This window comes from Protopterus annectens, chromosome 3.part1, assembly GCF_019279795.1.
Source record: "Protopterus annectens isolate FY-2018-M chromosome 3.part1, PAN1.0, whole genome shotgun sequence".
In the NCBI taxonomy this organism is placed as follows: domain Eukaryota; kingdom Metazoa; phylum Chordata; order Ceratodontiformes; family Protopteridae; genus Protopterus; species Protopterus annectens.
In genome coordinates, this window is record NC_056732.1 from 803625988 (window position 1) to 803698076 (window position 72089).

Sequence of the window (72089 nt, forward strand, 5' to 3'; positions counted from 1 at the left end):
TATATCAAGCAATGCCCATGCAGACAAGCGTCAGCTCTATAACACTAAAGTTAAATGATGAGCAAGGGGATGGTATTAATATGAAAGTCCCATAGCATAAAGTAAACAACCAAAAAGATGATATGATAGCCAGCACAGTTTTAAGACATATGCAGGCAGATTATTAAGGAGGTAGTACTGGCAAGACATATCCATATATAAACAACAGGATTCTCTGATATCCACAGTGGTCATAAGCCACAATGACTGGCAGGCCAGCTGTTGCAGAATAGTACATGATTCCCACAGTGTACCAAAAAGCTTACAAACGGAAGTGATACATGAAACTAGCACTGTTTTATGGGCAAGAGTACAAGGTAGGGCCAGTGGTGGGGAGGTAGAACAATAGTGCATGCATGCGAAAGCAGTAGCCTGCTATACTACAATACACATGGTCTCACACATACACACACACACACACACAAACACACACACACACACACACACACACACACACACACACACACACACACACACACACACACACACACACAGTACACTGCAGAGGAATAGACCTGTTCCACAAGTAAACATCAGTGCAAATGGCCAATAAGGCAACCTGCAAGCACATCGGCCCACATGCATGCCAGATCCCTGGGGCAACACACAGGGCCACATGCTATATGCAAAGTCACTATGATACACTGACCCTTCCATGATAGAGAGGCACACACAAGGAAATGTTCATGGACAAGGACAGTTTGCAGGGCTAGTCATGTGGAAGGAGGACTGTTACAGAGTGACTATATAAGTGGCATGTAATAACTTTTGGATCAACTTGCATATGGAGCATATAGTGCTCACCAATCAGGGTGTCACAGGGCTGTTCCACAGGAGGGTGCCAACAACATTAAATATGGCAGTGGTGTGCCACTGCATGTAGTAGTTGCAGACCAAAATGTACTTATCTGCTACTATCTGCTACAGTGATTTCTATTCTACCAGTTGTGGTACTTAGAGAATGGTGGCAGACCTTGAATTATGGCCACCATAACAACAATAACATGGTTTTGTTCATGCTATATCATATTCTACAACACAGTCATTGATTCATGGAGACCTACACACTAGGAAAACTGGATAGTATGGCAATGTCTGTGGCACCCCCTACACTGTTCTGTTTAAAAAGAGAGCAGTAAAGTCAGTGGCCATACCTCTTGGTATGGCCCCATATACAGATATGGAATCAATGGAAAAAGTGTTTTACATCACAGATTCATTGCTCTTACAGCACTGGAAGGGTGTGGGTATCTTGGCTAGTGGCAGGAATGCCAGTGCCAGCATCTCCTTGAACTGCAGTTGGAATGCAGAATACATTACATATGTGAAGTTCCACACCAACATCCACACTCAACACCTACTAAAAAAGAAGGCATTACAGCAGCTTATTTGCAGACTGAAGAGGATGGGCTAGGTGGTTAGACAAAATTCATCTACCTTAATAATAGATATAATCCAGCATGATATACAGAGGTGGCATAAGATCTCATTCTCGTGCAATTTTGGGTGGATGATGGCAGGAACATTTATTAAATCCCTATGACCATGGACAACACCAGATCAACTGCCTTGCCAGCAGCTTCTTGCGGACAAGGACAGTTTGCAGGGCTAGTCACGTACAGGAGTATTACAGAGTGACTGTATCAGTGACATGTAATAGCCTTTGAATTGACTTGCATATGGAACACATAGTGCTCACCAGTGGGGATATCATAGTGCTGATCCACATGAGGATGCCAGCTTCATTAAATATGGTGTTAGTGTGCCACTGCATGTAAGTAGTTGCCCTGCAATCTGTACTTGCCTGTATGAAACTGCTTGCAAGGCAGCTGGTGTTGTCCATGATCATAAGGATGCACACACACCTCAGGGGATATAGGCTGTGCAATGTTATGGGCAGACTTCTCAACATTTTTTATTTTTATTTTATTTTATTTTACATGTGTTGACCAGGCTGCTCCAGCTGGATATATATCCATTTTAAGTAGTGGCCCAGGGAGAAAAGCTCCACAGATAAACATCAAAGACGTTTTACAATGTACAAGAAAAAGTATTAGAATTTGAATAATGGGTAAAAGTATGAAACAAATTACATTAAAACATAATACACCTACAAATCATTTTTACAGTATGAATATCTAAGGCAATTACCAATACATTGTTAAGATACATTCATATCATCGGTTATTCTAGTTTACTCCAGTCAGTTACTACTTCCAAGGGGGTAAGTGGTAGTAGTAAAAAAAGGAGGAAATATAAAGATAGACAAGAAGACCTACTTTCAAGGATACATACAAAATCTATGTAGTTCAGAGTGCATACAGGTGCTACAACTTCAGAGGGGAAGGCAACAAAGAGTGAAAGGAAGTAGGAAGTCTAGAGATAGCAGCAGAAAAATCCAGAAGATTAGTCTGGGTATCAGCAAGGGCATAGCCAGTGAGTTTTAAGGTGTTTCTTGAGACTTTGTTTAAAGAGAGGCAGGGAGGGTAGTAAGGTTAGGTCAGATGGCAAGAGGTTCCATTGTTTTCCAGTGGTATTGGAGAACAAGCAGTCCCCAGCCAAGTTATTAGACTTGGTGGTGCTAGCTAGAAGTTTGTTGGAAAAGCGTAAGGAATTAAGATTTCTATAGGGTGCTATAAGGTTGTTCAGTATTGGTGTGTTGTTGGGTTGGTAGAAAATCCTATGAACAATGATAAGTTGGGAAAGTATCAGAATGTATTTTAGTTTGAGCCAGTCTAGCTGATGAAGGTTAAGACAGTGGTGGGTTCTATATGGGTTTCCAGTGGCAAATCTAGCAATACTATTGTAGGAGTTAATTAGTTTAGTAAGATTATTTTTTTTTAGATTTGTGTAAATGGGTGCAGCATAAAGAAGAGTAGAAATTAGATGGGTGTGGGCAATAGTAGTTCTGGCTGTTGGAGTTAAGAAGGGTTTTATCCTATATAGGGAGCCCATTTTTTTATTTACAGATTGAATGGTGTTATTAATGTGATTATCAAAGGTGAGGTTATTATCAATTGTGATTCCTAATAGTTTGGTGGTAGAGTCGGGGGATATAAGGGTGCCGTTACTGGATCGGATGGCGAACTCTATGGGGGAGGACTTACTGTTTGGTGTAAACAGTAGTAGCTTGGTCTTTTTGGTGGTCATAAGAAGGCACTGTGTCAAGAACCATGACTCTATTGTGTTGAAAGCTGTCTGGGTTAAAGATTGAAGTTCAGATATAGAGTTGGCAGAGCATATGATCGTAGAATCATCAGCATATTGTATACATGTGGCTTGAGGGATAGCTACATGAAGGTCATTGATGAATAAAGAGAAAAGAAGAGGACCCAGAACAGAGCCCTGAGGGACTCCAAGGGAGTCTGGCAGGTGGGATGATAGTTGATTCTCCCAAAGAACTGCCTGTTTTCTGTTACTAAGGTAGGACTTGAAAAAGAGAATTCCTTTGGCATCTAGAGAGAGGGATGACAGAATATTTATGAGTAGGGGGTGGTTAACCATGTCAAAGGCTTTTGACAGCTTGATAAAGAGTGCTGATGAGAGAGTGTTGTTATTATGGTTGTTGTTAATGGAGTTGGTGAAGGATAGGAGAGCTGAGGTGGTACTATGAAAAGGCCTGGAAACGTGCTGGCAGTTTGCTAGAGTATGTTGAGTTAAGTAGTCCATTAGCTGATGGTGGATGCATTTCTCCATAATCTTTGCTAATGGTGAAAGGAGAGCTATAGGCCTGTAGTTAGAATAGTCATTAGAGTTACCTCCTTTATGTAAGGGGATAATGTGGGAGATTTTCCAAAGATCTGGAATGATTCCTTCAGTTATGGTACGATTTATCAGGATGGATATAGGATAGGCAACTACTATAGCTGCTTGTTGAAGGTATTCAGATGGTGACTCATTGGCAGAGGGGGTACAAGCCTTAAGTTTGTGGATACGTTTTTGGATATAAGAGGTAGAGATGGGTTGTAGTTGGAAAGTTGGCCGAGGATCAGGTGGAGAGTTAGTTAGATCCGAGTTGTCTGAGGCTAGTTGACTGGCTAGAGATTGTATGGTGTCTGTGAAAAAGGTATTAAAGGCATTGGCAGTTTGATGGGAGATATTGTTTTCTAACCCTAGAGGGGAAGGTGTGCTAGAGTGGCCAGGACGAAAGAGGTTATTTAAGCTTGACCAGAATTTTTGTGGATTATTGTGGTGAATTTGCTGCAATTTACAATATTAGATTTTTTTTGTCAGAGAGTATTGCTTTTTTTATAGCATTTCTCAACTGTCTAAAGATTTGTTGTTCAGAAGTATTTCTGGATGCTATCCTCTTATCCCAGGATTTATTTCTAAGTAATATCTTTTGTCTAGTATCTTTTGAGAGCCAGGGGACAGGTTTTGGACTTTATTCTAATAGATCATTTGGGTGCATGCCTGTAGAGGATTGTTAAGAATTTGTTATTGAAATATATAATAGCCTCTTCAAGAGGGAGAATTTTTAGAGGGTTCCAGTCGCAGGCACTAAGTTCTGTTAGAAATAATACGGGGTTAAAGTGTTTGTTAGTTCGGAAAATCCTATAGTTGGGGGGGGGTTGGTAATGTAATTCTTTTGTCTTATGATGTAAGTAAACATGTGATCACTTACATCATCAGGCAAGGTTCCTACTTTATAAGTATGTTCTTGTTTATTGATTAGAATCCAGTCTAGGATAGTTTTTTTTTTTTTTTGGTTTGTTAATTCTAGTAGTGGTGGTGATTGTTTGGTTAAAGCCATGCAAATGAATATGAGAAGAAGGATTATATGTATTGATACTATTCCAGTCAGTATTTAAATTGCCTAGAATAATAGTTTCTTGTGGGTAAGTAGTAGATATCCAGCATAGGGTATCCTCTATTGTAGTAATATTATTACCTGGGGTAGGTATATACAGAATATGTATATTGCTTTGCTAGGGTTGAGCTGGAATCTAGAGATTAAGAGTTCAACTTTACTATCCTGAGGTGGGTTAAAAGGTATAGAGGAGATGTGTAGTTCATTTCTATACAGTAGTGCTACTCCTCCCCCCTTGCGTTTTACTCTGTCGTGTCTCAGTATATTGTACCCTGGGGAATTATTTCATTATCCTTTGTTGTGGGTTTTAACCAGGTTTCTGTAAGACAGAGGACATCAAAGGAATGAATATCAAGAAAGGCATGGAGATGGGCAACTTTGTTGTTAATACTGCAGATATTGAGATGACCTATTTGTAAGGAGTTAGAGAGACTGGTCTGGGTAGTAAGGGTGTTGGGAGATGTACAAAAAATTGGTATAGTAGGGTGATTAGAAGGGCCTGGGTTAGGGTGGATGTCACCATCTTTTAAGGTGGGAGATTTTAGTGCAGAAAGCCGGTTATAATTAAGGCTAGGTAGATATTTCAATTTTTTACAGTGGGATGGTTTAATTTAATGGGTGTAAGTCAATGATATTTAACTAGCAAGTAGCAGGAAGTGGAAGTGATATTTATTTGGGAATGGGTAAGGGTATTATTATGTATAGTTGTTTGCTTAGGAGAGTAGTTGAAATGATAGTAATTCACCATTTCAAAAGAGGTGAGGAGATAGGTATTGGTGAGGAGAGGAATAAAAGTGGCTGAGAGTATTACCATGGTTAGGATAGCTTTAGTTGTTGTAGACATATTACTATGTATATGTGTACTATTACTGCCAGATAGGGCTAGGAACGAATAGTATGAGATATAAAGTTAAGATAGGGTAGTAGAGAAGAAAGTGCGATAGGTAGAGAAGTTGTCCTTCAGTAGTATAAAGTTAGGTATGGTAGTAATGAATGAGAAAGGCAAAGAGTAGATAAGTTGTTTAATGTTAAGGTTATTGTTATGGGTAGAGAAGTTGTTTAATATTAAGGCAGGGTAGTAGAAATGAAGAACTTTTAAGAGTAGAGAAGTTGTCTAAAGTAGTACAAAGTTAAGTTAGGGTAGTAGAGAAGAAGAAATGCTATAGGTAGAGAAGTTGTTGAAAGTAGTATAGGTACATGTAGTAAAGGACAGAGAGTAAAGGAAAAGTTATGAAAGGATGGGTGTGGCTAAGGTAAATTGATTGATTTGAGCTAGGGATAGGTTGGATAGGAGAGAGGGTGTGGTTTAGGAAGTATAAGGTTAGGACCCCTGGGGTGGGTGAGAATTGGGGGTAGGGTAGGGGAGTGGAGTGTGCCCCTAGGGCGAACAAAGTGGGCAGAGCTAAGAGGTGCTGAGAGATAATCAGTTTTACAGTGAGACTTCAATTTACAAGACTTTGAGTAGGTAAGTGGCATTTCTTTGAGACACCAATTCCTTGAAATACTAGGGGAGTCCTTTATGTCTACTTATTATGAGAAAAGGAATTAATAAGCAGTGATATAGCATCAATCTTTAGTTAAGGTAAGTTAGTTTTCTAGCTATTCTGTCTTACTGCCTAAATGACTTATAGGTTAATGTCTTTTATATCCTTTCAAGGGGGGGGGGGGGGTTAGCTATGTATAATGTTAAAGTTGGATAGCTAAAATAGGTTCATACAGCAAGTCTGGAGATATTTAGTATATAGGTAAGATACAGGGATTACAAGCCATATGCTTTGCTGCCCTCTAGTGGCAACCATAGGGAACTGCACTTAATCTTTGAACTAGCTTGGGTAATAGGGGGAAACAGAGTGGGATGGATAGCCTCAGAATAGGTCCATGGGTGTGCTGACCCAACAATAGGAATATGACAAACACTCAATATAGTATGTTAATGAATATGTCAAATGAATGTACTCCGGGAAAGTGTCAGACACACACACATACACACACACACACACGCACACACACGCACGCACACACACGCACACACACACACACGCACACACACACACACACACACACACACACACACACACACACACACACACACACACACACACACACACACACCAGCTCCTCTAAAAACAATACACTGGTAAACATGGTCCAGCTATGCTTACATTTACAAATTGCAGCCATCTCTTATGACAGCTTTGTGAACACCCACCACTATTCATGGTGTTATTAGGCAAACAGAGAAATGGAACTAAATTGTCAGACCTTCCTTCTGCATCACACACAACAGCACAAACACCAATGGACAGTTTGGAAGATGCTAGTCTGCCTACCATGTGTCTGGAATGTAGAAAAAAAACAGCAATAAGAGAAATTGCATGGAAACATGGGGAGGATGTGCAGACTCCACCTTGAAGTTAGACTAGCTGAGAACCAAACATTATATCTTGTATGTCATCAAGATGAATAATAACAGCCTATACATGGCATTGCTCTCACTATGTCTGTATTCATCGATTCTGTACACAGACGTCTTTATGGGAAAAGTGCCATCTGCCAACCACATGCAACTGCTTGCAAGGCAGCTGGTGTTGTCCATGGTCATAAGCATCAAGTAATGTTCTTGTTACCATCCACCATAAGTACATCAGAATGAAATCCTATGCCACCTCTGTGCATTGTACTTCTATGTCTCACAGCCTGGCTCTTCCTCTTCATTCCACAAAGAAGCTGCTCTAATGTCTTTTTTCAGTAGGTACATTTTGAGGGATTTAGTTAGAGGTGCTTACTTGGGCGGCCATGGTGGTGCAGCAGTTAGCGTTGTTGCCTCACAGCAAGAGGTTCCCTGGTTCGATCCTTGGCTGGAATGCCTTCTGTGCGGAGTCTGCATGTCCTTTCTGTGGTCATGTGGATTTGCTACGGGTGCTCCAGTTTCCTCCCACATCCCAAAGACATGCTGTAGGTGGATTGGACACTCTAAATTAGCCCTAGAAGTAAGTGCATGTGTGTGTGCCTTCTGTGGATGGTTGGGTGCCAGCCTGGCAACTCGACACTGTAAAACTCCAGTGCCAATTGTGAGTGGACAGGTGATCCGCTGTGGCGACCCCTAACTGGAAAAAGCTGAAAGAGGTTAGAGGTGCTTACTTCCAACTTTATTGCAGTCACAAGTCTGACATTTTGTATTCCATTTGGCCTGAAAGGGTGATGTTGAACATGTGACTTCTGCAGTTGCAAACCAGCTTCGGTATCCAAAGTTATTGCCATTCCCTAACACCTTGATGTGTATTCCTCGACACACCTCTACTGCATTTCTATTTGTTGCCTGTCCCTATGAAAATCATATATGTCTATTACAAGCATCTTTTGTTGTGTCGGGACATTACCTCCTTAGCATATATCAGTTTCATTATATCAGACACTAAATCCATCTGCAGTATCACCCCCTTCAGTCTTTCTCACCATTATTGCACTATGGAGATTTGACACTGCCAAACGTTTTAAATATGTGTTATTGCATGGATCATTTAGTCCAGTTCTGAGACAAATAGCTGCCTGCACTGAAGGGCTGCATGACAGTGATGAGAATGTCTTTTTTGTATGTTGTTATGCCCAGTTGTTTCCTCAGCCTCTTCCAAAAGTGTACATCATGCTCAACTATGTCATCTATCTTTGGGTAAAGTATCAACAGCTCATAGTAGAATCTTCTGGAGAAAAATACTGAATTAATAAATAAAACTCTGAATCATTAGTTACAATATTGAGAGTTTAATCTCTGATATGCTGTGGCACCATGAACCTGCTTTAATAGAACTTTTTAGTAGTCATTTATAAAATGAAGGGAAATATCCATTTTACATCCAAGTCTGTATTACTTCACTGCACTGAACTTTTCTTTCTACAAGTTGCTGAGTCTATAATTCATTTAGCAAATTTTAAGTGTATCTTTAAATTCACTGTTCTCTGCACCAAGTAACATGGAACTAAAAAAATATTTTGAGTACTCCCTTTCCTTTGAGATATTATATCCTTTCCAGCTTCTGAAATGCACACACTACTGCATTCACTTATATAGGCTATGTAAACTTTTTGTTTCTCTTATTTTTGTGAATCATTTCGCACAACAAAGGACAACATGTCCTTTATAAAATATGAAAGTATCTAGCAGTGTGCCCCAGGGTTAAATACTGGGAGCCCCTCCTTTTGAACATTTACTTCTCTGAACTAGAGGCAGAAATCAAGACTTGCTTAACTAAGTTTGCAGATGACTACAAACATGGTGTTGCTGTCAAATCTAATACCTATTAATTGCAGCAGGAACTAACAAACATCCACATACTGTGTACAAGAAAAAGGCTAAAAAGTAAATGTGAAAAAGGTTAGTAGTGACAAAGTTGGTAAATGGCTCTCATCCTCAACATAAAGTATAGCAAATATTCCACTTTAAAATGATAATGCTTTCAGGGATTTTGGAACCTGAGATGATCACTTCCTTCTCCTTTGACCATCACAAAGCTACAGTAGTAAGAAAATCCTTCTACTCCTATCACAACTAATAGAAATGTCATCCAGCTCAAATAAAGTTATCATTCCTCTGTAGGCAACAATAATTAGACAAATAACTGAGTGCAACATCTATCTGTGGGATATATCTTTCTAGATATATTAAGAAATGAAAGGCTGCACAGATTTCTAAGAAGATTGTTGGCCTGAAGTCCATGATCTACCTGGAAAGTCATGAACTGCTACCCCTTTACTTATTTTTTTATCAGCTTTTGTGGGGTGATTTATGGCTTGCGTTCTGCATCATAATGGACACCCAATCTTGTGAATCATCACAAGTAAAATTGTTCCACTAATACGAGAAGTATGGACTTAAATCTCCATGGCACACTAATGAAATGTGATATTAAGAGTCACATTTATTGCCCAGTGCCTAAACCACCTTTGGAACAGATGTTTGCAAATTAACCCCGAATGATAGCATGGAGTCCCATAAATTTTCTGAAGATAGATCGTATTTGCACTTCTTAAGAAGGAGGTAAAATATGATGGTTGGTATTGGCAAGGCTAAAACAATCTTGTGATATAACTGCCTTGTATCTCCTATTATTATGACATGATCATCGTGCATCTGTTCACAAGTTCTAAAATGATTTGCTCAATAAGTCAGACAAAACATATATGGCTGTTACCAGTAAGATGTTAATATTGCTACCCTTTGATGCAGTTGTTGTAATCCTAAACCAAATGAAAAACTTAAAAGCATTTTCCCCAACATCATGCAAGAAATTAGAAATTGAAGTCTTTAGTGTTATCATCTAAATTATCTCTTCAGATCTGAAAACCCTAAACCACCTTTTTCTATTAGAAGAAGCAACTTATCCCACTTAATTATTGTACCCTTTCCTTTCCAAATAAATGTCTTTATTACTTATGGCCTAAAGCTTCTCCTTTGGTTCTTAAAATATGCTTGATCTCTGTATAATACTAAATGGACTAGAACAATGTTCACTGCTTGTACCGTACTATCCATATCCATAGTCAAGATATTCTAGCTTCTCAGATTTGTATTATCTTTTATTTACTCTTTTTTCCCATATTCTTAGCTACCATAATGTAATCCTTCTTAATCCATACACGTAAGTACAAGTTCAGAAACTCAAACAATTCCTCACTATTATCTTGTCAAATAGCGAATATATTATTAATTGACTATAATATGTAACTGTTTTATTTAAAACAAACTTGTTATTAAATAATCTTAAATGCTTCTTAAATGTTAAACAATAATAGTCCCAAATGACTATAAAATATATTTGCCTTCAAAGTAGAACACATTTAGTACATAAAAAATAAAAGCGCAAACAAGATCTCATCCTCTTTTGCTTCCCATTTCCTGAAATACATTAACAATGATATTACCACCTTTGAACCATCATACTGTGGGATATCTTCACAAATTCATGATATCAAATGATTTTAATTAAGCAACATCGGTTTTCACTAACTCCTTTACACTGGGCAAAAATGCTTATACTGCCAGCTTCCTATAAAACACTGTGTCTACCTTTATATAGCTAAGAAAGGAAAGAATATTTTTGAGCACTATTAGTTGGCTGAAAAATGAGAGAAGAGGGACTTTGCATATACACATTTTTATATAAACCTCTGTTTAAAAAATATTCTAACAATTGTCATAAATAATAGTGTTATACTAAATAAAGTTCATGACCATAGATGCTGTGAAAGTTATTTATATTTTGTACTTCAACATGAATCTCTTCAAGATTTAAAACAGTAGCAGCTATCTAATACTACTAAAGTAAGAACATTTATCTGGTTGGGAAATATAATGATTTTAAATCAGGCATTCCAACATATAAATAGAAATAGAGATATTTTAAATTATTCATTTCAAAATCTAGTTCACATAATTAAAGTGCAGATACTCTAGAATGTTCATTAGGCATAAATCATTAACTTACCTTAAACCTCATATTATATATTCTATTTTAATGCATCTGAAATGTAATCTTCAGGCTTACTTCTCTTCTAAACAGATAGCCCAAAACTGCCTGAGCATTGTTTTTTTTTTTTTTTCGTCTTCTTCATAAATATGCAAAAAGCTAAAAAAATAACAATGTAAAATGTCCATTTAACACTCAAAATATTAAGTAATCTTAAGTTAGAAATTGAAGCTCAGTTCTTCTGCTGGGTTTGTCATGGCATTGATTGCCGAAACTTGTTTAATTTTCTGATGTTGCAGAAGATGATATGTAACCTCTTGCTGACTAAATGACAGTTCTACTTAGTTTATCTTTTTGTCACTACACTGAGATTTCTGGACTAGTTTCAATAATTTCAGAAGCCCAGTAGGAATGAAAGTCAAAAGTTTTGTAAAACCCCAATTAAGAAATTTGGTGATATTTAAAATACTGGAGTTGGAGTTGCTGTTTGATGAACCATCACAAACAGAATCAATAAGCTATACTGCTCAGACAAGCTCCACGTGGGTTTACAGAGTGGTCCTAGCAGCAGGGAACTCAGAAAAGCGACTACCTTCTGGATTTAAGTATCTTTGCTTTTTTGCACTTGAAATATCTTCTGTAGCTTACCTTGAACTAGCCTGAACTGTTTTTTAACTGATTGCTGCATTATTTTAAAATCTGCACTTAAAGTTACATTTTAGTCTAATTTGATCGAAAGTTTGCTTGTTTGTTTGTTTAATTTAACTGTGGAGGCTGCCCACTAAAGTGTGCTAGCCTGTGTAACTAATTTATCACTGTTTCTGCATTTTCTGTGTGTTTCTACCAAAAAAACAAAAAACAAAAAAAATAATCCTTGTTTTCCCGCCTTCCTCGACTAGTTTAGACCAGTTTACAGGCATTGCTGTATTCTGGGCTGTGGTGTAGTTCCTGTGTTGTCCATTACCTTACTTGGATAGAAGGAAGTTTCTTTGCTCACCAGTGGGGTGGGGAGCCTTGAGCAGCCTACCTGTCCTTGGGGGAAGTGACCTCAGCACAAGAAGCTGTAGTAATTGGTTGTTTGGGACCATTTCCAGCTCTTTTGTAGTTCACTGTTTAAAATCCGCCTTTGGGCGTTTTTTTCTAGCTATACTGCTCAGACAAGCTCCACGTGGGTTTACAGAGTGGTCCTAGCAGCAGGGAACTCAGAAAAGTGACTACCTTCTGGATTTAAGTATCCTTGCTTTTTTTCACTTGAAATAGCTTCTGTAGCTTACCTTGAACTAGCCTGAACTGTTTTTTAACTGATTGCTGCATTATTTTAAAATCTGCACTTAAAGTTACATTTTAGTCGAATTTGATCGAAAGTTTGCTTGTTTGTTTGTTTAATTTAACTGTGGAGGCTGCCCACTAAAGTGTGCTAGCCTGTGTAACTAATTTATCACTGTTTCTGCATTTTCTGTGTGTTTCTACCAAAAAACAAAAAGCAAAAAAATAATCCTTGTTTTCCGCCTTCCTCGACTAGTTTAGACCAGTTTACAGGCATTGCTGTATTCTGTGCTGTGGTGTAGTTCCTGTGTTGTCCATTACCTTACTTGGATAGAAGGAAGTTTCTTTGCTCACCAGTGGGATTGGGGAGCCTTGAGCAGCCTACCTGTCCTTGGGGGAAGTGACCTCAGCACAAGAAGCTGTAGTAATTGGTTGTTTGGGACCATTTCCAGCTCTTTTGTAGTTCACTGTTTAAAATCCGCCTCTGGGCGTTTTTTTCTGGCTATACTGCTCAGACAAGCTCCACGTGGGTTTACAGAGTGGTCCTAGCAGCAGGGAACTCTGAAAAGTGACTACATTCTGAATTTAAGTATCTTTGCTTTTTTCACTTGAAATAGCTTCTGTAGCTTACCTTGAACTAGCCTGAACTGTTTTTTAACTGATTGCTGCATTATTTTAAAATCTGCACTTAAAGTTACATTTTAGTCGAATTTGATCGAAAGTTTGCTTGTTTGTTTGTTTAATTTAACTGTGAAGGCTGCCCACTAAAGTGTGCTAGCCTGTGTAACTAATTTATCACTGTTTCTGCATTTTCTGTGTGTTTCTACCAAAAAAAAAAACAAAAAAATAATCCTTGTTTTCCTGCCTTCCTCGACTAGTTTAGACCAGTTTACAGGCATTGCTGTATTCTGGGCTGTGGTGTAGTTCCTGTGTTGTCCATTACCTTACTTGGATAGAAGGAAGTTTCTTTGCTCACCAGTGGGAGTGGGGAATCTTGAGCAGCCTACCTGTCCTTGGGGGAAGTGACCTCAGCACAAGAAGCTGTAGTAATTGGTTGTTTGGGACCATTTCCAGCTCTTTTGTAGTTCACTGTTTAAAATCCGCCTCTGGGTGTTTTTTTCTGGCTAAACTGCTCAGACAAGCTCCACGTGGGTTTACAGAGTGGTCCTAGCAGCAGAGAACTCAGAAAAGTGACTACCTTCTGGATTTAAGTATCTTTGCTTTTTTCACTTGAAATAGCTTCTGTAGCTTACCTTGAACTAGCCTGAACTGTTTTTTAACTGATTGCTGCATTATTTTAAAATCTGCACTTAAAGTTACATTTTAGTCGAATTTGATCGAAAGTTTGCTTGTTTGTTTTTTTAATTTAACTGTGGAGGCTGCCCACTAAAGTGTGCTAGCCTGTGTAACTAATTTATCACTGTTTCTGCATTTTCTGTGTGTTTCTACCAAAAAAACAAAAAAACAAAAAAAACAATCCTTGTTTTCCCGCCTTCCTCGACTAGTTTAGACCAGTTTACAGGCATTTCTGTATTCTGGGCTGTGGTGTAGTTCCTGTGTTGTCCATTACCTTACTTGGATAGAAGGAAGTTTCTTTGCTCACCAGTGGGAGTGGGGAGCCTTGAGCAGCCTACCTGTCCTTGGGGGAAGTGACCTCAGCACAAGAAGCTGTAGTAATTGGTTGTGTGGGACCATTTCCAGCTCTTTTGTAGTTCACTGTTTAAAATCCGTGTTTGCACGGCTTTGCGCGGCCGTACGCATAGCACAGCACCAGTTAAACAAGGTTAAACTTTTTCTGGCTCCGCCAAGTCTGTTCTTCAAATTTTCCCTTAAGGAAGCTCTCCTCTTAGTATAACCATACTACTCACTGTATTATAAGCCTAGCACTTGTTCTCAATACTTCTCTACTAAGTAAGCACTCTCATACTAAGTAAAGCACTACATCTACTTACCACCCCTGTGAATACCCACTTCCCTTAAAGGTATACCACTCCCTTATACTGTTCTAGCATGTCGATTGGTAGATTACTGGCGTCGTCTCCAGTTCAGCTGGTCAATCTGGGCATCTTGAGACAATGCTACAATTGTCTCATGTACACAGACAACCCTCTCCTCCTCCCAACAAACACAAATACATGTGAGAGATGCAACTATATAGCCAAACTGGAGGCTGAACTTTCTCAACTCAGGGCTGGCATGACCAGACAGGAGGAGATGGCAACCACACACACAGCAATCCCAGTCCCACATAGACCTACCACAACTGCAAACCAAACACATAAAAACACAAAGACATACTCGGAGGCTCTAATAAAAAACTTACCAAAACAACAGAGGCTCCCAAAGCAGACATCCAAAAATCCATCACCTCAAAACAAAACACATGCAACACATACTTCAATAAATCAGTGTGTCGACCAATCACAGCCCTTAAGGCCAAACACCTTGCCTGATACACTAGTAATAGGTGACTCCATAGTCAGACACACTGATGTCCCACTGACCAGGCTGAACAAGGAGAAGGTGACTGTGAGCTGTCTATCGGGAGCTAGGATCCGCCACATAACACACGCACTCAGGTCACTCCAAAGCAAGTACAAATATGACTCTGTCATTGTCCATGCTGGTGTGAATGACCTGAGACGTACCTCCCTGGACTACATGAAAAGAGACATAGAGGAGCTCTCTGATTATGTAGCCCAGGCTGGTATGACCCTGACCCTGAGAAGCATCTTGCCCTCACCAAGAATGATACCACAATACAAAGACAAGATGATCAGCTTTAACAATTGGCTCAAATACTGGTGTCATTCTAAGGGGATCCAATGTCTGTCTGCCTGGGATGATATGCTGGACAAGCCACGATGCTTCGAAAGGGATGGCTTACACCTGTCACCACTAGGCTTCCGGATATTGGCTAAGGCTCTTGCCACCCCCATAGTGCCTTTTTTAGGCAAGGCTCAAAAGACAAACCCACCTCCTTAGAAAACAAAAATGGAAAAAAACTAAGGGTAATCCTGCTCAATGCCAGAAGTCTAAATCTCAAGATGCAGGCACTTGATGCACTCCTCAGCATGGAGAACATTGACGTCTGTGCAGTAACTGAAACCTGGTTCAAGGCTCCTGAGAGCACCCCAGCACTACCAGGCTATACCTCGTATCATGCTTTCCGGCCCCAAAACCCAGGCCGAACCACAAAGGGAGGGGGAGTGTCCATATTCATAAAGGACACCCACACCTCCAGGTTAGTAGCAACACATGAAGCATCAGAGACCATACAGGTGCAACTAACCATAGGCAAAACTGCTATACAACTGGTAGCATGTTACAGACCACCCTCCCAATCTCAAGAACCCCACTCAGCCTTTCTGAAGACATTGGAGGATATGAATGTATCACAAAATACCATCATACTGGGAGACTTCAACTACCCAAACATAGATTGGGTACATTATTCTAGCCCTAATACCCTAGCCCAAAGGTTCCTGGAATTCATAAATTCAAATGCACTGGAACAACTAGTCACCTCTCCCACTAGGGGAGATAATATACTAGACCTGATCATCACAAACATGGGGACAAAATGCTCCACACCAGAAGTATACCCCTCACTAGTGAGATCTGACCTCAAACTAATCACCCTGGATATACATATCCCACCTCCACCCCCAGCACAAAAGACCACAGTGAAAAACTTCTCAAAAGCAGACTTCACTCTTCTTAAGACTGAGATGGTATCCTTTAAGCCCACTGTGCCAGTGGATACCACATCCCACAATGCCAAATCCTTCACAAATGCTTTCTATGGACATCTCCAAGAATGCATGGATCATGCAATCCCAAACAAATCCAAGTCCCTCTCCACCAAATGTAAGCGTCCTGTCTGGTGGACCTCAGCCATAAACAAATTGTATAACAAAAGAAGGAAGCTACTGCACGTCAGAGCGAAATCCCATGAAGGGAAGACATCTCTGATCAACATTAGCAGAAAACTACGTTCTCTCATAAAAACATCCAAGGCAAACTTTGAGAGAAAAATCTCTAAGGACACTAAAGATAACCACAAAGCCTTCTTCAGCTATGTTAGAAACCTGGGCGGAAACCCTCAGATATGCTCAGAGTTGGTTCACAACAACAAAAAATACACTGAACCCACAGATATTGCTAACATTCTGGCTGACAGGTTCAGTGCAAATTTCTCGCCTCCTTCACCCCCAAAAGAAGAAATACTTATCCCAGCTGAATGTAATCTCCCTGTCATCTCAGATGTCCAAGTGAGAACCACCCTAAACAAAGCAAAAAACACAGCATCAATGGGACCTGATGGTATCCTGGGGTGCGTGTTACGTGAACTCTAAGAGGAGCTAAACCCACACATAAAAATGCTATTTAACCTTAGCCTTACTTCGGGATATGTACCTTAACACTGGCGTACAGCAACAGTGGTCCCACTCCACAAGGGGGGTGCCTCTACAGACCCTGGAAACTACTGCCCCATAAGCTTGACTAGCCTGGTCTGCAAAGCTATGGAAAGAATCATTATTGAACTCATAAACGGAGACATAGGGGACCTACAGACGCTTGACCCCACCCAGTTCGGCTTTGTAAAGGGCAGATCCTGCCTTTTAAACCTGGTTGACTTTTTCAAAACAGTCACTAGAGCCATTGATGAGGGCAAAGCAGTCCATACAGCATACCTGGACTTGGCTAAGGCCTTTGACACAATACCCCACTCAGGCATCATAGATAAGCTAAACAGCTTAAAAGTAAACCCTTATGTCACTAGATGGGTTGCAAACTGGCTAAAGGACAGAACCCATAAAGTCAAAATCGCTGGAGCAATGTCAGACTCAAAGCCAGTCACAAGTGGTGTCCCACAGGGATCTGTCCTGGGACCCCTCTTGTTCGGCATTTATTTCTCAGATGTTAAAGCAAACATGGGAGGGCTGTGGCTGACAAAGTTCGCAGATGACTGCAAACTAGGCGCCATAGTCGATACACCAGCAGATACACACATCCTACAAAAGGCCTCACTGAAGCGGACAACTGGTGCCGTAGTCACGGCCTTAAACTAAATGCCAAAAATGTATAGTCATCCCTTTGGAAAAACAAAGTACCCACAAATTATCATATAGACAGCAACCCACTGAGTACGGAAAAGTAATCAGAGACCTAGGGACCCAAGTAGACAGCGACCTCTCATTTGACACCCACGTTGCCAAAGTGGTTAGAAAAACATTCTACCTTGCACACCTCATCATGAAGGGTTTCACATCCAGATCCAAGGATGTCATTGTACCCCTATATTCCTCCCTCATCAGACCCATGATTGAGTACAATGCCCCATTTGGTATGTACCTCACCCGGCACTTGCAACAGCTGGAGAGACCACAAAAGTACCTCACCAAAAGGATCAAGGGTCTCCAACATATGTCTTATTCTGCCAGACTAAAGAAACTTCAGCTCTATTCAGTAGCATACTGCCTGCTCAGAGGTGATCTCTGCCTGACGTACAAGGCCATGTCCAATCAGGATCGGATGGACGTGCTCCACCTCAAAAAATCCAAATTCATCAGGACCACGAGAGCTAAAGACATAAACCTCGGCACAAGTATGAATAGGACATGCTGGAGGGATAGATTCATAACCCAGAGGCTTCCCATGCTTTGGAACAGGATCCCAGTTCGTATTAGGCAGAGCCCCTCACTGACTCTCTTCAAGAGAAATCTTGATGAGTGGATGGGAGATCGTAAGTTTACCCCAGGGGTCACATCTGTGTCACTGCTAGACAAGGGCACAGTAAACTAATTCTATTATATAAGGGGACCTTCACTGTGTCACTACTAGACAGAGGCACAGTATTCTAGATTTATTCTGTACATTTTTGTACCATTTCATGGGGTGGCAAAAGCCACATCACTATGGCTAGGCTTACAAATGCCCCAGGGCAGATAGCCTAGTACTATACTATGAAACTATGAAACTATGTAAAGCATCATCAGTCTCAGGAAAACAGCAGTAAATGAAAGTTCTAGAAAAATATACCATTTTCTTATCACACACACTAGTTTTACAGCAGAATGTTTCATCATTGTCACAATTAGTTTCATCTCTTTTGAATGTAATTACATTGCTTTATTCTGCTCATCTTCATCATGGACATTGAAATATGTGTATTATTAAACAGTTTAGAGTTAAGATGTACAGCATTTTTTAACTTTATCTTCCAGTTCTTTATCTTTACCTTTGAGTGAAGCCTTTTCACTTTTTCAGATGAACCCACGTCATGACTTTCATTTTGAACTGTATGTTTTTTTTTTCTTTCATTTCATAAGGCAGCATGGATTCTCTTTCCAAAAGACCACTCCTTTTATAATTCATAAACCAGTATGAACACTGATAAAATCATGTAGCTTAAACTTTTAATTGAAATGTAGTCTATCTCAGTTTAATGAAAGTCTGATATTAAAAACTGGTATCATGACTTGTAACATCAAAATTAACAACAAATAAGGCAAAAGTAGTCAAAATTAAACTCAAGCATTGTTCTAGTCTTTTAGTCAGATTATCAGTGGAGGAAATAGTACGAGTTCCAATAGCATTCAACACACCACCTGTAAGAAATCAAAGTCAAGCAACCCAAAACCAAGAAGGAGGAAAGAAATCAATAACAGCCAACCAGCCCAGATGACTATAAATCTGTACTCTATAAACAACTGAAAGAGTGTAAAAAATATCACGGTAATACTTTCAAGTAGAACAACCAACAAAAAGACACAAAATGATTAGAACAGGCACTTCTATACATATGCACTGTAACATGAAACTACTAATCATAAAAGGCAGTCAATCGAAACATACTTACTAGAGTCTATGTTGCATATGGAGATATGCAAGCCATTGGGATAAAACAGAGTTTAATCCCTTATCAATTTATGACTTTATCATTACTTGCTATCACCATTAGACTGTTCATTAACCATCAACCAAAGATAGTCTTGCATCCCCTTTTAAAAATTAAAACATAAAACTAGCATCGTGCTTTTATTCTGAAATATGCCGATGTAAAGCATTTTTATCATTCTTATTTGCAGTGTTATCTAGAGGTTTCATCTGAATTTTTTTCTGTTTTGCCAATATAAAAACAAAGGCAAAACAAATAATGTAGTATATTGCAAAGCCTCTTGCTTCCACAGTCTGCATAGCTATTATTAGAATGCATCCTACCAGTGGTATGGCTAATAAGCATTACCTTACACTTAATTGAGTTTAAACTAAGGCATTTAAATTTTGTGATGTCAAACTTACTAATAAAATTTTCTGAATAAAATCACTACAGTTGTAGTTTTAATTTATATGACAACAGTGTATCATCATGTGTGGGCTTTTCTGTTTCCTCCACATTTGAGTGTCAGTTGTGTTAGTATATATGCTAAGTGAATGTGATGTCAGCATGTACATTTCATGATACAGGAGAAAAAAGGGCTTACCCACTGAAAAGCAAAACAAAAATGTTTTAGAAGACTCTATTGACATGAAACTTTGACCATTTTTTCCGTTTTATTCACTTCAAACTTAAGGTAATTTAAGTTATATAATGCATGATGGAGACATTAATTAATCTTCACTTACTGTGATATAATTGCACACCCTGCATGAATGACATTTAAATGTACATTTCTTATTGCTAGGGTAATTGTATGGCAGAGTGGGCCATTTAAAATGTTTTCTTTATATTCTTTTCATGGCTGATGAGAATAGCTCAGCTTGTTTCTTTATATTGGTTTATTTTCTGCTGTGATGTGAGGTTCTGTGCTTACATGAACAGAGATGATCCACTCAGTGCAAACCCAATGAACCTGAATCCACATACTAGCTATTAATCATCTGTTCTTCTGTCACTTATCCATCCCATCTGAAATCTACCATTCGATTATTGTGTGCTTAGAGCAACAACCTGTGGCCCTCTGCAAACAGCTTTGGTCCCCTTGCCTGTAGCTCTGTGCCACTGAGTTACTTATATTTGTGGCACCCCTACCCGTAATATGAATCATGACTGCATACACTACTTGCTTAGTTATGTGGCAGCCATGTCTTTAACTTGTGTCATTTCTTGCCATACAGTACAGAGAGCAGTTAGTCATTGTCTGTTTGCAGTGACTGTTTTTTCTTCTGCATTACATCAGACTAACATTATTATTCTTGCTACTGTTAGCTAAACATATATGCTACTGCTGCTGCATCATAGCTGGCATTCTCCCAAGAAATTACTATATCTGTCTCCCCCAACATGAATTCCCGAATCATGAGATGACACAGTCTGTCTATACTCCTGTTGTTTCCATCTTAACTGGATTAGGTGCTTTGAAGCAGAGGAGGAACTGCTTTGTGCTCATAAACAACCTTTTTGAAATGCATACAAATTACTCAACTGAAAGCAAATTTTGCACATCCCTCATGTACCCAAGCTGTTAATGATCATTACACACCTCCACAACCACATTGCTCTCCTTACACTAACCTACTTACACTGAGGTTCTAAGCAGTCCACTCCAAAGCATGTTAAGCCTCCCAGGCAATGCAATAATGGGCCTGGATGTCAGCAGTACAATCACAGCTCATAGATTCAAAGTTTCATACGTAAGTACTAGGCAATCATTCCATTTCAATCCTAGACAAAAAAACCCTATTCAAAAATTTCCCTCTAGCCTTGAAGAGGGCAAGATAGACCCTGAGGGAATTTAAGGCTGCCCATCCAATTATCTAGGTTTACCTTGAAGGTGGCAAAGGTGCTACTCTACTTGACTTATACAGGAAGTTGATTCCAGAGGTGAGGGATGTGTTGGGATATGAATCTATCACTCCAACATGTCTTATTTATCTGTTGATGAAGGTTTAGTTCCTTGAACTGAGTATTTGATGTACCATTACTTCTGTGAAGGAATAGAACATCAAATATGGTCAGACCTTTTGCGGCGCCAAAGGCTAGACATAAATCTCCACTGAGGAGTCTGTAAGGAACTTAGCACAGAGAAAGGGCTGCCAGTCTCACCTGATAACTATGACTTTTTAGGCCACTGATATTTTTAGTTATGAATTTCTGAGGTTTTTCAAGTTGTGGGATATGTTTACATAAATATGCACCAAAAGGTGCATTATATTCAACAACGGGGTCAGATAAGATATGACTAAAGGGGAATTAAGACTTCTTTAGATTTAGTTGAAATGCCTTTGGGAAATTAGATAGGCTAGATAAAAGGCTTCCTGAGCTACTGTGTAGACATAATGGCCAAATGATAAGGAATTATAAACAAGAATACCCAGATTCCTTACAATAGTGTTTGAATGGAGAGGTGCATTTTCTATAAGGTAAGTGAAACTGTTTTGTTTACCAAAATGAACAATGCTACATCTTTTAACATGTATTTTGTGACCATTGTCCTTGTACCAATTTTTAACATAGTCGATGCCATGTTGGAGCATTTATGAGTCAGGTGAAGATCAAATAACAACATTTACAGTCATCTGCAAGCATAGTTAACGATATGCCAGAAGTGCTGACCTGAAGGACTGAGAAATATATGCCAAATAAGAGATGGCCAAAAATTGAGCCCTGTGGTACCTCACTGGTAACTGCTTTGCTTTCAGAAGAGGCACCTGCTACTCTAATCACAGGTTATCTGTCAACCAACCAGTCAGCTATCCATTACACAGTATAAGGATTTATATTGAAATTTACAAGTCTATCAATAGTGCTTGCACAGAGGATAGTGTCAAAGACCTTGCCCAAGCCTAAAAATGCTGTATGCATTGCATAACTAATATCTTCTGCTTCAGTTACTTTTTAAGGTTAAAAAGTCAAGACTTTCCTTTGATAAAGCCTATTATGTGAGGTTCCAGGGTTGAGAAATTTTCCGTGCCCTGATTAATGAAATTGGAGATAATGCATTCCATAGCTTTACATATGACAGTATTGAGACTGATTGGTCTGTAGTTACCAGAATCCATGGATGGGCCACCCTTATGTAATGACATTACATTAGCTGTTTTCCAGGCTTCAGGCATGTAACCAGTGGACAGCTTAATATTAAAAGGGTTTAAGCAGGGGTTCAGAAAGGCCATAATTTGGCATTGATAATCAAACAACTTGGTATGTTGACAGGGCTGATGGATGAAACATTCTTAGTTTTTGAAAGGGCTAAGAGAACTTGTTCCATAGGTATTAAATGGGGTGGCTGGGATTGTGAAATCTGTTAAATAGCTATAAGTCTGGGTGGAATGGAGTCAAATTTATACTAAATTTGTTACCTAAGATATTAGCTATTTCCTATGGATCAGAGAGTGTAGTATTATTGCGGACTAGCTCCAGACAATATTGATTGTTAACTCACTTCACCTACCAAACACATTGCATTTTTTTACCTTAAGCAATATCATCCGTATGATAAGCAGAAGCCACTAAAGCAGCCACAGGACACTGCCATACATGAAAACATCTTTCTCATGGGGACACAGTATTTATACTTAAGGACACACTATTCACCAGGCTGAGCAAGGATAGACTGTCAATTGGCTGTCTATTAGGAGCCATAATTCACAATGTCTGCAAAGCTCTTATATCTCTTCATTTCAAATATGCATATGACCTGATTGTTGCATATGTGGGAGTGAATGAACTTTAATGGTTCTTTTTGGATGGTAGTGATAGAGACATGGCTGAGCTTCTGAAGTTGATAAAGCAGCAAGCCTCAAGCACTATTCTGTCAAACCTTTGGATGATGCCACAATAGAAACAAAAATAATCAATTTCAATATATGGTTCATTAATTGATGTTTTTCCTGGGAGGAAGGGGGCTTCATTGTATGTCAGCATGGGGAGAGATGGTTGGCAGTCTTATATGTTTTGATAGAGATGGTCTGCACCTGTATCTTCCTTAGTTTTCTACACATTAGCAATGGTGTTCTCTGGCCCCAAACTACATTTTTAAAGAAAAGTCAGTCTCCTGCACCTACAAAACTGGCAGTTTTAAATCAGGCCTATATTGAAATAGCATTGCTCAAAATTAAAAGCTAAAACACAAAGTTGACTGTTATCAAGATCTTCCAAACCCTTGAAAACATAAACATCTGTATAATTAATGGAATGTGGTTCCTGTAGAATGGCAGTCTTCCTTTGCTACCATGCTTTAATGCATATCCCTTGTTTAGAGCTTCTACAGAGGATGGCTGTGTCTCTGGTAGGGGTGTGTCTTTTTTTAATATGGTTACCTCATCTGTACTCTAGCAACTTAGAACTCATGCATATCCTGGTAGCTAAAAGAGAGTCCACTTGTATTATGTCTATAGCCCATGAAACCTACCTCTACAAATAAGTATCTATAGCTATTTAATTATTTAATCTAATGCAATCATTCTGGGTGATTTCCTGTACCTATCTATAAACTGGCAATAATATACCACTGCTAACAAATATGCACAATAGTTTCTAGAGTTCATCAATACAAGCTCACATACCCAATTAGTTTTCTTCCTAAATAGGTGTCAAACTTGCTAGACCTATTTCTTGCAAATATGCCAACATTTTGCACTGTACCTAGTTATCCTTAATTTCATCAAATCTTTCCACTGTGCTCCAGTATTCTTCATAAGACTCCATCTTCAGATGCCTCCTAATTCCAGTGTCTTCAGGGACTTCTCCAAAGCTGAATTCCTAGTACTTTTAACTTATGGAGATTTAATAATTTGCTACCTCATGAGGATCCCATAGCAAAAGAACCATAACTCTTCACAGAAACTTCTGTCTCCACTCTGCCTTTCTTCATTAAGAATATAAATCCAAGCTAAAACAAAAAAACTGTTGTGGAATTCCACTGTCTGTAAACTTTATAACGAGAGTAAAAAATACTTCTACTAAAAATAAACTTCAAGACAGTAGATAGGGAATTAAGGCAAAATTCAGGACCTGGAAAACTAAGGAAAATAGAATTATTGGTAGCACAATCAGTGGGTAGAAATAAAGCCTTCTGTAACTATGTCACAATATTCAGAAATGATATTCACGATTGCACTGCATTGATATCAAACGGCAATACCCACTCTAACCCTATGGATATTGCAAGATTGCTACCATGCAAATTTAACTCAGACTTCTTTTTAGATCCTGCATGCTTCCCACAATACATCCAGTCAGCCACTCCTAAGTACTAGCAATATTGGTCCAAAAAGGATACCAGGTCATTTACTTGCAAGTATGGCACACTGCCTCACAGATTCTCTTCAAACCAGTCCAGTCTCAATCCCTTGACTGGTAGTATATCTGAAACCTGGGAAAAATGTGTTGAGGTCCCTTTCTGCAAAGCTTGCCCCCAACCACAGAGACTAGGAAGTGTAGACAGATTAGCTTCACCAGCGTAATTTGTAAGCTAACAAAGGTATCTTCGTGAAATTCATAAATAACATTTGCAAGTTATAGCTGCTTTATCAATAACAATTTGGCAGTATGAATGGTTAATTCTGCCTACTTAACCTTGAAGACTTTGTGAAGTATTTGCAGAAGCATTGCATGAAGGGAAATCAGTGCACGGTGTTTACCTAGACATAAACAAGACTTACATTGCTATCCAAAACTCTGATGTCATTGATAAACTTACCCAGAAAAATACAAAAACCTATGTTACTCATTGGATAGCAAACTGGCTAACAAAGAAGATACATTCAATCAGGTCTGGTTGCACACTTTTCTCAAAAGGGATTGTCACAAGTAATGTTTTTGTCCTGGGATTCATTCCAGGATCACTACTCTTCAGCATATTCTACACTGACATCATAACTTGCCAAATGATAACCATATTCCTCTTGAGGGTTTACCAGAAGATATTTATGGTGTCAGAGCCCTGGACAAAAACTTCATGCAAAAGGCATATTATTGTTCCCTTTGGAAGACACAAATGCTCCTGCATCTACCACAAAAAAATGACACTCATCTCCCGTCTAAATAGACACTTTTATTAGCGATGCAGCTAATTACTTGTATTAATCTTCATCAGCCTTGTATTAGAATACAATGCCTTCTTTGCTCTATTTTTATCCAAATATTTGCTAACAATATTACAGTTAAGAAAAGCATTTACTTCAAAACATTTTATTAAAATAAGGAGCCTAAACGTGTAAACTATAGTTATAATACTGGTGTAGTGCAATGAAACAGGCAAAGACCCCAAAACACTTTTGATTACCCTAGGGATCTGCTAAATGGTTACATTTCACACTTCCCAGATTGTCATTAAAACAAATAACAGACTATTCTGGAAGCACAATTAAAATGTAAATAAATGTTCCTGTCTGACAAGAAAACACCCTGACAAGTACAATCATATATATATCATTATAAAACCAGGTTGAAACATAAAAATTAACATTGTGAAGATAAAAAAAGATGAATAAAAATTGTATGTAAAGATATTTGATACATTTGAGTCAGCGTTAACACAAATTTTTGCATATACATATAATAACAGAATATTTCTTAAAACATTACTTAAGTACTTGTTTTGCCATTATAACTGAATCAGAGTACATTATAATTTATATAAGATTATCAATGTGCAAATCTTGTTCTGTCAGAAAAAAAAGGTTTAGGACATTTTTTATCAGATATAACATACTGCGTCTGCTTACAAATTCTTCTGTCATCTCACACTGTGATCTGTTCATTCTTCCAATGAGGGACTAATCTCTTCAAGTTAAAAAGGTATTTCTAAACATATTTCATGACGTTAGATGAACTTCACTTAAAGAAAAGAAAATATGCAATGCAATTAAACTCACTGTTATCCTTCTCAGCTTGCCTGTCTGATCATCAAACAGGAAGCTCAGCCTTTGGAAGTCCTTCCTATTGTACAGTGCAAAGGCAGAGATTGACTTAATGACTTTTAAGCACAAGCTTTTAAAACATTTTGAAATTACTTTTTTTTGCTTATGCAAGTGAAGGCACTCAATCTTAGTCTATGAACAAATATTTTTATTAACATAAAATCACAAAAATTTTGAAAATGAAAATGAATGTGCCAATTTGCATACTGGATATGCAAATAGCTTAAAACGAAAGTGTGGTTACTGTAATGCTGCCTTTTTGAAAGAAAAAAAACACAAATCACTGTGGAAAAGCATATCTATACATGGTAGAATATGCTAAAAATGCAAAATTAATTGTATTTTACATGTTAATTAAATGACACATACCTGTAAACTAAACTTTATCTATATAAATAAAATATGTTAAAACAAGGCAGAAAACTTACCTAGTGCAGAGCTTATCAAGCAGTAGATATTATAAGTAGATTATTTAGCCTACGAGAATGAAGGACACAGTCTGAGAAGCTTTATTATTTGTGCCTCTGTCCATCCCTCCCACAGAGATGATTCCCGGGTAAACCATAAGCCCAAGGGTCTAGATTTCATATTTGAACAGAGTCAGCTTTTGCTCTGCCTTTGATGGAGCGATTTTATTCCACACAGAGATGTCTCTGAGTGATAAATTATCCCTCATCCACGCCTCATTTATATCCGTGTCCAGAGGTGTCACAGCTCTTTTGGAGGTGGTGGATTTGGATTTTTCACAACCTCCCTATCATTCGGTGAATCATGGCCTTCAGCGTCAGGCACTGCTCACTGCGGGTTTTTGGTATAAGCACATCATAGAGTTGGTCATTCTTCAATTTTTCAGCATATGATCAGGGGGGGAGCGGGAGTTATGTCACCTTGGATGTCGGGCACATGTCATGGATCTGAGCAGGCGGTATTGAGATACATCCCTTTTGTTTCTTCAACTTGTCAGCATGCGGAATAAGTTGAGAGTACAATATCCTGCAGGTGAGGAAGATTGATCTCTCTCCCCTTCGATCAGATATGGCAATGGAAGGTCTGATTTTTGTTGAAGAACTTGTGAGTGTCAATAATCACTTTACAGGTTAACTGCTGGGTCCCTTGATCTCCCCTGATATCCTCTCTCGTGTGCCCTAGTGCTTTGCCAAACGATTTCTAACCACTACCTCAATTTTCCTCTCAAAGGAAGGGCATTGTCAACCGCAGGTCAGCAGGCACCTCTGGCAATGGTACGGATTCTGTACTAAAGGATTCCTTGGGATTGACGGTTTTTAATTTTAGATAACCACTGCAGTCGCCTGCACTGTCCAACTCTGCCATGTATGTACCCCTGTACCTGAGAAGTAGGTGCCAAATTTTTGGGGTTTGCAACCGACACCTTATACACATCTTTTCATGTTGGTTTGTGTCTCTCAGAAGGCCACCAACTCTAATACTGTGTGTTGGCGCCTGTCAGGGTTCAAGTAGAGCCTGGCACCATATCACATGACATTTCAGCTTCTGACATGACTCTTTCATACCCGAAAGTGGGACATTGTGTCGAAAGCCTGATGCAAGCTTGACTGGCTTAAAGTGGACAACCTTTCCTCTCTGCATGCCTTGCGGGACTGTTTTGTAAGTTTACCAAGTCTCAAGGTAGGTGTTATCCCTTGACAAAGCCTTTACAAGTCAAAGAACAGGTGGTATGGACCCCTATATCTTTCCAATGGAGCTGCATGATCCTCTCCAGCTTGCCAATTGCCAAAAGGCAGCGGTCCTGGGGTAAATTACCAGGGTCCTAGCTGGCGCCTTTGTGGAGTATTCCATTCTTTGCCGTGACGCTTTGCCCTCCAATGGGCGGTTCTGCCGTAAGGCTGAGGATTAAAACAGCCGTTTGAGGGCTTGTGGCTTCATTTAGCGCGATTCCTTGGAGCGGGGACATTCTCCGGGTCATGGATTAAACCAGGCCAGCTTTTAACGAGAAAGGGCTGAGTGCCTTTAGCTTTGAGATGTCCGGGAGATAGCACCGGGCTGGGATAGTTATCTCTCCTTTGGGGGCTACCATTTTGTTTGCACTGCACCTGTCTCTGCTTATGTGAGCAATGTCTTCCTGTTTGTTCTGATTGTAGGGGGAGGACTGTTTCTGAGCGCATAGTTAAGTTTCCACTTTATGGAGGGCCAGAAGTTTAAAAGGCCTTATGATTGTCCTTTGAATTTTCTGTCTGTTTTCTCTCAAAATTGGCCTTATTTGTGTTTATGATGAATATTTTTCCCTTTTATAATGATCAGGGGTGACTTGATTTTTATGGATTTTGCTGTTTTCATGTAAAAAGCATCTCCTCTTTACGTTTTTTATCCATTTTTGGATGCTCGACTGGATGCTTTTAATGATTTTGAAAATTTCTCTAATTTATTCATCACCTGATCCATGGTTTCCACTGGGTGTTCATAGTTTGTATTTGTAAGGGCTTCAGCCTTTGGGTTGTGGTTAGTTTGCTTTCAGTGGAATTGGTTTGATACTCACCAGTCTTGAGACCATCATTTCTTTAGAGAATTGTTCATAGATATCTTTTTTGTTTGGGGTTCAATGAGAAGTGTATTTCCAGTGATAAGGCATTATGTCTTGGTCTTGTGAATGAGGGATATAGTTCTGTTGGAGCTTTGTGTGAGTAGTTTTGTCACAATGAGTGGCAGGTTATTTGTGGATGTGGGGGGGAACAGTTACTAGCTGTTGAGGGGATGATGAGATTATGAACTCTATTTCTCATCCCTAGAAATTTGACAATGAATCTGTGTTTGAGACTATACCGGGTAGTTGATTGTCTCCAATATGATGGTGTTTCTAGTGTATTTTGGCATCTCCATTTATGAACTCCAGGAAGGTTGTGTAGCAAAGTTAGGGGAGGTGGTGTGTCCCAGACTATATTGGGTAGTTAAGTCACCCAATATGATGGTTAGTTGGACTCTGTTTATACCCCACTGTGTATCAGGAAGGCTGTAGAACCTGGGTGTGTGGGTATCCTTGGTGGCCTGTGGCATGCTACAATTTGTGTGTGTGTGAGTGCCGGGTGTTAGTTACGACCTGGAACCCGAAACCTAATGCGTTGCCACCAACCTGGAGTTTTGGCGTTGGTTTCAGTATGAATTAAAAGACATCTTTGTTGGTTGGTGTCGAGAAGTTTGGGCGGGGTGCAGATCAGTGAGATTTAGACTTCTGGGGGATGCTCAGGAGACATGAACCAGGTGAGCATTTTTGTTTCTACCTTGGTTCTGAGGAATCTGTGAAAGGCCCTCAGTCCATTATTGGGGTGGTTTGAGCTTTTGTGAATATCCTGAATCATGGGGTGACGCACAAGCCGCCCCTCATGGCAGCTGGTTTAGAATTTTTTCATCCCCTAGGGACAGACCAGGATCCCCTTAGCCTGACCCAAGTGACATTAAGCCAATTAGGGAAGGCAGGCATCTTGTCTCTTCCCAAGCTTATCATTCTTCAAGAAGGAAGTCCCACAGAGAGGGTGAGGGTCATCCCCTCCCTGGATGACATAATCATCAAGCTCAGAAGGGAGGTCCTGCTCATGGGTGAGGGGGAGCCTGGCATCATTAATGCTGAAGGAGGCATTTGCAACAATGACTGTACATTTGTAAATTTGCCTTCAAGGACCCGAAAGTGCTTGTGTTATGTGGCAGAGCTTAGCTCTGACAGGCGTTCGTTTGTTCAACCTCTAAAGTGGTATGTGTCATATGCTGGGATGTATGGAGTGACCTATGCTAAGTATGTGTGGCACTGACTGGCGTGTTATGGGCGGCCTATCCTGACTAAACTGCTTTGCACACTGCTATTGTGGCTTTGTATGTGTCTGACTATGTCTTGAGTTTTTGTGTGTTGCTTGGTCTGCTTCTTGGCCTTAGTTGTTTAGGGGTCTGCAGTACTCAGTTGGTCTGCTTTTGTGGTTTGTGTGTTTAGATGTTGGTAGCAGTGGTTTGGTTTTCTGCCTTTGGGTTTCTTTGTGTGTGTGTGTAGTTGCTTCTCCTCCTGTCTGGTCTATGTCTTCCTGTGTTTATGTGAGCTCCCAGTCCATGGGTGGTAGCATTATGTAGAGGCTGGTTTTGTGGTTGTGTTATGTGCCCTTCTGGTCTTCTGTTGTTCGTAGGAGAGAGGCAAGCCCTCAGTTTCCTCAAGATTCCAGAGCTGGAAGTCTTTGTGTTATGTGGGAGGGACTGACCTTTTCTGTGTGCTAGATGGGAATTAAATTGACAAAGAGAACAATGACCAGGTCAGAGTGAGGGTAGGAGAATTTTGTGTTTTAGTGCTGGACTTATATAAAGGCTTATTAGAGCTCCTTAGGTGAAGTGCTGACACCAGTGAGTGTGTAACTGTAATGCTTGCCATTTGGTGCTGACTTATACTTTCTTGCCAGTGAACAAGGAAATAAGTACAGTAAGTAATGCATACAAGTACAAACATCTACAGACTTAAAGACAAAAAGCAACTTAGGTGGAATTAGCTTCCCACTGAAATACAAAGCTGAAGCACATAAAGCAGATAAGAATTAGAGAATTCAAGTAAGGTGGATCTAGTCTAGCAAACAGCAAACAAGGTGAACCAAACAAGTCTATATTCAAGCATTAGATCAGGCACTATAAACCTTCAACCAGTCTAGAGCAAACAAGGAAGGGCAGAGTCCAGCTTCTTCTCCATTCCAAGTGCAGACCACTAAAAAAATAACCATGTAAAATAGGCCAGAAGAAGCCCAAGTGCTCTTAAAATCCTGACTAATACTTCTTCTTCTTAATGGGCTCTTGAAGCAGCAGTTCTAACTTAAGGAACTGAAAGCTACCTACACTGGGACACTTGCTCTGCTTAAGCTACAAACCTTCCTAATCCAAAACTTCTGGTCTGAAGCCCCAGTGCTCCAACCACAGTACTTGAATGAAGCTAACACTTTAATCAGTGCCAAACAACCAAGCAGAAATATAGTATACCACTGAATACTTTTTTACATCAATCAAGTTATAGCAAGTTAGGAATACTTTAGAGAATGTCTGGATTAGTGCTCCGAGTGCTCCAAGCAAAAAAAAAGCTAGATCCTTCAGGAATCCACAGTTGCAATATGCAAACAAGGCGCACTTTAACCAGAAAAACCCAGCGAGGAATAATGCAGTATAGCCTCTCTCCCACAAGAGTGCAGACTCACTCAACCCTCTTCTCCTAAAACTCCTGGCTTGAAAGTTCAAGTGGCTAAAACCATAACTAGCTTGAAAGCCCAATAACAGACACTGAGCCCCTCAATCACTAGAATAACAGACACTGAGCCCTCAATCAGCTGTTCTCAACCAACACCTGAGTACAACTACCCTCTCAGTGCAAACAGTGCAACTGCAAAACCCTCCAAGTTCAAAAAACGAAAAGGCTTAGAAGCCCAAGTGTTTAAACCAAATAAAATACAATGAGTTATTTTAAGCAATAATAAAAAGTAATGAGTTAAAAAAAAAAAAAAGTAAAAAAAAAGAAAAAAGGTAAAAAGTTTTTTTTTTTTTTTTTTTTTTTTTTTTTTTTTCTGAGTGCTGAAAAAGAAACAAAGAAACAAATTGAGACTTGAAAAAAAGTTTCAAAACAAGCTAGAAAAAAAAGGAAAAAGGCAGAAGGGCTTGGGGCAAGGAGGGCAGGGGCTAGTCTGTACAAATAGTCAAGAATAAATAACAATGAAAGGCAGGAAATAATGAATTTTTTTCTATTTCCCACACAGTAGTGTTGTCAACTCTCAGGTATGATCTCAGAATAGAATATGATCTCCTGCACTCAGTGAGCAAATGAGAGAGGATGGGAGGCAGGCAGGCGGGGGCAGTTTTCAATGCCACTAAGACTGAGCAGAATAACTTCAGAAAAAAACTTCCTTCAACACTCAAATTAAATACTATATTTAAAAAAAAAAAAAAAAGATAATAAAGGTTTAAATTCTCTTTCTCTTATATGTCCATATGAATATAAGTTCTTAGCTGGCCAAGAAGTTTTAAAGCAGGAATTATTTCACATGCACCAGTTTAAATATGCAAGGACAGGAAATCAAAGAATGTGGCTACCCCCACACCTGTAATTACTAGCAAATAACAAAATTCATATTGCATTTATGTTGACCAGTTAATGGAATACTATTTATTCTCTAGACCTATATTAAATCATCACCGAAAATGGATAATAATGTCAAACTGAAGTGCAGAAAGATAGTCCTTGGGATTCAGAAACATCATGTCTGCAATCATAGTCAGCCATACTCTGTTTACAGTGTGAGCAAAACAAACTCTAGTGCTCATTAAAAATAAATGCTGTGGCAAATGCATGCAATGAGCAGCTCAAGAAAGATCTACATCATGGCTGCATTAGGGACCTGCAGAAAGATTGTGTCGGACTAGTTGGCATGATCCCACATGCATACATGTGGCAAAATTAAGAAGGTTTTTGTCCACCCTATATTGTCATGAGGCCTGTGTACTAATCTAGTTTTTGACGAAGGATACCTACATGCAGAGAAAATACTTATGGAAGGTAATAGGGGAAGCATGATTAAAGTAGGATGATAGAGGAGGTATTCGGGCCACAGAATCAAGTATATAACATATAAAAGACTGCAAGGGAGTTGGTGTCACAATTATGGATGTGAAAGACTCAAGTATATAACATATAAAAGACTGCAAGGGAGTTGGTGTCACAATCATGGATGTGAAAGACTCAAGTATATAACATATAAAAGACTGCAAGGGAGTTGGTGACACAATCATGGATGTGAAAGACAATCAACAAGGGGGTATGAAACACACACATGTCAGTCTCAAGGAACTGTAGATAAAAAAGGTAAAAAAAAAAAACATGATAGGTGGGGTATAGAAAAAGTACCAATACATATCAACTAAAAGCAGTTAAGATATCATCAAAGTCTGACCACTGCACCTGGGCTATAAAGCAAATGTCATGAAAAAACGCACCAAACTGATACAATAAAGTGCCTATATACAACTCTAAGGGGATGTGAACCCACAACTCCGTTCACTTGCAATGTAAAAATCACTGTGTTTACAGGATGCGATAAAGAAGAACTCACCCTAAAGGTGTCAATTAAACACATGGTAGGTGATTGTTAACACATTTGCAAAATGAAAGAGCAAATTCAACCCCAATAGAACTTGAACACTCAGCCTTCATCAATTTTACAGGACAAAGCACTTCATTTACAAATTGTTCTATAGAAAGAGACACCCTAAAGCTATCAGGGAAGCATATAGCAGGTGATTGTTACACACTTGCAGGATTAAAGATATTCATACCTGTGGAGAGATGAACCCTCAGCCCTCTGAAATATCACTATATAAAGCATATTATTTGTTAGCTGAGTTACAGAAGCAGTTATGCTAAATGATCTAGTTTTATCTTATGTTGTATATGTACACTGCCATGCAATAACACACAGATCATTTGCACTGCCAATGGCAGCTGAGGCAAATAAAAGTAGGAGATGATAGTAGGTGTACTTATCTGTTCCTGTATAATGACCAGTGCCAATATTCATTGGTTGTCCATGGGCAATGATGGTGCTTTTTGTGAATTGTTTTGCACTGTATGATCACACATAAGTGATTTGGGTGCTCTACATGGACGTGTGAAATACCTTTCAATTTCTGATCAGATTAAAGATTGGAAATGGGAATCTAGGGGAAAAAATGAGAAGGGGGGAAACAAGCAGAAAGTGGAACTTAAGGTGAGCAACTAAGGAATGAGCAGACTGGAAAATTAGAAGGTGGACTTTATTTCTGTTTTACTGTGGGACACATGCCCATTTTTCATGCATAAAGAAAAGTAAGTTTGGGAAGGAGGTAAGGGAAATAAGAGAAAGGCAAAGGAGTAAAGTTACATGGCAGTGGAAAACAGACATGACTGTCAGGGTGCATGGTTACACAATGAAGGAGGGGGGAATACAATGGTGAAGGACATAGACAAAAAAAAAAAGAAGAGAATGTAGAGGGGAGGACTGAACAACCAACAGGGAGGACATGGACACCAAAGGGAGCAGAACACCATGTTGGAGAATGGGATGGGGTTTTCTCAGTTGCAGTTTCTTCCAGCTGAGGCCCTGTGGGAGATTACTCATCTCCCTTGCTACTGTCACCAAAGTGCCCTATCTCAGTTAGTGTAGGACAGGCACCCAATTTAAGGAGTCACCAGAGGAGGTTCTCCATCTGACTAATTTGGGAATACAACCTCCTGTCAGTAATCTCCCACACAATGTTTGCCAGCTGCTAATGGGTAACAGATATGTTATCTCAACTGCCACTGCTACCAGTGGGTACCCCTGCATTGGCATCCATTGCAAGGCTATCTGAAGTGGGTGGAACACATAGGACATGATGTTTAGAAACCACTGTGGCAGTCTGAAACCCAGAAGTACTGGGTGCTTCTGGCAGCAATAGTGGTGGCCACCTGTTGATGTCACCTACAGGGAGCTAATACCTTGCAGGAGGAATGGATGCAGGTCATAATGCTGCTGCATATAATAGTAAAATAACTGGAGAGAAACAAAGTAATGGGTTCATAGGTAAGTTCTAGGCCTACTATAAAGTCCTCTTTGGCATGTATCTCTCCAAACACATGCCTAGCTAGCTTCCATTTTGTTGCTAAAATTAACCTATCCCATTTTGTATTTGATTGGTCTTACCAATCCCATGGTTGATAATTATATACCTCTCAACCTCTAAGTGCAAGAAATGTGGATAAAGCTTGACAAAATGGGGGGAACAAAGGCCCAAAAAATAGTGACATATTTTAAACATTGCTCTTATAAATTTATAAACTTGCTAGAGTAACAGGGTTTGATTTAACATGCATTTTCTGAAGGATTTGAAGTCAAAAACTGAAATGTATATTATTATTTAGTGACGTCAGTCCACAGATCATCCCAGTGATTTGCCAGAAAACCATAAATTTTATGATGGGTAAACCTAAAATATGAGTCAAACATATGGACATTCTGCGAAAATCTGGACAGTTGAAAGGTAATATTACCCCTAGTGAGAATAACTGGGATCATACCATAGATATTTTAAGGATGAGATAAAGCATTTAGGAGCTGCCTCTCTCGATTATTAGTACAGGGGAAAGTCCTGGGGTCAATTTTTTGTTTGCCATCCATAGATCCATGTTACACTTGAATGTGCACAGGGATGAGATTTGTTTTATGTGGCTGGGGAGTCTGTTCCCAAGCAGCAGTATCTACTGTGAGATATAACTTTCCTTCCACACTGTTTAGTTGATGTTGCAGAAGATGTTTAGATTCCTCGACTAAGTATTTCTAATACCATTTGATTTGCTGATACGCAGTAAATATATCAGTACTGGGTTGGAGGACACTTTGCATGCCACACATAGGACATTGCAGTCTGTAGGATACTGAATACAGTGACAGGGCATGGAGTCAGTCCATGTAAGCCAGATTTTTTACACCCTTTATCCTTTTAGAAGACATCCCTGTGGGAGTTACAGTTGTTGCATGTTTCTGGTCAGATTCACGCCAAAAGGGACACTAAATTCAAAACTAAAGAGGGCTGAGGAAAGAGGACTAATGAGTCCCTTAGATCTATATACTATCTGTTTATAAGCTGCGCAGTATAGAAAAACTTTCTTACAACAATGGACATATGCTGGTCTAAAGTTAGGTAACTATTCACATATGTTCCTAAATATGGCGGTGTGTGGGGAGCATAGCCCCCACCTATTTTATACATTTTAAGCCACATACATGGATACTTACAACTCCAATGAATAACTCTTTTTAGAAGACAATATATACCCAAACTATGTGGGGGGCTACACCCCCCACACCCCCAATGTGGGGGGCTGTGCACCTCACACGCCCCCTTACTATATATACTAACTCCAGGATCACACTACAATGGGGAAAAGGGCATATACCTTTCAACAAAATGAGTTTCAGTCAAATGAGTTTTCATTGAATTGATCTTTTAGTCATGTGCTCAGTCAAATGAGTTTCAGTGAAATGAGCTTTCAGTGAAGTGAAGTAGACCCATTACTTTGACTATGATACACTTAAACATAATATACTTGAAGGACCAAAAAACATCTCTCAGTTGAAATGTCAGTACTTGAAGTGCAGTGTGCCGACAAGGCGATTAAGCAGGAGAAGAGCAAATCTTGAAAACTGCTCTTCTCTTTTAAACTTCTTTTCTGCACAAGAGGCAAGTTCCCCTGCACCCACCTATGTGGGGTCCAAACCTCCACACCCCCTGTTATATATAAAAAATCTGATATCGCCATTCCTCGGAGAAAAGTGAATATTCTGAAAAACGGCATCTCTGACATAGTATATCTAAGTCTTTTCTTTCGGCCATTCAGTCTCTGTATTTCAGTACTTGTCCTAGTGGGTCCCATCATTTCAAATGATTACCCCAAAAAACACTTCATAAATTAACAAGGCTGTTAATTTATACACAGATGAGTGGAGGATGTGAACTGACAGCAATCATCACCTGTGTTCTGACAGAAAAAGAAATAATGTGATGAGCTTCTTAGAAAAAAAAAACAAAACATGCTTCTTGTCTGATGTGTAGTAATGATGAGTGAGATAAATGTACATATAACAAAAATCATACAGCTCAGGCATAACATCTAACTCACAGGTTTTAAGCAAAAGAAACAACAAAGAGAAAGACAAAGATGTCCACCCATCAAAACTGTTGATCACACATATTTTGTTATCTAATGCTGTGCTTTTTATAATCTTCTTCTTCTGGCTTTTCCCAGTTAGGGGTCGCCACAGCAGATCACCTGTCAGCTCATGATTGGCAATGGATTTTTACAGTGTCAAGTTGCCAGCCCAACCTTCCACAGAAGGCACACACATGCACTCAGACCTAGGGCCAATTTAGAGTGTCCAATCCACCTACAGCATGTCTTTGGGATGTGGGAGGAAACCGGAGCACCTGGAGGAAACCCACATGACCACAGGGAGGACATGCAGACTCCACACAGAAGGCACCCCAGCCAAGGATCGAACCGGCGAACCTCTTGCTGTGAGGTGGCAATGCTAACCACTACACCACTGTGGCCTCCCGCTGTGCTTTTTATAATGAGACTGAAAAATAAACTTGAAATGGTTCATGATAGCACAACTATAAGTATTTGTGTGTGTGTGTGTGTGTGTGTGTGTGTGTGTGTGTGTATGGGGGGGGGGTGATTGAACCCACAGGTAGCCTCCTAATGTGGGCTTACAACCTTAACACCCTTACCCACTTATGCACATATATGACGGAATACATGCACAAACACACTAATAACATTAAACAGTTGTACTGCTACCTAATACAGTCATGATAAAAATGGCACTCTTGTACAAGTATATTTTTTCGGAATGAATCCTCACTCCTGTTAATATTACATGTGAGGCAGTTTGAAGCAAGTATGTTCCCCTTGTTACTCTTAGGCACTCCAGTCTTCTCCTATACAGCTGCCTATTCCCTTAGATTTCTTCAGAGGCTATAGACGTCAAACAGCACTGCACAATATTTGTGGAAAGCATTCAGTGTACATCAGCCTCACATTGGCTTAGGAAGTGAAGATTGTGACACCTGATGTCACTTTAATGATAATGCCATGAGAAAGAACCCGGACTATACTATTCGAGGCTTCAGTCTTGTACTGAGACCCTTGATAACCCTCCTTCTTGAGTCTCCACCTGTAAACCTTATAAAGGATGTAAAGAAAGAGTTTTGACTCCTCTTCACACACTCTGCACTGTCCTTCTCCAGCCATGATATCCTGCCTTGAAGAAACTCAAAGAAAAATGTCAGGGAATTGGTACAGAAGTCTTTGCCAAAAGCTTGAGTGATCAGAAACTCGAAACTCATTGTCAAGACAATATGATCGAATTTCTGAAAACTCAAACTTCAAAAAGCAACAAAAATCTACCTTTTCTATGTTTCTGCAAGGGGGCAATTCTGACATCACACTACAGTGGGGAAAAAGTAAATGCTCTGATCCTCACTACACTGTGATCTCCATTCAAGAGCTTCGGCTTTTTGGAAAATCTATCATATGGTCTCGACCATATCGATTTCAAGTTTCTGAAAACTCAAGCTTCTGATAGGGACCCTGATGTACAGATCAGGTCTTGTGTGTCACATACACCTAACAATTATGGACATTGATAGGCAAATAATTTGCATTAATGCATGGAAAATTAGGAAATATAGGTATTGAATTATTATAGTCTACAATACCACTTTAATGTGTGAGACGTGGGAGTCCTTTTCTGAGTGTGATGTTAAATCTGCCACTACAGTGACTCTGTATACAGATGGTTAAATAAGAAACAACAGTTCTCAACTTTAAAGCAAGTCATGGACTGTGCCTGCACAGTTCTGCCCACTGGGAATCAGGCATGTACACAGCATAGAGATGACTTGTACATGATGGCAAGCAAGTGTGATCATCATGAAAATTGTGTGATTCAAAAACATAATGAGTTGTGCCCTAATTAGCAGATTTATCACACCAACCAGGTGAATCTGCATAATATAAGTGTGCCAAGAGGCACAGAGCCTCATTACACTACAGAAGGAAACTCTGGAGTTCATGGCTGAATACTCACAAAAAGTGAATTTCAAAAGAAAACAATAAGTACTTTAGCAAAATATCTCTTCTTGTATAAGGTTGTTATGTTTTACAGGTTAATTCATTTGCAGCATGTCTGCTTTTAAATGCTATGTATCTTATTGACAATGATAATGTGTGAGTACTTCTAAGTGTTTGGACAAGAGGTACTGAGAGGGTGATTGCAAGGGATTTGATAAGCTTTGTGGGAGACACACCTATGAGCACATCCTCAGGGTACTGTTCAATACATTTCACTATTCTATACATTTCACATATTTCAGTAGCAAAAGTATCTGCGACAGTGATAAGAACAGTCACATATCTTTGGTCAGTTACAATTTTGTGATTGTTTTTGTGGGGGGACATACTGAATAAACCTAGGTGCCTAATGGTACTTAAAAAGTGTGCTGATAGATATATAACTGACAGACAGAAAAAACAACATGGTATATAGTCAATGAGGCAGCTGGACAGAATTTGTAATGGCCAGGCAGCACCAACTATGTTAATTCCACTGGTTTCTATACAAACAGAGCAATGCTTAAAAATAGCAAAGCATTAAAACCCTAATGCGTCTGCTAGGATATCATCCACATATATGATCAAGGTTTCAGATCAGAATGGCATGCTAGTTTAGGCTGTCTATCTCCATGGCTAACAGCACTTTGGCTTGCATGCAGCTGACCAGACCTATGGTGACCATGATTGGTAAGATATTCTAATGGACATTAATATTGTTGATGGGCAGGATAATGGTTATGAAATTGTGTGCTGCAGAGCCCCTAATGTGATAGAGGGTTGTCAAAAAAGATCACGGCTCTAGGCACTGGAATGTAAAGCAACAGATGGAGGGCCATCCAGTGCATCACCTGTCTTGAAGATGACGTAGTTCCTAACCTATTGTAAAGGGAGTGGCACCTATTTCGAGCCACAAGTACTGTGCTGGATGTTGGGGCAAAGTTGGACAGGCTCCAGAGGCAATCCATTGCAGCTTCCCCAGGTATGTAGGACTATTTCTGTGTACCAGTACATGCAACATTTTTGTTTCCTTTGTCACGTTTAAACTTATCAAAACTGACTCAACTACACTATAAAGGTAAAGAAGGGTTCAACATCTACAACCATCTAGACAAGGTGTGCATGTAAAATACTGCTTTTTATCATGTTTTAGTTGTAAAATATTAAGTTGCACACTTAGCTGACATTGGCTTTTTTTGGGCCTTGGTGTATTTATAAGTGATTTTTTTTTATGCAACACCAGCACTGTGGAACTACCCACACTGGATGTTGAAGGATATGCAGTTTCTGCTAATGATGTCAGGGATGTGTTGACACAGTCAGGTAGTATAGAGTATGTTTTGGACAGTGAAAATATGACCACTGCATTCTCAGCAAAGATCATGGACACAGCCTGCACATGTGTGTGTAGATACCAAGGCTAACCACACCTTATATGGAGGACAGATTTGTGATGACACTATTGATCGGATAAGTGTGACAGCAACCAGTAGACAGATGTCAGAATCTGGTCCTAGCACTCACGGGCAAAGAGGTCCACATAGGGATGGGTAACAGTGCTCACCAGAGACATGGTTATCACTCTGCAACAGAGGTTGGTATGTCAGTCAGTGCAACCCAGCATATGTGCAGGGTCATCAAAGAGGCACAGCCTAGTACCACCTCAGCCACAGCAGACATAGTGAGAGTGATGCAGGGTGTGTGTTATTACCTATGGAATTGAGATCCCTCTCCCACAGTGTTAGCACTTTCACAGCAACATCTGTTGTGGAGGTGTCTATTCCCGGAAGAGGACATTTTTATGGTTGTGTCCATCATCATGATGACATGTCTCATAGCAGACAGCCCTCAAGTTCACAAAGCACACCAGCTTCTCACCAAGCTCATAGTGCTTCCAGGGCATCTCTTGGTAGAGCAAGTTCTCATGGGTAGGGACATGTATGGGATGTTGAGCCCTCTGGCAGGTATGCACTGAAGCTGTTGAGTAGTCATAATGCTGCAGTTACTGCTAAGGATCTGTTTCTGCAGACCCACACGCACCTCACCAGAGCCACCACTACAGCAGACACATCCACTGACACCAGCCTTTCTCAACAGGTGTTACATTAAAAGCCCCCCCCCCGTCCATATATATCGCAGAAAATAACATATTGCTTTCATGCTCCTCAGCACTCGCACACTTCCCTGTAAAAGACATGCAATTCTATTCTTCCTTTTCCACTGTGGTAATGATGATAACTGTGCCTGCATATTATACATTGCTACTCAGGCCGCCTATGCCTGATGCACAGTGTGGCCAGCCTATGCAAGAGTAAGAACAGCTTCATGTTATCCTTGCATGCAGAATTTCTACTGTAGTATATTTGCTTTGCTTTTCTATACTATGCCCTGAAGCTATGTACAAGTCACTGTCTTTGCTAGTGCCACAGCATGCTGTGCCTACCTTTAGCTGCCATGATCATCCCTTGCTGCTGGCTCCTCCTCTGATCTCTCATCTGGCTCAGCCTCTGTTGTGCTGGGGACTCCCAGTGCTAAAAATCTGGACAAAGCCTGACAGGATGGGGGAACAAAAGCCCAAAAATAGGGATATATTTTAAATATTGCTCTTATAAACTTAGAAATTTGCTAGAATAACAAGATTTGTCTTTGCATGCATTTTTCTGAAGGTTACAAAGTCTGAAACACAACTGTATATCATTATTTAGTGACTTCAAACCTCAGATCATCCCATTGATTTGACAGAGGAGCAGACCAAAAATATGAGACAAAAATCTGAACATTCTGCAAAATTATGCACAGTTTTAAGGTATGGCAGGAGGTTGAGATGGAATGATGCTTATGGTCAGATATGGGACATGGGGAAAGAAGAAAAGTATTGCTTGGTTACTTAAATGAAGTGAATAAGAAGGCAGCCTTTGTTGATGAGAAGGTTGTGGATATGTGAATAATGTGGAGTCTAGCAGGGAGTACAAGACTGAAAGGAAGATAACACAGAGAAGGTAGTCAGGATGGGTCTATTTCAAAATATCAAAAGACCACTTCCTCGAATACCAAATCATCCAGATGACAATATCTGCAAACCGTTAAAGCACTGAAAATGTTCACTCAGAAAGCAACCACTTGGCCACCGGGACAAAATATACACAACACAGCAAGTAACCCCCCCCCCAATGAAATATACCAACTCTGAGATCGCACTAGAGTGGGGAAAGGGGCAAACTTCCCCATAGTGGTCAAGTGACTCCTTTTCCGGTGAATGTTTTTGATGGTTTGACAGTTCGTGGATATGTAGTTTCGATATTGTTGTATTGATGATTTGGGATTTGAGTAAGTGGTCTTTCAATATTTTCAAGTAAACCTGTCAGCAGATGAAAAATGGATGACACATTTCGGTTATGATCTTATGGGGAATTATGGATTGAATGCAAACGCTAATGTGTTTTGGGGGGCATGTGAGTGAGAAAATATTATAAAGGAAAAGTGGTTACTGCAAAGAATGTGAAAGAATGTATTCCAAAAATGAATAACTAAATAATTAATAAATAAAGTATGTACAAGTGGAGAGTAAAGGGAATGAAATTATGTTGGATCAGTACAGTTAGGAAATGTAAGACTAGCCATAGATATGGAAGGATCTGGGGGAAAAAAGGTGCTGAGTTATGGAGAAGCTACAAAAAAGCTGCACTATAGAACCTCTAGGACATGGCAAGAAGATATTTTGGGAAGGAGTATGTTATGTGAATCATGGTTAATGGGAATTGGACCTCACATGTGCTTAATACCTCATGGGCAATTACTCTTGAGGATCTAAATTTGAACTGGAAAACTAATGGGAGATGCAGTTACACTAGTTTTGTAGGTGTGGAATTCCTTAGCTAACCATTTACATATCAGACAGGTTGTCAGGAAGTAAATTAGTTATAGAGCAGGGTGCAAATGGATTTGTCAAACGTCTCAAACTTTCCTGTGCCCCAAGGGGCAACAGCTGGTGGGATGCACAAGTATGGGCATTGTCCACAATGCAGGTACATTTTAGAAGAAACAGAAATCAGAATTGGAAAGTTACAACTCTAGTGTAGTTTATTTAGCAGTCTGTCAGGAATGTTTGAATTTTTACATAAGAAAAATAAAGGGTATGCTTAGGAAAAGAATATACTAAAATCAGTATGACATACCCAGAGAAGATGATAAAAATGTACTAGCGAGGTGCATTCAGAAATTCCCCTCCCATGGTTTTAAATTTACAGCGGTTGACAAAGTGGATATGGGACCATGAGGGGGACCAGCAGACATGTACTTAGAATATAAAGAGTTATGATGGCAAATAAAGTATAATGCAGGTACCCCACCCCCCAGGCTTCAATGAAACCATATACATCAGTAGTCTACTGAAACTGAAATCTGAACTGTTTTAAAAAAAACAATGTGCAGTTTTATTATGAATGGGTTTATTGAGATTTTTATATAAGCTGGAAAGTGTTTCTAATCTATAAATGCACATTGTGTGCTCATTGTGTTTTACTAAAAAGGGGATGCAATATTTCTTTAAAAATGGGAAAGGTAGTTTTTCATTATGGACATGTGACTGAATTTAATGTATAAAAAGTGTGTGATTTTGAAATGATATTATTCTGAAGAAGTCGGAGTTACCAGATGCCTCTTTGTCCCTCTTCAAAAGGAACGTTGACGACTGGATGGGAGAAAGGAAATTCACCCCGGGGATCATGTCAGTCACCCTTCTAGACAGGGGTCCAGGGGAAGTAAATAGTGTTGGAAGAAATAGCCAAGGAATTGTTATGGCTAGGCTTGTATAGGCCCTAGGGCCGATAGCCTAGTACCAACCTATGAACCTATGAACCTATGAACGAAATCACTAAATCTTTGTATATTAAAGTGTTCCTGAAGGGTTGCATCTGTCGTTTTGTTGTTTTATTCTAAGTTTGGTGTTCTTCTACAGTTTTAACAATTTTTTATAGGATTGCTCTGATTTAAACAACAGTGCAGCTTGTTAATTAATGAGGATTGGAGTGGCATAAAGTAATATTGTAAGGAGGTAAGTAGAGGCAGTCATTTTTCTAATGATGTTAGTAAGGAAAGGCTTAACTCAACACAGTTGCCCAAGTTTTTGATGTGTATTCTTAAAAGCATTTTGAAAATGAAGGTCTGATTTTAAGTTCATGTGTATAATGCCTCCCACAAGTTGAGTATTGGTAACAAAGTCTATTTTATATATTTTTTTCATTGATGCAGCTGGAACATGATTTTATCTTCAGAGCAGTGTTTAGGTATAAACAGCATTAGTTTTATTTTTTTTGTAAGGATCAGAAATAGTTTTTGAGTTAAGATTTTACTGAGAAAGAATTTTGAATTATTTTTGGAGGTCAGTCAGATTTGACACAGAACAGAATATAGTGGAGTGTGACCCATTCCGGGGACAGTGTCAGTTGGGGAGTTTCACTGGGGCACTACACCTGTCAAAGAGTAATGCAGGTGTCCTAAGGCAAGCTCAGGGAGGACAGACCCCCCCCCCCCATGGAGCAGAAGGGCAAAAGCTTGTTTGATCTTGATTTTCAGTATGAATACAGACTGTAAAAGAGGGGTCTCATGATCCTGCCTTTTTGGGTTTGAAGCAGGAGGTGTCAGAAAAGTTACCACAAGGATAACTGGCTTGTGTTATCCTTCGATGTTGGCTCTGTCTATTATTGTGAAGCAGAATTCACCAAGCATTGGATTGTTCAACCACTAATAGAGAACATGAGCTGGGGTTAAACCATCACGAGACAGGTTAGTTTTACCCTAGTGATGATGTGTTGTTGCAATAGTAATCCTGCTCAGTACAAGAGGAACCACAGGTTCAGACATTTGGTGTATGTGCTTGGCTGAGGAGCCAATGGTGCAAAGCTATCATCTGTGGAATTATGACTGAACACCTCTAAGTCAGAATCCCACCTAAACGTAATGATACCACAGCGCCACAGATCTCTGGTTGGCCAGGGATAGCCAGCCGCAAGGTCAGCAAGGAGTGCCATTCGTCACTGGGTCAGAGGGTGGATGGAAGGGGGCCACCTCTCTCCCGCTATGCACCACATGTTCATGGGGAACCAGGTTATTATAAATTCTTTAGTGGATTTTGAGGAATCATTAATAAATATATTAAATAAGAGATAGACAAGATTACCTTGTAGAATGTTGAGGGACACCTACAGACACTGATAGGAAAGTGTAGCCTGATCCATTCCATACCACTAATAGACAAGTGTTGCTAAGGTAACTTATGAATTAAGCACTGACAGTACTAGAGAATCCTATCTGTATATGTTCTTGTAGAGGTTTCAGATGAGATACAGTGTGATGTACATTAGAAAACAACAAAACAATATCCTTTACTGTGGTAGACTGTATCCAATACAAAATGTAGAACCAAATTCTAAAAAAGGATGACAGAAACGCTCGATCAATTTCTTCACTTTATTTTAGCAATAGCAAAGCTTTCAGGTTTCCCCTTCTTCAGTGCTAGTACATAACATACTCAATTCTCCATTCAAATAAATAGTAGCAATAAAAAACATGTGACACAGCCCATCCAATAACAACATACCATATAATTAACTAAGAAAAACACAAATCTAAAAATAATTAAAATATTTTTACAATGTAAACAAGTCAACTAGTACAATTACTGTAACTTTTGTTGTTTATTGCATAAAACTGGTTTAATGCTTATCACATTATTAATACCAGGGTATACGTCTACTTGTAGCCTTGTAATCCAAGCATATTCTATGTTCTCAAGCATGTTATTAACATTACCCCCTCTTATATTCTTATTTACTACCCTAATCACCCTAAATTTGAAATTATGGTCATTGCCTTCTCGGTAATATGCTTAGCCAATGCAGTAGTAGGTACGTTCCTTTTAATGTCAGATCTGTGCTCAATTATACAATCTCTTAGTCTTCTGGTGCTTTTTCCTATATAAAAGCAGAGCATTTTTGGCACATAGCTAAATATACAATCTGTGACATATTACAATTGGCATAGCATTCAAATTTATATGCACATTTTGTGAGTGGATGTACAAACTTAGTTTCAGTGATAATGTCAGCACAATAAATACAATTTGTGCAAGGATAAGTTCCTTGTCTGTGTGATTCATTCATAACCCTTACAGTATGTAACTCTTTGTAACATAATCTTTGCTTTAAATTCCTTTCGTTTTTATAAGTAAAATAAGGAATTTCTGTAAATAACCTGTTTCAGTTCTGGCATAGATAACAGAATATTCCAATTTCTACATATGACGGTTTCTACTTCCTTAGATTTAGTATTAAAGTTCATTATATATCTTAATTTATTGACATTTCTCCCATTCCTATTCCTTATATGGGTTCTACTACCAAAATAAGGAGTCAAATTATCCTGTCTTTCATCTCTAACCTCATCTGCAATTCTACTTAAATTAATTTTATCATAACCTCTATCAGTAAACTCTCTCATCATTTCTTCCATTTGGTTAGAAAATGTACATTCATTTGTGTTCAATCTACTAACTCTACTCAACTGGCTTTTTACAATGCCCCTAAAAACATGAGGGACATGCATACTACGCCTATGCATATATCTATTTGCATGTACCTCCTTTCTATGAACACTGGTATATAATCCATTTTCATCTTTTTTTAGGTTAATGTCTAGATATGTGATTAATTGATCTGAATAAGCTAGTTTAAATCTGAAAAAACTAGTGGTGCTGTCCAGGTATGCAATAAAAGTTTTTATCTCATCGACTTCCCCTTTCCAGACAAGAAAGAAGTAATCGGCAAAACGTTTATAAAATAATAAATTAGAGTTAACAAACCCTCCATCTTTGTATATATGTTGTTCTTCACACTGATTTAAAACAAGGTTAGCAGAGGTATTGGCCATGGGCGTAATGGGGAATTGAGTATGTTATGTACTAGCACTGAAGAAGGGGAAACCCGGAAGTTTTGCTGTTACTGAAATAAAGTGGAGAAATTGATCGAGCATGTACATTAGAAAAGTCAGAAAAAAGCATTGAGATCAAATTATCTTTGTTCCTATAATTGCTTATGGTATTAAGAAATGATAGTAGTTCTGTTTTCTCATTTTTATGAGGATGCAATTTGTGTTGTGTCTAGGACAGCAAGTTGTTTTTAAGAATGTATGGAAGGAGGTGGTTGTGGCCTCATTTATTAAGACATTTAGATAAATGAGGTAATATGGCAATGGGTATATAGTTTGTTAATTCTTTTGAATTACTTCCTTAATGAATAGGTATGATGTAAAATTGCTTCTAACATTTGGTACATAGGCTTCCAGCAGAAATCTATTTATTAGATGGAAATGGGGTATGCTGGGGCATCAGCTGGAATCATTATATATTCAGAAGGTAGATTGTCAATGGCTAGAGTAGTTTTTTTTTAGCTTATTGATATATATTGATAGTATTCATTACTAACCTTTTAAAGCAGAATGAAGTGTTAAGCTTTGATTGTAAAGGGAGAAACTGATGGAGATTTTGGCATTATTGCTGATCACACATGCTGCAACTTGAATGAAATGTGTATTGATGTTTAAAGCTATTTGCCCATTTGATGTTGATGATCATGGGCTGGGTTGAATGCTTTTACTTGGTTTTATAAACTTATGAATCATATTCCGTGAATTTTTTTAGGATTATGGTATTGAGCATCTTGCAAATTATTGTAAAATTGTCTCCTGTCATTTTTTTATGAGAGATTTGTTACAGTTACAAAGACTCCTATATTGCTGACAAAACTGTTGATCTTTGACTGTTATCCATGCTTTTCAAAGTTTTTCTCTTTCTCTCATTTGGTGCTTTGTTGTTAAAGTAAGCCTTTCTACTCTTTTTCACATAGTGAGGTTTGCTCATTGAGTATATTGAGAAAAATAGTGTTAAATGGGAAAGTAGCTTCATTAAGAGGAAAATGTTTTAGGAAGGACCAATTAATCAATTGTAAAGTGGGACTGAATGTGTCTTTATTAAAATTGGAGAGCTTATGCCCTAGTTTATATAAGTTAGGTTTTGGGGAATGTGTTTATTTTTTTATTATAAATGTAGTGCGATGGTCATTGAGAATGTAATGAATAATACCAGAATGAGATGTATATAGGTAGGGTGGGTTGGAGATTACAGTCAAATCTTGAATGGTTATTATCTGGATGTGACATTGAGTTGGAGCACCCTTGATAACATTTTTTTCTAGCAGTATACACAGGGAAACACATATGTCAATAATTATCCACACTACCATAGTAATCATCCTAGGTTTATGAAACACAATATCCCTAAAGGACAGTACATTAGAGACTCACGTATGACAAGTGATGATGCTGCTTTCCTTCAAGAAATTGAGTTCATCACTGAGTTGTTCGTTAATAGAGGCTACCCTAGGATGTTATTACAGAACATTGCTTTAGAAATTTACAACAGGAGGGCAATAGATTTTAGTTTGTGAATTCCAGAAGAAAAATGTTGGTATGGATACTGGAGATGCTTGCTATGTTCCTAGGTGTGTTATTGGTATGTTGGTATGTCTGTTGATAGTGACACTATCAAATCTGTGGTAAAGGAAATTGGAAAATTATTACTGGTAGTAGTGAGTTGCAACCAGTTTTTGGAAATGTTCCTAATTTTGTATACAAAAAGGTCAACACTATCAAGAGTTTACTGGAAAAGAATGATAACAGAAGGTCTCGCCCTCACTCAGATAGACCTAAGGGTATCTTTAAATGCTTTAGCTGCAGTGTTTGCAGATACATTTATGAGGGAAATTATGTTAGTTTGTCACATTTGAGTCGTACTATTTCTGTACCAGGGAGATTTAATTGCAACACTACCAATGTGATATATATTGCTCTATGTTCTGGATGTTCAGCCTTCTATACTAGTATGACTACCAGACAATTAAACAAGCAGATAAAGGAACATTGTTATGCTATTAGAAGTAAGGATGAAAATAATGCCCTATACAGACATTCTGTTTGTTGTGATTTGTTTAAGAAATGTTCTTTTTCTATTATTGAACACATAGATAAAGACGTGAGAGGTGGCAATATTAAAAACTTGGTAGAAAGGAGAGAGACTCTGTGGCAATTAAGGTTAGGAGCAGATAGCACTCCTGGGTTTAAATCTTTGAGTCTGTCCTCTGTTGCCTTTTTGTTGTTTTTTGGTTCTCAAATCTTGAATGGTATTGGAAGGTTTGTTTTATATAATTGGAAATGTAATAAGTTGTGTGCAAGTAAATAGGTTAGTAGAGTCAACAGTAGTGTTGTTTAGTGATTTCTTATTTATATTTAGATAACCTACTATACATGTTTCATGACATACATCAAATGATGCCTAACATAATAAATCTTCAGCTGTTGTACTGTTATTGCCAGTAGGAATAAATACAGCTCTGATGGACAGACTTTTGTGTATGTTTAGTTTTTAGTAGGTTTGATGTTATGAGGTAGTGGCATCTGTGCCAGGGAAAGTAGAGCAGTACATGTGTACATCTGCCAGCATAGCTAGCTGGAGGTTTGCAAAGAATGTTATGTCATTTGATTAGCATATTGATTTGTACAGGCATTTGAGATAAATATATTTGCAGAGTTACTTTTGTTAAAAATGCATCAACAGTAGCTCCTGCTGGACAAAAAAGAGATATACATGTATGTCAGACAGTATTATTATAACTGATCAAATGTGTATGTTGATCAGAGAACTCTGAAAGGGTGGAAAGTTTGAAATCGTGTGATAGCTTTCAGATGCTGCCACAGATCTTAACAAAGCTCTGTGTGTGTGTATTGTACCAGAGACAGGTGATTAGAGGTGACATAATCATCTAACCAGCATCTGGTTTCTTTGAATCTCTCACAGCAACACTTTGGAACCTGACAGGAAAGATTTATGACAGGATATATATCTCACACATCCACACAGACAAAGACAGACATCATCTAGTTTTTGCTGTGGTAAGACAGAGATTGCACATCAGCTTGCCTTGCTTTAGTAAGTAGTCAGGGAACAGTAATTCTTTAGTTAGTCAGGGACATTTAGTGAGAATAGTTTAGTACTGTTTTCTGCATCTGTGGGAAACTATCCAACTTTATTATGTTTTATAACGCTGTGGCTGAAACTCTATTGTTTATTGTATTCAGTATTTTATGTTTTCTTTATTATTTATCATTAAATATTTGAATACCTTTCATCATGGCTGGTCGTTTAGAGAATGCATTTAACATCTTGAAAATACTTATGCTTATTTTAGTGATGCTGTGGCTGCTCCTGAAAGCTTTGATGCTTTGGCAACACTCTACTATTTGTATTAGTATTAATTTTACACAGTGTAATTGGGTACCCTTTGTAAGAGCCTCTGGGTAGCTGACTGGCGACAAAATGATTACCTCAGAGTCTGGGTAGAAAGGGGCACAGCTAATAAATCTGTGCCAGCTTTTCCCAGGTGTGTATGTGTACATGTCAGCTACTGGGAACAGGGACACAGAGCTCCAAAGTGGTCAGTGTGGGGTTTTGTGTGGATCTGGAGAGAGAAGGAGAGTCTATCCCCAGGTCTGGAGCATGCTCCCTGTATGGTCTTAAGAGAAATTATGCTTGGGGCAGAGAGCTGCATCTGAAAATGCTGTATGAATCCATCTTTGCTCTTAGTGACTATGCCTCACTGGAGTCAGTGGTGAGGATTGAGTCTCTTTGATTGCTGGTCTGGAGTAGGGACCTGTGACAGTAGGATTTCAGTATTTCTGCATTGTCAAATTGGTGAACAGCATGATGGTAGAGGGAAAGTTGTAGAAGTTGGAATAAATAATGGTACATCCACCTTCTTTCTTTATCTGTCTATCTGCTTTTAGGGCATTGTAGTTGGGTGGGAGAATATTATCATCTTTAATTTCTGGTTTTAACTATGTTTCAGTGAGTATAAGAATGGTCAAGTGATGGAAGACTATTTATGTGTTTAGCTCATATAATTTATTTCATACTCTCCCGATATTAATATTAAAAAAGTTTAAGCCCTGATTGGACAGTAGAGATATTTCATGCTGTTGGTTATATTAAAGAAAATATAAGTGAGTCAGGAGTTTAATAAAGAAAAGGTGCAGAGATAAGTTAAATTGTAGAAGAGCCTTGATATGTGATTTTGCTTAATATAAAAATCTATATGTGAAACTGTGACATAGGGGCATCCCTATTTGATTAAACACATGTAAGAGATATTATACAAATTGTTGGAAAGTAGAAAAATAATCATTTATGGCTAAGGTGTTGTTTTTTTTAAGTAGTTAAGATGATTGTTGCATGTATTATGTAAATATTTTAATAAAATGTAATATATTCTAGTAGTAGGAAGATAGTGTTAGAGCAACAAAGAGCTTTATGATGTGCTTGCCTTCACTGTTAAGTATGTGTTCAGTAATGTTTTGAAAGAGAAATGTAGAGATTTGTTTCTACTAATGCTTTAAAACTATAGGATGCTAGCTTACTGGAATAACGTGTCAGCAACTTAATAATGTGAGACAGAATTATAAAGGCAGGATTTTGCTTTAAATGTGGGAGTGTTGTTGGTGGAGAATGGGAGGAGACCAGTTAGAATAAATGAGAAGGTATATGGGTGGCTGGGAAACTATTAGTGGGCAGGAAATGAAGTGGGTACCAGCCCAGTCTCCTTCAGTCAGAGTTAATTCCTCTGAGCATGCACAGAATGAGGGAAGATGAGAGAACAGAGACTAAATGACTTCCACGCTAACGAGTAGTTGGTTAAGTCAGCATTAGAAGTTTTTTTTTTTAATGTTACATATGCAACTTATACTACGTCTGTCACTGTTTTAAAAATATAACAACTAGAAAGAAAATCAAACTCTTTAAACACTACCTTGTAGAGCTAAAATATTGAAATGTTGACATTATAGTCTGCAGCTTGAAATAGTTACACAAGAAAACAAAGTAATTGCATTCAAAGCAAGGTAATTTAAAAGAAGGAAGTTTTTTATTTTTTAATTTTTATAATGTGTTTGATATTTTTGTTGAGAAGAAGGAGTTTGGGTCTGCTATATTATTTTACAAGTTCCTTTCTTTAGCTGTAGAGATAATTTATGGTAATGGACCGCCAGGTTGGTTTATTTTTGATTTTTTTCATGAGATGTGATTCTTTTAGGGACTGACAGAACTATGAATTTTTCTAAATAGGTGCAGAATTTCTCATTGAAGCTTGGTTCTGTATCAATATCAGGAGTGGTAGAGCTAAAAGTGAAGTTTGATATTTCATCACTGAGCAGGCTGATGCTGACACATTTATAGTCTTTAAATTTAGTTGGGTTTGCTGTAAGTTTTTTTTGGGGGGTTTGAACATGAATTTTTGAAGAAGTACCAAAGCAACACTGCACACACTTACTCATCACACATTGCCAAAGTCTTTGACTTAGTAAACTACACCCTTCTATTATAGGCTGAAGTGCATCCAACTTTGATTCCTCAGCAATACAGTGGTTCCACAACCAGCTCTCCAGAAGGATTAGATCCACTAAATATAACAAATCTTTAACAAATCTTTATCTCTTACTCATATAGACTCAGCAGATGCACCACAATGATTTATTCTTACCCCCACCATTTTCAGCATTTTCATTAATTCACTGCCACTACACCTGAAGACCTCTAACATCATCTTCTATGATGATTGATATTGTCATCTATCCACCTCCAGCTACAAAGCTATTTTCTGCAGCCTCTAGAATGCCCCCTATAAGTTGAAACATCTGTTGTGCAATAAACAATTCACAGCGAATGCTAAAAAAAAAAAAAAAAAAAAAAAAAAAAAAAGTTATGTTATTCACATCCTCAAAAAACTGACAAAAATACCTGCATAACCCACACATTTTAAATACTTCTCACACCACATTGAACAAATAACTTGCTTGAAATGCTTTGGAGTAACAATTGATCCCTGCCTGAACATGACATTCTGTGTTGACAATACAAAAAAAACAAACCAACCACATTGTCTTTAGCTGTTTCCAAAACTCAGAATTGTACAACTCAGATGGAAGGAAGACTATCTGCAAACATGTCCTTAAAAACTCAGCTTGAATATGCCCTACACCACTACAATACTCATCTCATAAACAAAATTAAAAGTCTAGAAATCGTCTTAAACAAAATATGCCATTTTTTGCTATGTCACTTGGAAACAAACAACACTGCACAATATTTGTAAGGACTAAATGGCTCCCCATAAGACAACTCATTGACCTGGTATTCTCTGCCTGTTCCACAAAATGCCATAAAGTGACTCGGCAACAGCTTAGTTTACAGGCTAATCATTGTAAACACACCCTACCAACTTCTGTTTCAAGCTAATGGAGTGCATACAATCACTAGACCTAGAACTGCACTATCCTTCACAGAGCATGCCTTCTTCACATTAGTGCCTAAACTTTGGGATGCACTCTAGGGTTGCCACCTTTTCAAATGGCCAAAGTGGGACATTTTTGGTAGAGACATCAGATTTTACAGGCCGACAAATACCCACAGCCAGTACAAAGGACAGAACTTAACTTTTTTGCCTAAGTAAAAACTTATTCTTGTAGCATTTTAGTTGCTTATTCTGTTTCTTATAACATTTAGGTATTTCAGATACAGAATAACTGTTTCATGCAACTATTACATAAAATATAAGAAATCATTTTGTCCTAAAATCTCAGGACATATGCCATTTTTACAATTTTTTGTCAGGACACAACTGCCCAAAGAGGGACTGTCCCTCGCAAAGTGGGACAGGTGGTAACCCTAATGCACTCCCGATGAAATGTGTAATATTCTAATTAAAATCAATTCAGGCTTGAACTAATAACAAGAGAGAGATAAGTATATAAATGCTTCAATGAGCTCTAATAACATAACTGCACCCATCCTGATATCAGCTCTCCATGCCCACCCTAAAACCATTCGTAGTAGCTGCTAATCTGCAGAAACACATGCTGAAACATTTATAGTCACCATCTTCCCTTAATCATCTGCACATCCATTTTACAAATGTATCTATCTTCTCCCATTTTCTCCCCTCCTACCATCACTATGTAGGTCAATCTTCCTTTCATCTTTTTTGTACTTCTCTTAATGTAAAGAACTTCTTACAGGGATACACTTGTAGATAATACCTGTTTAACCCAGTCAGAATCTGTTTATTTATATACAAACTACTTATCCTTGAGTAAATTAATAAATACTGCACTACTGAACTTGCTACTCTGTGCATGTTGTACTGCTACTTTACTGCATATACAAATGTTCTTTTTTGTTTTCCTTTGTGTGATATGCTTTTTTATTGTGCATTACCTTGCATGCAAGTATATCCAAGCTGTGGTTAAAATGAGCCCCTTCTGGATCAGCCCGCTGTCTCAGTAAACAAACAAAAAACAAACATCCGGGGCATGGCCAAGGATGAGCCTTAAGTAGCAGCTTTTTCTCTCAGCTCTGCCTTATCATATCTTTTATTACAGGAATTTTTAATTATAACTAACTAAAAACATTTATTTATATATTTGGTTTCATTTAATAGTCTATTTAGTTAGTATTAAAATATTTTTAAGTTTTATTAACTTTTCCTTTCATAATATAAGAGACAAGTTTCTGGCATCTGACTTCAACATGAGCTTCACAAAATCTTCTCATCAGGACTCAGCATTAAAAAAAGAGTTTCAAACTCTTTTAACTACTATTCATGAATTATGAACAAAATTTGACAGAATTGACATGAAGATTGATTTTTCTAAAGAAACCACTTCTCAACAAATGGAGACTTTACATCAATACCTTAAGCAGCAGAAGAAACAATTTACAGGTACTGAAACATCACTAAATGACATTGGTAGTAGAATACAACAAAATTAACATCATTTAGAATTTCTTCTAAAGCAAAATTCCCGGCTTCAAATAAAAATAGATGATCTAGAGAATAGATCGCGAAGAAATAACATCAGGATCTTTGCACTACCAGACAATCTAGAAGAAAATAATATGGAGAAATGTTTAACTTCATGGATACCTGAAATTTTGCAGCTTCCTGCAACACTTTCTTTTGGTATAGAAGAGCTTACATGTCCTTATCTACATCCAAAAATACCAAAAGTAATTCCACAAAGTCAGTCATAGTCAAATTTCTATCAACACATGATAAAAAAATAGTTTTGAAGACTGCATGATCTAAGTCACCAATTAAATACAAAGATAACATCATTCACTTTGATAATGACTATTCTACATCTGTCATAACTAAAAGGAAACAACTCTTACCACTACTTAAAGAACGTAAAAAACACAGATAAAGTCTCATCTCCTTTTCCCTGCAAGGCTGAAAATCTTCCTTCAAAATGGTCCGAAGATATTTGAGTAACTAGATGCAGCTATCAAATACATACAATTTAATAAAATATTGGAATAAATAGATGAGATGGACTGGGCTAGTTCAAGTCTTAAAAGAATTGCTGAAAATGGTACCTGGAAAACAGATGAACACAAGAAGAAACTCAATAAAAAAAAATATTTTGCAGCATGGATTTTATATTCTTTTTTACTTACATATGATTTTTCTTATGACCCAGTAGTCAAGGAAAATGAAAATGGTTCGACAGGTGAGTCTTGTTCTAATCTTTATTATATTGTGTTTTTGGCTTGTGTTACCTATTGATTAGTTTACTGGATTCTTACAATAACTATTAGCATCTTGTTTTATCTTATATCTTTATTAATAATTTTAGTTCTCCTTGTATTAGATATGTTTGAAAATACATATAGTATTTAAACTTACTTTAAAATACTTTCTGCTTTATTAAAAAGAAGAACATTTGAATATTGTCCCTTACTTGCATATGCTTTTAAACACATTGACTGCACTAGTTTTGTATATTTTTTTTCACAGATACTAAGTAGCTGTATATTGCTGTGATAGCATAGTTGGCATCCAGGTTGCTGTCTTTTCCCTTTATCTTGTTAAACTAGGGCATGTATGAATGGTTTAAGGTTTACTTTTGCCACAGTCTTTATACCCTTTTGTCTATGGTTTGATTTATATTATATGTCTCCGAGTGGCTGTAGGAATTGTGTGATAGATATGTTGTTGGTGATTTTTCATATTAATTCACTATTGTGACTTTAATTAATTGTTTGCTTCTGTTTAAAGCAGTTGAATATGTACATCTGTTTGTGGTTCTGGGAAACATATTTTCTTTTTTTATGATTATATTGTTTTTATTGAGTATTTGGGGCTTGTGGATTCATTTGGTGCCCTTTGTATAGTGCTATATTTGTTCATTTGAGTCCTGTTGGTTGGTGGCTTTGGGCTTGTAGTGGACCTGAAAGCCCGGTAATTTCGAGGGTTGTTTTTTTTTTTTTTTTTCTCTTTTCTTTTTCTCCTTTCTCTACTTTAGCATAAAATAAGGCTTGGGAGTGTTGCTGTAGTGTTTGAGCTGTTCTCAAGACATAGGAAGCCTTCAGTTGTTGTCTGTACTGCCTACAATTTCCCGCTGAAGCTTTTGAAGATGTTTGCACTTGCTATGGCTTGGTGATATATACTCACGCACCTCTGAACTCCTTCAAGAGTCATATGATGTCATCAACAGCTCGATGGATGTTTTTAAAAGGCAGCATCTGTATCCTTTTCTTTTTTTGGACTTTACTGCAAGAATGACATTGTTTTTGCCTTCTACAAAAAGGTAAAATCATCGCAAATCTTGCTATGAGGACTTTGGTGCCTTAAAGATAGACTTTATTCTAACATGGAAAGTAGTCGGTGTAGTCTTCAACTTGGTGGGCAAAGAGGGTTTGATTTAATGTAAAATAACTACAGCAATGTTCATTACATTAGCAAAATGATTATACCAGTTCTAAACTATTAAATCACCAGTTGGAAACAACTTATATATTTTTTATAATTTAACATTTGCTTAGACATTATTAGTGGCAAGTCTTAAAACAAGAAATTATTCTGTCTAACATTCTATATCATAATTACTTTAAAGCACTGTTATTTATAGTTGTTAACATTCTTATATTCCTTGATAAGCGTTAATGACTTGAAATTATCAGCTGTAAACACACTGATGCAACTAACTCTGTTAAAGGTACTGGTGACTTAATAACTAGAGGAAAAGATGATACTAAATTTGCTACAAATTCTGTGGTGTGCTCAGAGTTCTTAATTTAAACATGTTGGATCCATATTCATTGAATGACTGTGCTTGTGTATACATGTGTGTATATATATATCTATATATATATATATATATATATATATATATATATATATATATATATATATATATATATATATATATACATACACATATGTATACATATAGAAAAAAATTGTATTCATTTATTTGTTATTTGTTTTACGTTTGTTGTCCGGGATTCTCCTACAGTGTTGAGGAGCCTTTTTTTAGCGGAGACCTGGAGAGAAAGGATTTAACATGTTACACAATTTTTATTATTAATTAGCATAAAGAAGCAATAGTACAGAACTATTACAAGGCATTAAGCAGCAGTACAATGTTATGCAATCTCAATAATTAGAATTATGCTGTTTTTTATTAACAGTAGTCTTGTTATTGCTTATCAGCATTGTATAGATTAGAAGTAACTAAATATAACAAGACACTTTGCAAGTACAGCTATATAAAACTACACCAATGTGTTACTTTAATTATTTGTCTTTTTTTTTATTTTATGTAAGATTTGCAAATAGATTTGTTTTTTCCCTGATATATATTTTAAGATGGGTATAATTTCCCATGATTTCTTCTGAAGTGGTGATTCTATTCTACATCTTAAACTATAAGTATAGTTAAAATTCTCACTTTAGATAGATGTTTGGTTTAACTATATATGCTATAGCCACTGTAATGTTGCATTATATCTTACTAATGAATTGTTTAGTATATATTTTGGTTATAAAAGGATTGCTTAAAAAACAAAAATACATCTATTATGTACAGTTACATTTTTAGTTTTTGCTAACAACCATGATATGCTTGTTTATCTGTCATGTGAAGCATTTTTGTATTGTGCTGACTGTAGTGACATTTAGAACAGTGTAGTCTTATTGTATTAGTAAATGTTATAACTCTCATCATCATCATCTTCTTTCGGCTGTTCCCGTTAGGGGTCACCACAGCAGATCACCTGTTTCCATTTCTTCCTGTCCTCTGCATCTTGCTCTGTCACATCAACCACCTGCATGTCCTCTCTCACCACATCCATAAACCTTATCTTAGGCCTTCCTCTTTTCCTGTTACCTGGTAGCTTCATCCTTAGCATCTTTTTCCCAATATACTCAGCATCCCTCCTCAGCACATGTCCAAACCAACGTAATCATGCCTCTCTGGCTTTGTCACCAAACCTTCCAACCTGTGCTGACCCTTTAATATACTTATTCCGAATCCTGTCCACCCTTGTCACAACCAGTGCAAATCTTAACATCTTTAATTCTGCCACATCCAGCTCAAACTCCTGCCTTTTTGTCAATGCCACTGTTTCCAACCCATATAACATAGCTGGTCTCACTACCCTCTTGTAGACCTTCCCTTTCACTCTTACAGGTACTCGTCTGTCACAAATCACTCCTGACACTGTTCTCCACCCAATCCATCCTGCCTGTACTCTCTTCTTCACCTCTCTTCCACACTCACCGTTAATCTGAACTATTGACCCCAAGTATTTAAACTCACCCACCTTCGCCACCTCTACTCCTTGCATCTTCACCATTCCTCTATGCTCCCTCTGATTCACACAGATATATTCTGTCTTAGTCCTGCTGACCTTCATTCCTCTTCTCTCTAGAGCATATCTCCATCTCTCCAGGGTCTCCTCCACCTGTTCCCTACTCTCACTACAGATCACAATGTCATCTGCAAACATCATAGTCCACTGGGACTTCTGTCTGATCTCGTCTGTCAACCTGTCCATCACCATTGCAAATAAGAAAGGGCTCAGAGCTGATCATTGATGTAACCCCACCTCCACCTTAAACACATCCGTCACTCCCACCGCAGACCTCACCGCTGTCACACCACCCTTGTACATATCCTGTACCACTCTTACATACTTTTCTGACACTCCTGACTTCCTCATGCAATACCACAACTCCTCTCTAGGCACCCTGTCATATGCTTTCTCTAAGTCTACAAAAACACAATGCAACTCCTTCCGACATTCTCTGTACTTCTCCATCAACACTCTCAGAGCAAAGATCACATCTGTAGTGCTCTTTCCTGGCATGAAACCATACTGCTGATCACTAATCATCACATCCCTTCTTAACCTTGCTTCCACTACTCTTTCCCATAACTTCATGCTGTGACTGATCAATTTAATCCCTCTGTAGTTACTACAGCTCTGCACATCACCCTTATTCTTAAAAATCGGTACCAAAAGCACTTTTTCTCCATTCCTCAGGCATCCTCTCACTTTCCAAGATTTCATTAAACAATCTGGTTAAAAACTCCACTGCCATTTCACCTAAACACCTCCATGCTTCCACAGGTATGTCATCTGGGCCAACAGCCTTTCCAATCTTCATTCTCTTCATAGCTATCCTTACTTCCTCCTTGCTAATCCATTGTACTTCATGATTCACTATCCCTACATCATCCAACCTTCTCTCCCTCTCATTCTCTTCATTCATCAACCCCTCAAAGTACTCTTTCCATCTCCTCAACACACTCTCCTCACTTGTGAGTATGTTTTCCTCATTATCCTTTATCACCTTTACCTGCTGCACATCTTTCCTAGCTTGGTCCCTCTGTCTAGCCAATCGGTACAGGTCCTTTTCTCCCTCCTTAGTGTCCAACCTTTCATACAACTCTTCATATGCCTTATCCTTAGCCTTCGCCACCTCTCTCTTTGCCATGCACCTCATCTCCTTATACTCCTGTCTACTTTCTTCATCTCTCTGACAATCCCACTTCTTCTTTGCCAACCTCTTTCTCTGTATACTCTCCTGTACTACCTCATTCCACCACCATGTCTCCTTGTTGTCCTTCCTCTGTCCAGATGTGATACCAAGCACCTTTCTAGCCGTCTCCCTTACTAGCTCTGCTGTAGTTACCCAGCTATTTGGTAACTCTTCACTGCCACCCAGTGCCTGCCTTAACTCATCCCTGAACTCCACCTCACAATTACCCTTTTTCAATTTCCACCACTTGATCCTTGGTGTTGCCCTCACACTCCTCCTCCTGTTCTTGATAACCAAAGTCATCCTACAAACCACTATCCTATGCTGCCTAACTACACTGTCTCCGGTCACCACTTTACAGTCCCCAATTTCCTTCAAACTGGCCCTCCTACATAAGATATAATCCACCTGTGTGCATCTTCCTCCACTCTTGTTTGTCACCCTATGCTCCTCCCTCTTGTTAAAATACGTATTCACCACAGCCATGTCCATCCTTATCACAAAATCCACTACCATCTGACCTTCTGCATTCCTTTGTTTAACACCATACCTACCCATCACTTCCTCATCCTCTCTGTTCCCTTCACCAGCATGCCCATTGAAATCTGCTCCAATCACCACTCTCTCACCCTTGGGTACAGTCATCACCACTTCATCCAATTCACTCCAAAATTTTTCTTTCTCATCCATTGCACACCCATCTTGTGGAGCATACGCACTAACAACATTCATCATTACACCATCAATTTCCAGCTTCATAAACATCACTCTATCCGACATTCTCTTCACCTCCAAAACACTTTCAGCATACTGTTCCTTCAGAATAACTCCTATGCCATTTCTCCTCCCATCCACAACATGATAAAACAATTTGAACCCACCTCCGATACACCTTGCCTTACCCCCCTTCCATCTTGTCTCTTGCACACACAATATACCAATCTTCCTTCTGTCCATCATATCAGCTAGCTCTCTCCCTATACCAGTCATACTGCCAACATTCAAAGTTCTGACCCCCACTACCACAGTCCTAGCCTTCCTCCTCTCTTTCTGCCTTCGGCCATGTCTTCTACCTCTCTTCATCCTTCAGCCAACAGTAGCCCAATTTCCACCAGCACCCTGTAGGCTAACAGTACTGTTGGCGGCCATTGTTAACCCGGGCCTCGACCAATCCGGTATAAAAATTTTTCTTGGTGTCTGCATGAAATGTTTTGGCAAAGTTTTATGCTGGATGCCCTTCCTGACGCAACACTCCCCATTTATCCGGGCTTGGGACCGGCACAAAGAAATGCACTGGCTTGTGCATCCCCAGTGGCTGGGTTAGTAAATGTTATAACTCTATATTTTTCAAAATAATAGTTTAATTTTAACTACTTGATTATATTTTCACTACAATATAAAAATGACAACTAGGATACAACAACTATAAATATTAGAAGTAAACATTTTTATTTGATGATGATTTGAATTTCAGTTTTATGCTGGCACGTTTACTAGCCACTAGCATCATGAATAGTCTTTCTTTTTTGGGTAATGCATTATTTGCTAGATTTTTTTGATAAATATAAATCTGGGAGACTTTAAAATGACCTTGTAAAAATTTTACATTCCTAATTTTAGAACTAACTATAACACTAGACATTTAGTAACCTTATAATATGTTATTCTTTGTAGTAATTTATTTCTAGTTTACTTGTTCATTAGTTAATCTAATATAAAATGTAAAACTTGAAAACTCTGTTCAGTCCTGTTCAACCAAACCAAGAAAGCACGGACAACAAAACTAGCACTTTCATTCACTTTTAATTTTATGTGAACTTCTTCAGAAAAACCTGAGCTCCACCTCCACAAGCTTATAAATAATTAACCATTGTCACATGGTCAGTAATGTCATATCAAAATTAAATCTCATTTAAAAATAAAATAAAAAATATTACATGAAATCCATACATTCTAGGAAGTGTAAAGATGAAAATAAAAATAAACATATTTATATATAAAATAGAATAAACAAATATGTAAAATCATCTATTTGTTCTTGTGATGCAAGAAGCATTTTATATTGGTAGTGTTGTTTAGACCAGGTGTATTGTCTGCCCCAAGATGAATTTGTCAAAAACTTTCTTTACATTCTAAAAGTACTTTACAATCACCCATAAATGGTTCCTGACTAACACTGCCAATAACAGAAAACATACCCCCGTATTCACAAAAGCTTGCATGGAGTGCAAGATGAGTGTAGGAGCTCACGCAGGCAATATGTCTGCTGTGCGATCCAGGAACAGCTGGCACGGGCGTGCACAAGAGCTGCTAAAGCTAGTCTTGCACGGAAATCATCATGGCATGCAAATTACCTCATTTGCTGGTGAAAGCCATGCAAATGAGGTAAATTTGTGATCCAGCAAACACTAACCTGTCCTTGGAAGATTAGTGTTACCCGTAGAAATGTACTCCATTGGTAACGGAGTGCATTTCTGCAAATAGCTAAATGGAGCTATGACAGCTCCAAATAAAGGATGCATACAGTTGAGGAAGCATGCCAATGGCCATATATAAGGCCATTGGCATTGCAAAAAGTTTGAAAACATAAAATATTTTACTTTTTTCCCCCCAATCTCCGATGTTTAAGCGTAGCGCAGCACTGTGCAAATGTGCGGTGCTTTAAAAAACAAGAAAATAATTTAAAAAAGCCAAAATAGGCATTTTCACTAAAAAGCTTATTCTGCCATGCAGGTGAATGGCAGGCTGAAGACAACATGGCTACTGACTAGTGGTTGCTAAGGGGGGGGGGTTCAGTGTGAGAGATGTAACCATGCATTACTAGGCAATCCTATGCAAATGAGGTTAAGGATAGTGAATCCCAATTTTTCCCAGCATGTGAGGCATGTCCCAAGAGTGTAAGATTAGGAGTAGGTGAGTAGAAGACTAGAATATAGGTGACATCATGAGGGGGTGTGTCAGACAGGCTGTAAGCTAATTGGTCACAGTGGCTCGTGTTTGCCCTGAGTTGCTCAGGATTGCAAAGAGACATGTCTACAGTTGTCCTATTTGAAAACCTCAAACCCAAGGTGCACACTGTTGAAAGATAAGAAACTCCTTGAAAACATGCACACAGCATATGAGCACGTTTGCGTTTGTTTGCGTGGCACTGCCCCGGGCGGAAACAGAAAGGCAAAGGAAGGAAAAGAAGTAGTAGGAAGTTAACCAAGGAGAACTAGCAGAGCTGCCAGGTGAAATATATCAGAATCGGCCAATTACACAGGCAGCAGATTAGCCCTGCCCAGCCCAGCACATTAAATTCTGGAAACACCATTCCCCCATGTTTTTTTCTCAAGAAGTCTGTAACACTGCATGATACAAAGAGGGAAATCGTAAAAAGCTTAAGTCAGACTGTTGCTCTTGCTCTTGCTATCATAAACTAACATGTGCAAGGTGCTGAGGGTGGTGATGTTGTGAATGCTGCTGAGCAACCCACAGTGAGGAGATGGAGAAGAGTGTACAGACCCATGGTAACCTACCAGAGGCTACATGAGCTGGAGATAGTGGAGCGCTATAGGGTGGACAGGGACCTCCTACAGCAAATTGTTGAGCTGTGCCAGCCATGCCTCACACACAGAACCAACAGAGGGGAACCAATCCCAGTGGATACCAAGGCATGTTTTGGCATAAGAATACTAGCTACAGGTACCTTCCAAAGACCAACTGGTGATATGATGGGGATTTCACAGTCATCAGCATCCGGGGTTCTCCACCAGTTCCTGGATGCCATGTCAGCACATGTCAGTGACCACATATATTTCCACAATTCTCGTGAGGCATTGGCCAGCAATATGCATCTTTTCCACCAAATAGCAGAATACCCTGAGGTAGTGGGTGCAATAGACTGTACGCACATATGCATCAAAGCACCACCCGGTCTACATCAACCACAAGGGCTTCCCCTCCATCAACTGCCAGTTTGTGTGCGATGCCCAGGGCATAATAATGAATGTGTGTGCTGGATGCCCTGGAAGCTATCACGATTCCCACATTTGGCATCTGACCCAGCTGTACCAGTTATTTGCCAATGGGGAGATTCCCTATGGTCACCTAGTAGGGGATGCTGGATATGCACTGGAGCCATGGCTGATGACACCCATCAGAAATGCACACACACCTGAACAAGAACTCCATAACGAGGCACATGCACAAACAAGAATCATAACTGAGAATGTGTTTGGAATGCTCAAGTCACAGTTCTGGTGCCTGGACACATCTGGTGGAGCCTTGCAGTACTCACCAACTACATGTTCCCAAATTGTTATGGTATGTGCCATGCTACACAATATGATCCTGCGGAAACAGCTGCAGCAGGAACAGCATGGGGCAAGGCCAAACAGCCCCCCACCGTTGCCAAGGCCTGCACAGGCACAGCATGTCTCGGAGGAGGAATAACCTGAGCCTGCCCCAGTAGGCAGAAGGAGACGTGCCCAGTATGCCCTGGCCTTGGCAAAGAGGCAACGCATAGCACATACACTGACTCAGTAGCAACCCTGGAAATGACACCTCTCTCTGACTTGCACATACAGTAAAAGGGATGCCTAACTTGACACTACCTGTTTTCAAACATGTATAGAGAGTGTACTATGTGCATCCGACATAGGTAGCCCTGCAGCACCACCCTTAATACTGGCACAGACACAACTTAAGTCACTCACAAATTCCAGTTGGGGGGGTCACATACCTAACAGTCACAGCCAGCAGGACAGTTGTAGACAAATGCAAACACAAACAAATGCTGTATCATGCCCTCTGAAGAGGCCTATGGGTAACATCCCCCCCAGGTCTATGCAGACAGATAACAGCAGGCCAAGCCGTGTGATGTGGGTTGGGTAGGCTATGAAGTCACAAACTAATATGTGTGTAATTGGAAGCTAAGGTCAGTAGTACAGAGGTATGCCTGAAGCCAGTACGATAGGTAACAGTACAGACTGAAATGGAGTACATGACATATCACTGCAGGCCTAGCAAATGTGTATAAGTGTCAGGTGTACCCCTCATCCTGTGTACAACCACAGTAACAATCAGGTGTGCCCCCCAGGTAGAAATGTACAAATAATAGCTGCCCCCCCCTGTATGTAGAAAAGTTGATAAGTCTATGCAAATTGACTCATGGAAGCCCTGCAGTCACAGTGTGCTTCCTGTCTATGTACAACACAAAGGTGAGCCCTGAAGTAAAAAACAACTTGATTTTTCACACACATATAGTATATATGCCCAAAGTGGGCATGCTCACACACTTAAACAAATTTAGAAAATTTCAGTCAACAACATACTGAAAGGTCATACTGGGCATGCTCACACACTTACAAACTAAGCAAATGTCAGTCTACAACATACTGAACGGTCATACTGAGCATGCTCACACACTTAGGCCATGTCTGAGTACAGCAGTGGGCCACACATATCTGCCATTTACAGTTCCTGCTCCAGACACATGTCACTATTCACCAATCCTGCCTTGCGCACACAGTGATATGAAAACAGACCATTATAATATATTGGACCTCTGTCATAATCAAACTACGTAATACAATGTAATACAAGTACTTAAGTTGTTCAAAGAAAGTTAAAATCCAAAGAAGATCAATAAATCTCTGATCAGTATCATCAAGAAACAATGAGCACTCCTAACATTATCCAAGCCAAGCTCTGCCAAAATTATTGGCAAAGATTCCATAGAGAACCATGAAGCTTTCTTTAGCTATGTCATAAATATCAATATATGTTCTGAGTCAGTGCAAAGTGTAAATTAATACATGTACATGACTGACATTGCCAACATCTTGTCAGACAGGTTCATACATATTTACCCTCCTCTCATTGACAAAAGGGCCCATTACCATACCTGGAGATTCTGAAAACCCAGAAATCACATATACAATGGTTAAACAGCTCTATCCAAACCTATAAACATGGCGTCTATGGGATGACATGGCGTCCCTGGCTGCGTCATATGTGAACTCCAAAACAAACAGACCCTGCACCTGAACAGTCTGTTGAGACTCACTCTCTGTACAGGATATGAAACTGTTGAATGGGTTACAGCAACGTTTGGCACACTCCACGAGTATTGGTGCACAACAGACCATTGGAACTATTGTCTTATAAGCCTAATAAGCCTGATCTTGCAAGGCCATGGAGTCCATCATTATGGAACTCATAAAGAGAGCTATTGGGAGCCTACAAATACCCATCTCTACCCATTTTGATTTGGTCAGGGGCAGATCATGGTCCCTAAACCTGCTAGACAGTTTTCAAGGCAGTTACTCAGGACATACATCAATGAAATGAGCTTCACATGGCCTACATAGACCTTGGAAAGCCCTTTACCAACATCTCACACACATGTCATAACCACAAAATCAACAACCTGTGCATAAACATGTATGTCATCCGATGGATTGCCAACTGGGGCACAGATAGATCCCACAAAGAAAGAACTGTGGTCTCCCTGTTGGACTGTAAGCTGGTAACAACTGCTGTCCCCCATGGCTCAGTCCTGAGACCCCTCCTGTCTGGTGTATACTTTTCAGAAGTACAGTCAAACACACGAGTGCTACGGTTAGCAAAGTTTGTGGATGACTGCAAAAAGGTTGTCATAATTGATGTTTGGGACAACAGAGACATCCTTAAAAGGGTCTCAGTCAGACAGATGTGGTGTCAAAATTATGGCCTCGAGCTACAGTTATGCAAATACCACATAGGTGCCAACACCCTAAATATGGAGGTAATAATAAGGGATCTATGGACACATGTGGATAGTCATCTCTACTTTCAGAAACACATTCACAAGGTAGTTAGAAAATCATGCTATGTGTCCCCACAAATTGCCAAATTCTTTGCATGTAGGTCAAAGGAGGTTCCCTCTACTCATCAGTCATCAGACCATCAAAGAGTACCACAACATACTTGAGATGAATCTGACTAGGCACCTTCAGCAGCTGGAAAGACCACTGAAGTACCTCAACAAGAGGATTACTGGCCTCAAACAGTTGCTCCATGCAACAAGACTGAAGTAACTCAATCTGTACTCTGTTGTTTACCATCTACTCAGGCGATATCTGCCCAACATACAGGTCCATGTCCAATGCAAAACTGATGTACATGCTCTATCTGAAGTAAACCCAAGCTCACTGTGCCACATGCTCTAGGGATGTAATCATCACAATAATAAATAGAACATGTTGGAGGGATACATTACTAACTCACAGACTTCCCTTGCTTTGGAACAGGCTCCCAACCTACAATAAGCTGAGTCCCTCACTGACATTCTTCCAGAGGAGCCTTGATCAGTGCATATGAAATTGAACTGTCACACCATGGATCACTTCATCAGCTCTACTGCACAGAGGCATAGGTAACTAACCCAAGGTGTGGTGACAGCTGCACACTCTGGCCATACTAATATATGCCTTCAGGCAGATAGCCTATTACCTACCTGTGTACCTATATATGTAGGGGGAACACAGTATAATAAGCCAAAGATGGATGGGCAGAGATGTGTGTAAGAGGGTGACCATGACAAGGAGTCATCCAGGACTGTCCCACCCAACACACATCCCAATGGCACAAAAGACATTAGGTGCACATCTCACCCACTGTACATAATAGACACCAGTATCTGTAAGCACAGTGTATGTGGTGCATGTGCCTGCTGTACAACATGACTGTATATTGAAGTACACATCTACTATCTGTAGACATGTATCTGTCACATAGGTTCATAGGTATGTAGTAGACTATCTTCACGAAGGCATAGATTAGCCTAGGCAAGTTGTGCAGCTTTCACCACCCCATTTGGTTAGTCTCCTAAGCCCTAGTTCTAATAGTTAGTACCCTAAGGCCCTTTCTAGTGGGGCTGCTGATGTGATCCCTGGCGTGAATTGTCTGTTTCCCATCCACTCATCAAGGTTCCTATTGATGAGTGTCAGCGAGGGGCTCTGTCTTATGTACATTAGACTGTTCCACAGTAAGGCAAGTCTCTGGGATGGTACTCTATCCCACCACATTGTTGTGATGAGGTTCATATCCCTGGAGTGTGTTGTGAGACTCAATTTTGTTTTCCTAAGATGGAGCATGCTCAACAGTTATGTGTTGGACATGGCTCTGTATGTTAGGCAGAGTTTGCCTCTGAGTAGGCGGTACACAACAGAGAACAGATTTAGTTTTTCCAGTTGTGTTGCATAACACAACTGTTTGAGGCGAGTAATCCTCTTGGTGAGGTACCTCTGTGGTCTCTCCAGCTGCTGGATATGCCTAGTTGAATACATCCAAAATGGTGCATTGTACTCAATGATGGGTCTGATGACTTAAGAGTAGAGGGCCACCACTACCTGTTTTGATCTTGATGCAAACCCTTTGTTGATTAGGTGGGCCATATAGGATTTCCTAACCACTTTGGCAACATGGTTGTCAAAGGAAAGATGACTATCTACCTGTGTCCCCAGATCCCTTATTACCTCATCAGTTTTAGGGGGTAACACCTATGTGGTAGTTTGTGGGTACTTTGTTTTCCCCCAAGGGGATTACTATGCATTCTTTCACATAGAGCTACTATATGTCTCTTGTCATGTTGTCCTGGGAGGTATGTCTCAGATCATTCACACTGACATGTACAAAGACCGCGTCATATATGTACCTGTTCTGGAGTGATGTAAGTGCTTTTGTTATGCGGTGGATCATAGCACCTAACAGACAACTGACAGTAACCTTCCCCTTGTCCAGCCTAGTGAGTGGAACATCTGTGTGCCTGACTATAGAGTCACCTATTATTAGTGTGTTGGGTATGTTGTTTTGCCTCAGGGCCTGTTGTGAGGCACACTGGTTTGGTGTATTATGTGTTTTCTGGCGTGTGCTTGGAGGTGCATGTTGCTTGCTTGTCTGCTTAGGAGGACACTTTCTCTTCTTCAGATTAATATTTGTATTCTCCGAGTATGGTAATGTGTATTTATGTGTGTGTTTTGCTGGTGCTTATATTGTAGGTCTATGTGAGACTGTTGGTGTGTGCTTGTATGACCCTACTTCTCTTGACTGTATTGTCCAGTATTAGGTTGACAGAGCTTAGCCACCAGTTTGACCCTATATGTGCCAGCATGTGGTGCATCAACCCATATATGATATGGTTATGGCCTATGCATACAATACACTCACAATACACCTAGTATGATAAGCCTGCTGAGGTTAGCAAATGTGAAAAACCCCTTTGGGCAAACTGCCAGCGAGTAATATCTGTATTGCATCCTGTAACGCCATATTGCTTGCTGAAGTGTAAAAGCAACCTTTTTGGAGACTACTCACACCCCTTAAAAATGATATACTCATCTTTGTCAAGTCTAATGATGTCACCATCCTACAAATATACCTGTGGGAAGGTGAACTCCTAGTAATGTGTGTAGCACCTCTTGTAACTGCATACTGCTGTAGTATCATGTTGTAGTTAAGTAGGAGTTTGAATCCTGCATTTGCCAGCTGTGTGTCTGTTTGTCTCTCCCTGGAGAGAAAGCAACCTTTTGGGAGACTACTCACCCCCCCTTAAAAGTGATATACTCATCTTTGTCAAATCTGATGATGTCACCATCCTACAAATACACCTGTGGGAAAGTGCATTTTCATGAATATGTGTAGCGTCTTGTGTAAATGTGTACTGCTGTAGTATCATGATGTAATTAATTAGGAGTTTGAATCCTGCACTTGCCAGCTGTGTGTCTGTCTCTCCCTGGGCAGAGATCAACCTTTTTGGATACACATCTTTGTCAAGTCTGATGATGTCATCATCCTACAAATACAGCTGTGGGAAAGTAAATTTGCAATAATGTGTGTAGTGTGTCATGTAAATGTGCACTGCTGTAATAGTGTAATGTAGTTTGGTAGGGGTTTGAATCCTACACTTGCCAGGTATGTGTGTGTCTTTCTCTCCTTTTGGAGACTACTCACACCCCTTAAAGGTGATATACTCATCTTTGTCAAGTCTGATGATGTCACCATCCTACAAATACACCTATGGGAAAATGAAATCACAGTAAAGTGCGTAGCGTGTTGTGTAAATGCATACTTCCTGTAGTATCATGGTGTTATTAGGTAGGGGTTTGAGTCCTGTACCTGTTACCTGTGTGTGTGTTCCATGTGTGTTTGAAAATGCTCTAGCGAAACATATTTCGGTGTACCCTGACCATATGTTTATAGTCATTGACCAAGTACTTCAAGATCCTAGAGGAGGTCCAACTCCCCTTAAGTTAGAAGAATTAGAGTTGTACTGGCAAATGAGGTTAAATGCTTATAATGTACCTGGTTTGAATTAAAGTTGTTCACTAAGTAGTGTACTTAAGCTTAAGAGTCTCAACAGATAACCTTCTCCAAGTTATAGTTATCGATACATGTTTTGTTCTCCTCATTATGACAACCCACAACACGGCTTGAGTGCAAAATTTATAAGTACATTGTGAGTGAGTTTTTACTTACTTGGTCCATTACAAAGTGACTTTTTACCATTATTTTACTTCTATATTTTTAATTTATCCCTTTTTAATTTAGGTTTTTTGTTAGTTAGAGTAGCGGTGCTTTGTTATTGTCTCTATATGTTATTCTTGTAGTACATAGTTATATTTGTTTAACTAAACCTGCACTGTTTGAACTGAGTGTTTTTTCTTTAAGTGTTTTTAATTGGATAATTGAATGACTATTTGAGTTTGTATTTAAACTCTCCTCACTTGCTGTTGTATTCATCTGAAGAAGTTTGTTCATCGCAATAAACGAAAAGCGCTTAATCTGATCAAAGTATTGTATTTAGTTGGTGCTGCATCGTGGTTTCTTCCCTGTCTTTTTGGATTCTCAGTTTGTTTTTCTGCCTGTTTGCAGTACTAGTTTGTTTGTATGGCATCTGGGAAAGGTACTAACGACTCGAGCACCTCTTTTGTCAAGACCCCTGAAACTTTGAAGAATGCTGATGGGTATAACGACCTATCAACTAGTGGAGATTCTGAACTTTTAAATAATATTGTTTTGAGCACGTTGATGTCACGGCTCGACTCGCTGTTTGGGTGTTTAGACAAGCTTGAACGCCAATACAGTTCTCGTAAAGTACCGCTGCTTAATGATTCGCACTCTGTGGGTGAACCGGCATTGACTGTTGTGAATGAGGTAGCTACAAAGGTGTTGACAACATGCAACTCTCAGCCAACTAGTGATTCCGTTTTGGCTGCTGAGCATCGTGGCACTGGGTCAGCTGTCTCCCAGGCAATTAATTCGTCTGGTTTTGAATGTGGGCAGAGGAGTATTCCAGCCTCCAAACCATCTCCTTCATCTAACCGGCAACCACCTTGGAGTACAAATGACCGTTCGGATTTCTCAACCAGAGACAACAAAGCTCCAGCTGTTCGGGCCAAGGATACTACTTTTCCACCTGGTTTGATTACTGAAGGAGCAACGGCTGTTCCCATACCAGCTGCCGGTATGGTAATTAATTCTTCAGCCTTTAACATCAACAACTGGTTGGTGGACACTTTTACTTTCTCTCCACCAGACAACCGAACAATACAACGGAACATCATTCATGAAGGTGAGCAGGTTAATATTTCAGTTAACCTTAAAAACTTGGACAATTTACTAGTTAAATTAAAGAAGACTCAATTAGAGATATCCTATTTTCAGGAATGTCTCAAACTGAAAATTGTCCCTAAAGGCCTACATCATTATCAATATCCTACTGGTTTAGCTGTTAATTCACCTTTTCATAAAGACCTACTTGCCTTGTTTGACCGTCAAGGTTTTGAACTACTTGACTTAATGATTAAACACTACTCTTTACTGGTGGAGTCCTTAAGCAAACAAGTGACAGAACTGGATGAACTCATTAGGCTTGATTCAGAGTTCCTCCGTTACAAATATGATTATAGCAGGATCTTTTCAAGTATCGAGCAGTATCTTAACAAACTTAAAAATAACAA